Consider the following 72,089-nt stretch of genomic DNA (forward strand, 5'->3'; position numbering starts at 1 on the left):
GGTTTTAAAACTTTTGGTAAAACTTTATCAGCCCTGCGTAAACTTTTTTTACTGCAAAGCTGGAAAAAGTTCATGGATTCAGGAAATAATTCATAATGAGGAATTGGTACAGGAGGGCTTTGTAATATTTAATGCTAACTGAAACAAGTTATAAAAGTTTAAGCAATAATTCAAATAGGTTACAAACTGCGATAACTTGAAACAGTTACATGTACATCCCCGAAGTGTCAGTATCTCTGAAAACAAGCCAGGTATTGTGTTGATCATTTGGACAGATTTATAAAACATTACAATTCTTGATACTAGTAATCAAGTTTTTCAACATTTACATAACTAATTAGAGTCAATTGATCAATTGCAGTCATATAGCAAACTGGTATGCTCCTGTTATCATGATTATACCTGTTTCAAGAAGCTTTTTTCGTGGAAATGTCTGGAGCCCATTCAACATGTCCTTAGTATACGTCTTAAAACACGCCTTTATGATCTAAAATAGGATTTATTCAAAAACGGCAAAATACAAACATTCGAACGTTCAGTATTGAACACCTATAATGAACAAGTTTCAGACAGCAAGTAATTCTATACATGTTGCTTAATTTGTTTAGGAAATAACTGTTTTCAGTTAATATTTTGAAAGGGGAAGCAAATCTTAAATAGATTAACATAATAATATTTTAATAAAGAAAGCAGGTTCTTGCCCTTGTTTAAATTAATATTTGATAACTGAAAAGAGTTACAAAAATGAATTGATCAAATTTTATAATTCAAGGGAAACAAATCTTACATTCAATTTGTTAAAAAATAACTGATTAAGGTTACAATTTTGGTAACTTATTTCAGTTACACCCCTGAATGATGTAATATAGAATTTTAATGTTTTGCAGAATAAGACGAAAGAAGAGATAAGTGAAATTATAGAGGAAAGATCGATAACATACAGTCACAGGAAATTACTGAAACATTATATAAAGAATGGAACGACGACATCCGGAAATCAACTAAGGCTGCAATGATCGCGTTTTATAAAAAGATAGCATAAGAGGTTAGTTCCAAAGCATATGTTAATGTAAAGAAAGATGACAGCTCACCTTATTTTTTTCTGCAAGATGGACACATGAAATCTAGTCTTTTGGCCTTTGTAAGGCCTAAAAAAAATTCTTTGTTTCCGGTAACATGCTCAAAAAAATTAGGGTAGGTAGGTCGGAATTTTTTTTTTTTTTTTGGAAATTTTTTTTATTAAGGGAGACTTTTCGGAATTTTTTTTTTTTTTTTGTCAAAAAAAGATTACAAATAAGGGGGATATGCCTTTAGAGCATCAGTTGATTTCTAACATCACTGGTCATGTTTAACGCATAAAAAGTGCAGGTTTGCATCATTTTGTTAAAAAGTTGAAAAAAATATTCTCCAAGGCCATAAAAACATTTAGGGTTGGGCCAAAAATTTAGGGTAGGTCGGGATACCGGAAACAAACAATTTTTTTTTACGCCTAACAGAAGTGTTGATGAATATACAGTGGGAGTGTAGCCAGAAGTTACTCTCCTCTCCACAACCTAGAAAATATTGCCGGCTTTCTTGTCCTCTGGTTTATCTTGCTGACACCCTCATAACTGTTAAATGTTAACGTTTTCCTGCACGGACGTACTTGTTTGTGTCTAAAATAAACATAAAATATTTATGCGCACTTGTTTTATGTATAACAGTATGAATATTTACCCCGTTTTATTTAATTTATATAGGTTTTAGAACATACAATGCCTTTAATACATTATCATATAATTTAGATTTATCAATAGAGTCTATTTGCCTAAAGATGACATAAATATAAATGTAATGTTTCATATATCTTTATCTAATAAATAATATATAGAATTGTTATGTCGACATAAAACCGATTTTGAGTGTATCAATTTAGGTATTGTACGAATATTTCGATTGTAATGTGCACGCCCTTAATCTAAAACAACAGGTAAAATATGTTACCGGTATTTCTTGGGCGCAACAAATAACATTGATGTCATAGCACGTAAACGTGATGTCATTTTAGCGTATAAGTATTTTTTACAGAAACGAGCATATTAGAATGTAATATAATAATGTAAAAATGTTCCGTCGCTGAAATGTTATTAAATGTTATCGCATGGTGCGGCAATTTTCCCTTGATCTTTACAGCATGTTACACATTGTAACACACATTATTACTACAAAATATGTGCTGATATTTTACGAAACTGTTGCGATATATACCACCACGGAAAACTCTATGGAGTTTCATAAGAAAGAAACTGTTGTGATATATATCAGCACAGTAAAACTGTTCTTGAAATATTCTAGTTTATTTATTCTTTTACTTTATAGATGTGTGTGTTTGTGATCACTTTTTCTCCGTGAACTATAAATTTGAGCTTAAAATCATCTTTTCTTTGAAAGGAAAAAATAATACTCCCTCGATAGGACCTGGCCACAGTAAGAGAAAAAGTGTTTCGATATATATCGTCAAAGACTCGATATTTATCGCTAAATGAACATCAGAAATACATGAAATATATGAAATTCTGAGTTTTCTCAAATGTTTCTTAAAACTGAAACGTGCATCCAGAGAATAATGTATCAACTAAAGTGCTAAAAAAGAATCCGCTACGCGCTATCGCGCTAAAATGTATCTGCTATGGCACTACAATGTATGTGCAACAATTATGTCTATTATATAAGCATTATGAACAGCAAATCCAACACACTGTTACAACAGTTCTCGTTATTAAAACTGAAAAGTGCATCCAGAGAATGAGTGATTTCCAGAAAATAAACCCTTAACTTGGATCACTGCAGATAGGGACATTTAGTTTATTATCCATTGGCTCGTCTTCCTTTGAACGCTTTCTGCATTTTTCTTCTCTTTGACCGTTTCACACTGTGCCTTGATTGTGGTCTGTGGCGGATTTAGTGTGTTTGAAATTTCTTTCAACATGGCGGAGGACGGTTTTTGGTATTTCCTTACCCCTGTAGTGAATCTGCAGCCAGTACGTTTCATAATCTCTTCCTCGGATATTCCTCCTTGGTAGAGTGTTGTGGCACAGATTTTTTTACCATTATGTTTGTGTATCTACCTTCTAAACCTGCAGACGAACAAATGTCTTTCATGAAAGTATTCATCTTAATAATTCCAACAACTTGTTTAAAGGCCACCGATAAAATGGACCTGAAAGCCCCAATGCATTCAGATACTGTTCATAAAAGTCAACAATTCCACTATTTTCATCATAATGTCTTATAATGTTTGGTTTAGTACGCCTGTGTTTTAATCCTCCTCCATTGTACGTTTTATTATTTGTACCTTTAAATTTTCAATGAAACGACCATTTTCGTCATTCCCGATTGCAAATTGGTTGCAGTTTAATATTCGGTGCTCATCAAAAGCCCTAAGTCTGAAAAATTTACAGTTATAGAAATACATGGTATGCTGAAGAGCAACAGATGAGCTGTTCCCAAATACACCTTTAGACCACAAAATCTTTTCATCTTCTTCAGTGACTTGTTTTGCCTCCCTCTGACCAATAACTAACCCATCCTTAGTCAGCTTTTTCATCTGAGCATCTAGTACCTCGCGGAACCTCGCGTATCGTGGGCTCGTCTCATCCAAGAAGTTTTTATCATAGATGCCAGAAGGGGGGCCTCCGTGGCCGAGTGGTTAAGGTCGCCGACTTCAAATCACTTGCCCCTCATCGATGTGGGTTCGAGCCTCACTCGGGGCGTTGAATTCTTCATGTGAGGAAGCCATCCAGCTGGCTTACGGAAGGTCGGTGGTTCTACCCAGGTGCCCGCTCATGATGAAATAATGCACGGAGGGGCACCTGGGGTCTTCCTCCACCATTAAAGCTGGAAAGTCGCCATATGACCTATCATGTGTCGGTGCGACGTTAAATCAAAAAAAAAAAAAAAAAAAAATAGATGCCAGAAGATCGGAGATTTCTCAAAAGTCCACAGACAATATTATATAGCGATCCAGGTTGGTAGGGGAACCATCCTGTTTTCTTGCTTCTACCAAAAAACGACAAGGTTAAAAACATACTAACGTTGTACTTTCCATGAATTCAAAAATCTAAACAAAATAGCACAATATAACAATGTGTTTTACTTCAATAAGGTATTACCAGTTACAAATCTAAATCAATCTGACCGTCGAATTATTTTGACTAACAACGTACATTTCCATGCAGAAAAGTTGTAAAATATCTAAAAGTACCAGTTTTCGAAATTGTAATTTTTCCGTATTTTTACAATCGGAAAACTGCATTTCTTTGCCATAAAAGTGACTTTCTTAAAATATATTTTAATTACCACCATCGGAGACCTTAATTTAGGAATGTCTAGTTTAAAACTACATGTATCTTGTCAAATAAAGCTCTATTACGGATGAGTTGGATGAAACTGTATCTAAAAATATATATCCTAGGAATGCCATTTGCAAGTGACCACAAATATATTTTTCAATAACATTTGGAGTTCATTCAGCAAGAACTAGGTACTGTTGAGCTAGTTCGAAATAGCAACAACCACCACTTTTTTAGTTTTGATTTACAGGCATAAAATTACGTTTTTGGACTCTAATATGTGTATGTATGACAAATCAATTGTGTTTTTGAATGTAAATATTACTGATAAAGTTTTATGCGGTGTTAAAGTCATGTCCTAGATTTTGACAAGTAACGACTTTTTCAGTTTTTTTTGTGTGCAAAAGTGTCCGCAGTTAATTGCATTTTTTCTGCTACATGTATGTGATTTATTTCAGTATGACTTATTCATCCACTATAAAGGAACATATCCCTAGTTTCTTTAGATTACGAAGCCATTCAATAAAAAACATGACTGAAAATTTAGCCCCATTCAAATAATTTATAATGTATAATTTCTAATCTGCACATTTTTAAGTCTTGAAAATCATACAGTATTTTAAATACCCTCTATGTAACATGATAAGATAGGTTTGAAAAGTGAACACGAGCATTTCAATTTTTTTGTGGACACATTTTTTTGGAAACCCTGAAACAAGGCTTTGCAAGAAATATCTTTCCTGTGGTAATTGCTTTTCGAAATATCCAGTCTACAGTGAATAGGCTTCACTCTGTAGAATGCAGTTGCAGCCAAATCTCAAAGCATTTGCAATTGATCTCGTCACTTCAACAAACCTGTATAATTCACAATGCTACATCTTGATTGCATTTTAATTGAAACAGAAAGGTACATGTGCTTTTTGACTTACCATGAAAGGTGAGTGTTGATATCGCATTCCTCGAGTGGTGGAATGTCCTCTCCGTCCCCTTTCCGAACGGATCTCTAAGCCTGAAATGTACAGACATTTCCGCTTGCAATTTCATCATATTTAAGAAACAATTTATAGCAAAAGAGTGTTTTAACACCTTTTTGCACCATTGGCGCTTATACGTCGGGCGCAATAATTTCAGGAGGGAGCCTCTCGATTTAAATTATTTGTACTACTTATAACTCTCCGGGTGTATAAATAGAGTTAAAACAATCTTTCGCTAGGAACTATTTGGATTGTAATATATCTTTTATTGTAAAATATAGATAACATATGATAAAACTGTTTATTAGCAAATGTATGGAGCCAAATAGTAGTTAGTCTCGCTCCTTCATACACGCCAGGATGACGCGGAAATGATGGCGAATTAATCTAAAAAGCTAAGAACTCGTGTCTGTGTAAAAAAATCAACACAGTTATGCTATATGACATTTCTGTTAAAGATTTTTTTAAGTTAAATATTGTATCAATTAAGGCTGCGATGATCGCGTTTTATAAAAAGATAGCATAAAAGGTTAGGTCCAAAGCATATGTTAATATAAAGAAAGATGACAACAAATATATTCATAAACTCATTTCTGGGTGCGTACATGGCGCTAAATATCTCATCGGTGTGACGTCAATATAATCGTTGTAATGATAAAAGCATTGCTAGTCATATTAAAATATATAGATAATATCATTTACCATGTTGCTTTCTTTAACTTTATCATCTTCGTCTTCAGTATTTAATACTGCATTTTTTTCCCGTCCGCCCGCTTCCACCTCGTATACCAGTGGTCCCAGGTAGCCCTGTGCACCTCTCTCGCCTCAAATTTATAGTTAAAACTTTTTTGTTACAGTATTTACTTATGTAAGAAAAATGTAAATTGAAAAATATTCCTAAAGAAGGCATTTGGAACGTATGCTAAATTTACATGTTACTCATATGTTACGTTATACACGTGTACGTATAATAATATTAAAATAAGACGTGTTAAAGTAATTTTCATATTTTCTTTAAATTACTAGGGCTATTCTGAAAATAATGTTTATATTTTTATAAATAAAGCGTTACTTTTACTTTTAACATAATATTGAGTACCTTATTAAATATAAGTGCTTTTACGGCTCCTCCTACTGTCCGCCCGATTTGTAGCATCTTCTATGTACTTTACGTCCTTAGTATCTCTAATTCTCCCCTGAAAAAAAAAACATATAAAATGTAGAAATATCGTAAATTTCTTATGGCACATATTGTACACCATAGATTTGTTATAAAGCTAACATTTAGTAACGGATGCAGGAGAATCCGAATATGCGGCTGCATCTGAAATAAACGGAAGTCGGTATCTTTTCTTCCTCCTTTTTCTCTAGGATTTTACAAATGGCTGACATGAACATTTTCCGACAGCTATATTATTTTATTTCAAGTACTATGTAAAATTTATGGTGACCTAAATATGCAAAATAATGTACCAGTTTACAAAAGGATTCGCAGATTGTTGTAAATTTTTAAATATATTGAAATGTATATGTATATGCAATTCATAGCTAAAAGTTCAGTAAACCAAAACATGTCCTTACCATCGTGCGAATATCCACACAATGATTGTTATTCCTCTTCTTAAATAAAAAACCCGTGCGTTTCGTGATTTATGGTTCATTAGGCCTATGCGCCATCTCTCTGACCTGATAAGTCACGTCTATCGTTTGCCTGGTGAGGATGGGTAATCCGACATGCAACTGAACTTCGGACAAAACTTCACTTGGCAGCAAATTAAAGTTATTCATTAATGTTCAGCAGAACAGAGAGGTCGGGCACAAAGTAAAACAAGGTTAGCCTTTGTTTTTCAGCTCTTATTTTATAATGTTTTGGATTTTAAAGACCTTTTTGTGTAATGGTGGGGCGTATTAATTTCTAAATTTCTATGCCAGGCAGACTCAGATCTAGCTGGTGGTAAATTTTGAATTTTAATAAAAGAATGATTTTAAATCAGAAGGTAGGATAAATAGAGCATTAGGTTACTGTCTTATAAATTTAAATTTATTGAGTCGGAAAAAATATAAAAGTTGAGGTTCGGCCGAGTAACCTAATATTCTCTGTATATCGATTCACGGGCGTGAAAAGTCGATGACCACATATTTATCCCCCCGCCAAAGGCGAAGGGGATATTAGAAATGCTCTCCGTCCGTGCGTCCGTCCGTCCGTGCGTCCGCAACGATCTTGTCCGGAGCATAACTCCAAAAGTACTGGAGGGATTTTCTTCAAACTTCATACACTGATAGAACACATTGGGAGAAAGTGCAGTGTGCAAGAACAATAACTCTACCTTGCCTACTTTTTGAATTATTCCCCTTTATCATATTTTCTTTAAAAAATTTGTCCGGAGCATAACTCCAAAAGTACTGGAGGGATTTTCTTCAAACTTCATACACTGATAGAACACATTGGGAGGAAGTGCATGTGCAAGAACAATAACTCTACCCTGCCTATTTTTTGAGTTATTCCCCATTATCATATTTTCTTGAAAAAAATTTGTCCGGTACATAACTCCAAAAGTACTGGAGGGATTTTCTTCAAACTTCATACACTGATAGAACACATTGGGAGAAAGTGCAGTACGCAAGAACAATAACTCTACCTTGCCTATTTTTTGAGTTATTCCCCTTTATCATTTTTTCTTTAAAAAATTTGTCCGCAGCGTATCTTTTTCATGCATGGAGGGATTTTGATATATCTTGGCACAAATGTTCACCACCACGAGATGGAGTGTCATGCGCAAGAACCAGGTCCCTAGTTCTAAGGTCAAGATCACACTTACAGGTCAAAGGATACAAGAATGAAAACCTTGTCCGGAGCACTTCTTCTTCATGCATAGAGGGATTTTGATATAACTTGGCACAAATGTTCACCACCACAAGACAGAGTGTCATGTGCAAGATCCAGGTCCCTAGGTCTAAGGTCAAGGACACACTTAGAGGCCAAAGGTCAGATACAAGAATGACTTTGTCCGAAGCATTTCTTCTTCATGCATGGAGGGATTTTGATGTAACTTTACACAATCATACACCATCATGAGCCGAAGTGTCATGCGCAGTTCCCTTCTTTAGAATTACTTCCCTTTGTTGTTACTTTAAATAGCTTTTATTGTAACTTTTTCATTACTAGTCGTAGGGAAAAATCGAGACCACTTTTCAGTAGTACAACATGCATGCTACATCCAATTTTGAGGTGTATTTTGACCAATCTCTACCTAGTTAACATTTTTGTGTGGACTTACAATTAACTTCCATTAGTTGTTACTATAAATAACTTATGTTGTAACATTTTTATAATTGACCACAGGGAAAAAACAAGACCACTTTTCTGTGGTACAACCTGGATGTTACTTTCCAATTTTAGGTGTATTTTAAGACATCTCTACCTGGTAAGGAGTTTTTATGTGGACTTAGAAAAACGAAAGACTTACACTGATTACTAAACAACCACAAAATTAAAATTCCATTTGCAAATATAGCTGCTAGAGTAAAGAAATTTGCTGTGACGGGCATATATTGTGACATTCTGGCACTCTTGTTCCCTGTTAGCTTTCCATTCCTTCTTTTTACAGTAGCCATATAGAAAAACATATACAGCTATACTGTTCATGAAAATTAATACAATTTAGCAGTAAACCACCTCACTACTGAATAATTCTTTCTTCCACATCTTTAAAACCCCTGATGTGGACCACAACTAAACGGTTTTTCAAAGCTTCTCTCAAAATGAATACTTTCAGACACTAACTTGCCAGGAACTTTGGCCTTCAATTTTAATATGCCCGGCGGGGGGATTGGCCATGTCTTACATGGCTCTTGTTTTTCTGAAAATGTTGAGTGACTTTATTCTGCAATATGTATTAAACACAAGTAAAATATAAGAATGACTAGAATAGAAGACTCATGTACAACTAAAAGCTTACAATCAGTACTGGGTACAGTCTTTGTTTGTTTTCCTGTTCATTATGACTTCTTTCTTGTTTTTAATGTAACTATTTGCATGGCAAAATATGATCCGATATTCGATATTTGAAAATAGCAATAGATATCAAATCGGCAGTGTTTTGTTGAAACACAAATACTGTTTGAATCACTTACATCCTAGTCTAATTTATAAGACGTAGGGGCAATCCGTTTTATGTTTTTGATTTGTCATATATTGCCCGTCAGATGATGGATATTGTTAGGCCAAAAAAAGATTCAATATACATCTAAAGAGTACAATTATTTTGAATACTTACATCCCTACATTTGGCTATTCAAGAATATATCCCCTCGAAATTTACCCACCTCCTAGAGAATTTTTTCCCACCCCTTCCACACCCCGGTTACCGCGAAATATCCCCCATTCCTTCATCAAAAAGACCCCCTCCCCATCGGGTCCCCTCCAAATAACCCTACCCCGGCCCCGGCTAGAGAACTTACTTTCACACTACACAAACAAAGTACATTCCCCCTCCTCCTCTTTAGACCCCCCTTGTTCCCTTGACCTGTTAATTACCCCCACCCTGTCCAAAAAAAAAAACTGCTACGGGACGGGGGTATTTTCTGGATTAGCCCATTACATTCAGAATGTTGACATAGGGAGAGCTCTACTGAAGTAATTTTCGGACAGTACTTCCTTTCAGAACACTTTTCATCCTATCCTCGTCGACTTCAGTTGGGTTATAGACCCGGGAAGTAACCAGCAAATTCATGAGGTTCAATTTCAACACGACAAAAAAACTCAGTTTTATTTCAAAATGTATTGTGCGCTGACAAAAGATCACAAAGCAGGCCCCCAGTATCGGCCTTCGCTGTTGTCGCACCCATCATTCATACACAATTGGACTTTAATTTCTAATATCCTTTTCGTTTTCTGGACGGACCTATACGTGAATCTCAACAGCAATTATGAATAACGCCACAATGTCTAAAGCATCACGGAATAGACTTACACTGATTTCAGGAAATGCCCCAGGTTACAAATGAAATGCGGTCGGCTACCGAACACCGTTCTGCTTGTAATAAATTCGGTACGCATGCATAAGGGGAAATTATTGACAGAAACATGGAATAATGAACAATGAATTTCATCAGAAATAGTATCAACGACTTGCCCATATGAGTTTTGGTGTTAAGAGGTAAAAATTAACTTATATTACAAAGTCCTACGTTTTCCATAAAAAATGAATAAGAAATTTATACATTTGAAAAGTTTTATTGAATGTACTATCTATGATTACCTCCCTTTACAGCTCTAACTGTATAAGTTCATGTGCAGTATTTCAGGTAGTGCCTTTGTAATTGTGTAATTATGTGTACCATCTATTTGGATAGCTTTATCATTTGTTATATGGGACTTTAACCCCCTCCCAAAATAAAATCAATTTTACCTATTGTTTATGCTCTAATTACATTGTAATCAAAATTATGTTTATACTGTCAGGGGATTTTAAGTGTTGTTATTGTTGGAACTTTTATCAGTAAACTGCTGTAACTGTTAGAAGTATTAGCAATGAACTGCTGTGACTGATAGCAGTTTTAGCAGTAAACTGCTGTGACTGTTAGCTGTTTTAGCAATAAACTTCTGTGACTGCTGGCGGTTAATGCTGTTAAGTTAACTACAGTAACTGTAATACGAACTGCTCACTTTCCTTTGATAAAATCTTTATTTTGGTAATTACTAATATTCACATGTCATGTAATATGACCGCTATTCTGGATTAATGAAAATTCCGAACCTCCTCGCTTACTGAAAATATAAATGATTCATTTTTTGGAAATGATCCCATAAGAATACAATGTATTCGGAAAGGCTAAAACACTAAAATATAAATCAGGCATACGTAAAATCGAATTCAACATGCAAATTCGATCCAGGGCGGTGACCGGGTGTGGGCACACAACTTCGCATGGTGATAATAAATGTTCGTGGAAAAAATCAAAGACGTTTAATGAAATTCTACCAATTGGTTAGTTTGTTATGTACAAATATGTGGATTTTTAAAAGTTATAGGGCAATAACTCTTAAGTTACAAAAGAAATCCTGACGAAATTGTGTACGCACAGTCACATTATGGTGATCTAAATTCAGTTTAAGTTTTATAGTTCTAGGTCAAATATGTCAAAAGTTATGAAGCAGAAATTACCATATTTATAGTACCCTGTACAGTTAACACTAGAAACTACTAAGGAACATAACTCTGGTGCAACTTAAGCAATCGGACTGAAACTTGACGTGCCGAATTTCCCTGTAGTGGTTAATATGTATATGAAGTTTTATTTCAATATTCCAAACCACTTCCTAGATATGGCTCCGGAAGGACGGGCGGACAACGCCAAAACTATATCCCTCCGCCCTCGGCGGGGATAATTAAAGGAATAAGTCCAATACTGAAAGTGTCATAAATGTTAATGAAATGATTGCTGCACGCGGAACAGTATTCCCTTTATAAAAGACGGATGAGGTGTTAAGCTATCAGCCACAAAACCATACACATTAACTATATTATGTACATTTTCCGTGTATCTGTAAACACTTAAGGGCCATAACACTTTCTGGCGCAGATAAACAAGAACAAACAGTGACATGGTGTTCTTCTTTCCGCGTGTTTTTAACAAAATACCCAATTTAAAATACAACATGAATTTTATAAACTGTGTAAATTTTCCCGTACCCCTGCGCGATATGATAATATATTAGAGGGAAAAGAAACTTACCTGTCAACATGATAAGCGTCAATGGGGCTTAAATCATTGTGATGCTTTAGTGCTAACCACATGTGTCTTAGTTATTAGGAGCTTTGGGCCTAAGAATTTTATCATTTTAATTCACATTTAAGATGTACAGTTTAGCAACAACGACATCTTTGAAAGCAAAGACAATCTTTAAAGACTATTGGACATTTTCTCTGTTAACATAAGCCGATATTGCGTATAGAATCTCAAAACAATGTTTGGCATGATCATCCGTTCCGAATCAATGATTTTTGTTAATTGAAATTTCAGAACGTCTTTGCCTTTTGCCCATTGTCATTACCTTCAATATCCTAAGAAAAAAATGTTATTTATGATACAATTATCCAACAATATTTCCGAAATTGTGTCAAATATCGCCATATTTTGCCATATTTTATCTTGGGTTCAAGTGCGGAAATGACAATAGGTCTCGTGGTGATAAAGAACGTAATAAAGTCTCTCATAATATCGCTTTAATTTCCTTTCTGTACAAGGTTCGGAAATTTTGTTATGTATTGCGCCCTAATGTCTTTACATTTTATAGTTTGGAGTGAAAGCGGCAGAAAACATTTATCAGTAAATGAAAACGGAAGCAAAACCGAAGTTTCCAACTGTCATGACGTTCTTACATCGATCACACGGCACTAATCTTTAAATCTATATTTAGATCATTCATTTTAACATGATTCGATTTGATTGCCAGTTAAACAAAGATGGCCAAACTCTGTATATTCTGCGATAAACAACGGTTGACGCGCAGACCGGTTAGAGAGGATTATGACGTCAGATTGCCACATAACGTCGGGGGCAAATGAAGCCAATCATGATTTTATCAAAATATTACAATGATCATGTAAGAATGAAAACAATCAAGGCCTTCTTGTGGCTTATCGCCTTATTTATACGGTTCATCGTCCAGAGGTCCCTTGCGCTTATGCCCTCGTGTTTTAATTCATGCGCATCTGAACCGTTATAAATCAAGTGACAAACCGCTCGAAGGCCTTGATTGCTTAATAACAATTAATGTTCCGACACAGGCTTTTAATAGATATGCTATATGTAAAAGTATTTATTATGCCATGTCTAGAAATATTATCATCATTTAGGCTCGGTCTATCAACACGTTTTATCTGGATCATAACTAGAAGAAAATAACATTTAATGTGTGTGTTTTGTGCGTTACACATTGTGTAATGAAAGTTGGCTTTAATCACATCTGGGTTACCCCGTTCTCTTTTGGCACCGGGAAACAGTTTGCTAGCTCCTTCAATAACATCGCGGAAGTATTTTATCACTTGATTTAAGTAATCATGTGGTCTGTCTGCAAACTGTAGTAGTGCCAATATAGCAAATTTCATTAAAAACTGCCAGTTTGATAGTTACTACGAGATACAATATCAACACAGTAGTATCTTTGAAAATGCTGCTGTCTAAACATATTGTCTTTATTTAGAATATAAATGTCAAACAGTCACTCACTTGTCGATATGATAATACCATGTATTATTAAATTATTCATGCCGTACTTTCCCACAAATGCAAATTTTACTATTTTATAGTTTAATTAAGATTCTTATAGATTTTTGTGCAACGTCCTTTTCATCAAGTGAACCATTCTGTTTGTATGTATTTTAGTGTCAAAATATTCGTACTTATAGTATGTGTATATATAATGCCTGAAGGAGTTTTACTTTTTATTCCGTAATGATCTGGATATATAGCTAAAAGTAAGAATACACACATCGAGTAATACTTTTTAGCTGAATACACAATAATTATCTAGTTGATAAAATTAATCCGCAAAACTGTAAATAACTTTAATAAAATCTAGCAGGGGGCAGTCAGTGATTTTCTTATTTGCTTGCGTGAGCGGTCATTTATTGACATAACACAAGTTGTTAGAATCAAATGTTGCATAATTAACTATTAGGTAACAGAAACATGCAAGATGTCCATGTACATTTCAAATAATTTTGTGATCAATAAAAGAATAAACGATATCTTGATATTAGTATACAAGATGTTAAGGCACTGGTAGTAACAAGTGCTTCCCAACCATATATCTGTCTGATTATATAACTTCAAGACATAATTGGTAATAATTATGAAATTCAATATTATCTGATTAGTATTTTATCATCTTTGGCTTTCATTCATATAGTAAAAGAAACAAACAGTAACAATTCTGATTCGTAATTATTCAGTATAACTCTGTGAATGATCTTCATATAGGGAAATAATTACACAAGAAACGAACCTATATTGACCACGAGTCTCGTGTATCATCCATTGTTATTAAATAAAGACATTACATTAACACATAATCATATAATGATTCAAATAACGTAATAAGACAGTGATCTGTTTTCTTACTTCCAAGTGTCATAAGTATCAATGAAATGGTTATATCCTTTATGTAATAGATTTTATTGTGATATTCTCCCGAAAACAAAGTGTATACAGAGAGAGCTGTAAAAAAAGCTGTCGTCCACAGTACTATTTACATGAAAATAAAATAGCCAATTCTCATACATTTAACACATCCTAGCATCTAGTTAAACAGGGAGAGTATATTAATGCAGTTTAATCACTGTTAGAAATGAATCACATTATATTTTGTTCTTGTATGTATTTGAACAATGTTTTTTGGGGTAAATCTTAGGGAAAAGGAACTTAACTGTAATATAATCATAGGGATAAGTTGATTACTAAGGACTGTTAATTTGCCATTTTGTATATTATGATACTAATTTTGCTCTGTGTAGTAAATTTGCAGTACTTTTGGCGTAGACGATTTGCGTAAGACATAGTTTGATGTAAAACTGTGGTATCTTGTAATTATGTATTAATTATCCTCGAAGTATTGGTTTGAGTGACATCCAATGCAAGAAAAATAACATTTCTACTTACGACACAATTCTGCAATCAGCATTTCTAATGATTTTAATGATTTTCGTTCAATTTCTTGTTAGGTTAGTTCATTCTTATTCTGTCTAACAACACAGCACGGACTGGAATATTTTCAAAAACCTTTATCAGTTTCATCGTCACAATACAAAAAAGTATCATGAATACATTGTTGTGTCATTTCATCCTGTGTTAACCTTCAAACGTTAAGCCTTACAAATTTTGTGTAATCGCAATGCTTCTTTTCAACAGTATTAAAATTGGTTTGTACCCTAATTCAGTTCAAACATGTGACTTTTCATTTGTCTGCCCCAAACAACGTGGTCTGCAAATCAATTGATATTACATTTTTTCATTTAGATTAAATTTCGTAGATAAACGCAGCCATTAAAGCCATAAAAAATCTTACCCTGATAAGATAAATGTATTTGAGACATTTGCAATAAAACAGTATTCGTTTCTAATACAGTTGTCATTTGAGACATTTGCAATAAAACAGTATTCGTTTCTAATACAGTTGTCATTTGAGACATTTGCAATAAAACAGTATTCGTTTCTAATACAGTTGTCAAGGCCAATGTGCTTTAGATGCTACAGCGATAATGTTAATGTTTCTTTGCATTATTCACCCTTCAAATGCATCTGAATATGCATGAAGTACATCTTTTGTATTATCCGTTGAATCTGACATGTATTTAATTTTCAATAAACGTAGCTAGTTTCAGATAGTTCTTGTAATTGACATGTAAAATATTATAGAAACATGCTTATAAAATTTCCGGAAATGACTTTGTAATCGGTATTTCCAGAAGAAAACATTCAAGCAAGTCAGTGCTGGACTTAAAGTTACATATATGAGTGAGTAGACCATTCTGAAAACTGTAAAATATATTGGGTTGTTCTGAGCACAAATTGAAAATTGACCAAAGACATGACTGTATTCTGAGATTGGTTTCCAAACTCAATTCTTTTACATCCGGCCTAGTTAATCAATCTGTACGTTAAACTCATTATCGGACGATGTCATACCAAAGAAGTAAAAGATGGTACTAGTAAGATAGTGCTAGGACTGGTCAGCCAGGTGTCAGTATAATGTGACTGGGTGAGATATCATGCCACGTGTCTACGGCGTGATATTCCAGTGAGGTAGCACTATAAAGTTGGGCAATGTGCTCACTGCTACAAGTACACACAGTCCTTTATATGAAAAAAATAAAATTGTTGAAAAAGACGTTAACCCCGAAGACACACACACCTACACACATATTATCAAACGAAACCACATTTGGACAGCCAGGGTTTTTTTCAAAGGGTCTTCAGTGAGGCAGTGTGATAATGGAATTCCAAGTGATTATTTTCATTAAACGGGCATTCATGACCAGTCAACGATAATAAAATATTTTGAAAAGGTGTACTTTCAAATCGACCTAAGTATGAACATACATATAAACAATTTAAATGTATAGTGTTGAAACTCGACAATTCGAACTAGCTTATCTCAAAATTCCGGCTATCTCGAGAACATTTCCCAAGTCCTGTTCCGAAAACACGTGAATAAATATTTTAAGTAGAATTTCCTCATCTCGAAGTAAAACGCTCGATCCCTCGGAATTGGTGTTTTAACTGTTTATATTTGACATCATTTGGTATTCGATTAGTCATCTATTATTATTTTGAAGATAACTCATAGATTGAGCTTGTCTTTAAAGACATTAATCTGCCACGGTTAGATTATAATTATAGTATCTATTGGATGGGTTCCTTTAATTACGGACAGCCAAAAGAAAATTTGCATACTATAATGTATTAATTTAATGTCTCTTTTTAGCTCACCTGAGCAATGCTCAGGTGAGTTTTCCTGATCACTTAATGTCCGGCGTCTGTCTGTCGTCTGTCTGTCCCTCAACATTTAGCTTGTGTATGCGATAGAGGCTGTATTTTTCAACTGATCTTCATGAAATTTAGTCAGAATGAATACCTTGATGAAATCTAGGCCGAGTTCGAAAATTGGTCATCTGGGGTCAAAAACTAGGTCACTAGATCAAATCAAAGAAAAACATTGTATATGTGATAGAGGCTGTATTTTTCAATTATTCTTCATGAATTTTGGCCAGGATGATAACCTTGATAAAATCTAGGCTGAGTTTGAAAATGGGTCATCTCGGGTCAAAAACTAGGTCACTAGGTCAAATCAAAGAAAAACCTTGTGTATGCGATAGAGGCGGTATTTTTTAATTGATCTTCATGAATTTTGGTCAGAATGATTACCTTGATGAAATCTAGGCCGAGTTCGAAAATGGGTCATCTGGGGTCAAAAACTAGGTCACTAGGTCAAATCAAGGAAAAACCTTGTGTATGCGATAGAGGCTGTATTTTTCAACTGATCTTCATGAAATTTAGCCAGAATGATTACCTTGATAAAATCTAGGAAGACTTCGAAAATGGGTCATCTGGGGTCAAAAACTAGGTCACTAGGTCAAATCGAAGAAAAACATTGTGTATGCAATAGAGGATGTAGTTTTCAATTGATCTTCATGAAATTTGGTCAGAGTGATTGCCTTGATGAAATCTAGGTCGAATTTGAATATGGGTTATCTGAGGTCAAAAACTAGGTCACTAGGTCAAATTAAAGAAAAATCTTGTGTATGCGATAGAGACTGTTCTTTTTCAATTGATTTTCATGAAATTTGGTCAGGATGATTGCCTTAATGAAATCTAGGTCGAATTTGAATATGGGTCATCTGAGGTCAAAAACTAGGTCACTTGGTCAAATCAAAGAAAAAACTTGTGTATGTGATAGAGGCTGTATTTTTCAATTGATCTTCATCAATTTTGGTCAGAATGATTGCCTTGATAAAAGCTAGGTCAAGTTTCAACATGGGTCATCTAGGGTCAAAAACTAAGTCATATCTAAGAAAATGCTTGTTTTATCGCAAGAGACCAATTTTTTGGTCCAATCTTAATGAAAATTGGTCAGAATATTTTTTTCCATGAAATCACTAGGTCAAACATGTTTTACACTGTTATAGTGTGTTTCTTAGGTGAGCGACCTAGGGCCATCTTGGCCCTCTTGTTTAATAAATCTTCATGAATTTTGGTCAAAATGATTACCTTGATGAAATCTAGGCCGAGTTCGAAAATGGGTTGTCTGGGGTCAAAAACTAGGTCACTAGGTCAAATCAAAGAAAAACCTTGTGTATGCGATAGAGGCTGTATTTTTCAATTTATCTTCATGAATTTTGGTCGGAATGATTGCCTTGACGAAATCTAGGTCAAGTTCGAATATGGGTCATCTGGGGTCAAAAAGTAGGTCATTAGGTCAAATCAAAGAAAAACTTTGTGTATGCGATAAAGGCTATATTTTTCAATTGATCTTCATGAAATTAAGTCAGAATGATTGCCTTGATGAAATCTAGGACAAGGTTGAATATGGGTCATCTTGGGTCAAAAATTAGGTCACTAGGTCAAATCAAAGAAAAACCTTGTGTATGCGATAGAGGCTGTATGAATGATTTTGTCAGAATGATTGCTTGATAAAATCAAGGTTGAATTTGATTATTGGTCATCTGGGGTCAAAAAGTAGGTCACTAGGTTAAATCAAAGTAAAACCTTGTGTATGCAATAGAGGCTGCATTTTTCAATTGATCTTCATGAAATTTAGTCAAAATGAAATCTAGGTCAAGTTCGAATATGGGTCATCTGGGGTCAAAAAGTAGGTCACCAGGTCAAATCAAAGGAAAACCTTGTGTATGCGATAGAGGCAGTTTTTTTTCCAGTTGATCTTCCTGAAAGTAAGTCAGAATGATTGCATTGATGAAATCTAGGTAGAATTTGAAGATAGGTCAACTGTAGTCAAAAAGTAGGTCACTAGGTTATATCAAAGAAAAACATTGTGTATGTGAGAGGCTGTATTTTTTAACTGATCTTCATGAAATTTTGGCAGAACGATAGCCTTAATAAAATCTAGGTGAAGTTCCAATATGGGTCATCTGGGTTCAAAAACTAGGTCACTAGGTCAAATCAAAGAAAAACCTTGTGTATGCGATAGAGGCTGTATTTTTCAATTGATCTTCATGAAATTTAGTCAGAATGATAGCCTTGATAAAGTCTAGGTCAAGTTTGAATATGGATCATTTGGGGTCAAAAACTAGGTCACTAGGTCAAATCAAAGAAAATACTTGTTTTTTGCTCCAATTTTAATGGTTATTGGTCAGAATATTTTTTTCCATGAAATCACTAGGTTAAACATGTTTACACTGTTATGGTGTATTGTGGTGTGTTACTCAGGTGAGCGGCCCTCTTGTTTATTGTACCAGCGTCACGATGATACAGAAGTTTAATATGGATAGTGTATGTAAATGTGTATCGGTATCCTGAAAATAAAATTAATTAAATTATATTAACTATTCAACAAATAATCCAAATGTCAGAATTATAAAAAAAATGCGATATGACAGATGACAGATGTCAAATATGTAAACAAACATTGAGCACCTGATAAAATCAGTTATGCTTAGCATTATTGCCTTACAGTTTGCTTAAAAAAATAACGTTCATACAATTATGTACCGATTGTAAAAGAATATAGAAGTCAAATTATTTAGCATGGCAGCAACACTTTCATATGCTCTGTGTTTCATTCCAAGAGGCAACAGATACCCTGTGCCTTTTTGGCATTCCAACAGTCTCTCAAAATCTCGTATACAGGAAGATCATCATTTGGCTGTGAAACAACAATATACGGAGTATCCTCGCATCTGTCTGTTAGCTTGTGTTTACCGCAAGTATAGGGCAAGATCATACGATTTCAGACTTTTATCTTTGCTGTCGTATCGCTTTTTGTTCTTTGTTGCCGCTAGCTTTGACGTTGTATGCAGCTGCCAATTTTGCCTTAAGCTTGTTGATGTACTTCTGCCGGATTTGACTGCGTAAATCTTGAGAAGGAAGACCCAAGAGAGCGTCGATAGCCCGAACATTAGAATGTGTGAGATTTTCAGTCACTTTTTATGTTGTTTTCAAGCGTACCAAGTATCTTCAAAAGTGTTGAGTTAATGCGCTCCACAGGATTTCCCATATGATGGTATGGTATAATTTGCGAGTTGGCGACACCTGATAGCTGACAAAGCTCTTTGATCAAGGTAGATTCAAAGTAAGCTCCCTGATCACTACGAGTCCTTGACGGAAATCGATAATGAACGATGGGCACGGGCTGTTGTTTTTGTCGTCTTTTTCTTCGTAGAACCGCCTCGGTAGCCTAGTGGTAGAGCGTCCGCTTCGAGTGTGGGAGTTCGTGGGTTCGATCCCCGGCGCGTCATCCCAAAGACGTAAAAATGGTACTTGGCGCTCAGCATTTAGAGGGTAGTGCTAGGACTGGTCAGCCCGGTGTCAGTATAATGTGACTGGGTGTGGTATCATATCACGTGTCTACGGCGTGATATTCCAGTGAGGCAGCACTATGAGTTGGGCATTGTGCTCACTGCTACAAGTAGACACCGTCGTTTATATGACTGAAAAATTGTTGAAAAAGACGTTAAACCCGAACACACACACAGATTCGGACAATATAACGCAGTTTCCCCTGCTGCTAAAATGTGGTCATTTTGTGGGAAATGAGTAATTGCTGGTCCAAAGAAAATGTCCATTCTCATTTATTGAGGAAGAAAGTATATGGTATTGTTTCTGATAGCTTTAATGATTGGTTAACACCTCTCTCGGAACGCGTCTATTATCAGGAGAGTACTTTTTCTGCACGAAGCAATTATTTCAATGACATGTGTGTCATTTTTAAGAAAGCTGCTGTTGATACTGGGCACTTTTGCCTTGGACAATTGATCTGATGTTAAATATATACAATTAAACCTCGGTATCTCCAGTTCAAAGGGATCGAGCGTTTTACGTCGTGGTGAAATTCGATTTAAAATTATATTTATTCACGTTTTTTTCGGAACATGACTTGAAAATGTCCTCGAGATAGGCGGACTTTTGAAATAAGCGAGTTCAAGATATCGAGTTTCAAGTGTTTATTTCAAACGAGATGTCCAATATCGAAGTTTAGGTGCCTCTTATGTACCGAAATAAGCGATCTATTTTTGATAAGAACACGGCTAAATTGCTTTTATTTCAGTTAGCTGGGCAATTCAACAGCAGTAGCTCTACGTGCAATTGTAATTCAAGTATCAAAAATCAAACAATATTAGATCGCATTTAATTAATAAAACATTTGCATCAAGTTGTTAGAATGAAATATGGGCAATATATGGATGATGCGGGTTTCTTTTAAAAACTTTCTTAAAGGTGTATGGAAAGCGTCTACCACCGCCATCCCCACACTCAAATTGGTCATCATTTAACCAACAATTTTTGTGGAATCACCCATAACTTTTCATTACGTACTACAAACGGATAGAAGTTGTTTGAAGACTTTTCTAACAAGCTCAAGTTAGCTGAATCCCACACCAACTGCTGAATAATACTCCATATCAACAAACCTTAACTGTTTGTATGAAAACAATATTGTTCCGGGCAAACGGTTTGCCTTTTCTTTTGACAAATCATTGCATCTACCGAAAATGTTACGAGTTTCCCTTGTCTACATAGTATCCGAATGCTAAAATGTTGTAGACAGACACACATCACATTTAATGGGCACTTTTGTCCACTTCAAGGCACTTAATTACTGTAAGGAAAGAATAGGTGTCGCTAAATCGTGAGTTTAAACTTTTATATAGGAAATAGCATCGTTAACGTAGCTACTTATTAACGATAAATCACAGTACAATTAAGTCCCAGACAATTATAAGTTGTGATGCGATTCGATATTGATTTGGTGTTTGATGTGAAGTACTTCAGGATGCAGAAAACATTCGATCGCTGCAAAAGGTATTTAAGAATGTTGATTTAACATCACTCGCTGCAAAAGGTTTATATAAAATGTTGCTTTAACATCAGTCGCTGCAAAAAGGTTTATATAAAATGTTGATTTAATATTGATCGCTGCAAAAAGGTTTATATAAAATGTTGATTTAACATCAGTCGCTGCAGAAATGTTCATGTAAGAATGTTGATTTAACCTTTTATTTCGAGTCCTTATCTATATCGAATAAATAGCAGTACCGCCTCGGTAGCCTAGTGGTAGAGCGTCCGCTTCGAGTGCGGGAGGTCGTGGGTTCGATCCCCGGCCGCGTCATACCAAAGACGTAAACAATGGTACTAGCAGTTCCCTCGCTTGGCGTTCAGCATTAAGAGGATAGTGCTAGGACTGGTCAGCCCGATGGCAGTATAATGTGACTGGGTGGGGTATCATGCCACGTGTATACGGCGTGATATTCCAGTGCGGCAGCACTATAAATTTGTACATTGTGCTCATTGCTACAAGTAGACACCGTCGTTTATATGACTGAAAAATTGTTGAAAAAGACGTTAAACCCGAACAAACACACACATAAATAGCAACATTCCCTGTAAAAGACATTTAAAGATCTGATGACAGTATTAGATTCATTTTATAAAAGTATTAAAATTACTTTATCATTCGGTGAAGCCTAAGGAATACTTTTTATTTGTTAGCCATAGATACATTACATTACATTAATTGTAATCTACACAGTCAGTCTGTATGCGACTTGATAAAGGTCTTCGGTTCACAGTGTGATACTGTGATAAGTGTTCATCTGCAAAGAAATGAAAATTCACATTTTCTTTTGATTGCAAATAATCTGAAATGTAGATAAAAACACATGCTTTTCTGTATTGTATTTGAGGTGGCAGAGCACTATTTCATTTATATCTTTTGTATAATCTGACATCTTTAAGAACAAATCGGTTATTCTTTGACATGCCACAATACCAAAAACAAGGTGGCATGCGCATGTATATTTGCAGAAGGCAGACTGGGATGCCAGGCCTCACACTGATACATGTGTCGTTTATATTCCTGAATCAATACTATTTTTTATATATTAAATTCAAATAATTTTATATAAAATAAGGAGGTTGATGAAAAACAAAAGGGAAATAAAACAAGGGATAAAATTTGATATACAAAAATATATTTTACCATTTATATACAATTTATTAGCCTTTTGATGATAAACACCTTAAAAGATACAAAACATAACCACTCATGGGGTGAAATACATCCTCTACCAGTGAAGACACAGAGCGATATAGAGTGAGCGAAAACCTCTTTAAGACAGGCAGAGAGAGTAAAGGGATTTTCGTTTAACATAGTGTACCTCCTTTTGAATAGACACCGTCAGCAATTATAGCCTGAACTAGGTTAGTAGAAAATACTATGAAAACCATTTTCAGAAATTCCAGTTTCCAGGAAACAAAACCAGGTCATCTAGATTAACTGCCGAAGTTTTGCACTACTTGACTGTCACCGTCAGCTTATAATATTCAGATGCGTGCGACTTCCAATCTATCTAACTTTATTATCTTCCAGAGAGGGGCACAGGTCGCCACACATTATTAAGTGATAATAGCTAGGCTTCTAGAAATGTAATAAGATCAAACGCAATTCTGATGTAACTTCCATAATTTATGTTTTTTCTTAAAGGCAAAGAAAATCTCCTATATAAGTGACCCCCCCCCCCCCCAAATACCAGACTTTTTAATCCCCAATATACAAGATCCTGTCTGGTCCAGTCTGATAAGGGTCCATAAAACCCCTGTAGACTTGACATGTAGCCTAATTATTGTCAGAGAATCATAAATTTTATTGCCTACAGGTAAATTGGTTATTTCCTGTGTTTTGCATTTTATTAATTGAAATGCTGTTGTTTTTTTAGCCTTTTTTCAGCATGTACACAAAATTATTTTAATTGATAAGATACTAATTTTGATTGCTCAGTCATGTTGAGTAATGTCCTGGCCAATTAAATTATAACTCTTATAGCAAAGCATTTCTCACTATAAAATAATTATTCAAAACTTAATAAGAGAAATTACAAGTTTGTTTATTCAATGATTATGATCTTTTTAACAAAAGTAACAAAATAAAAACGAAAAAAAAAGATAATTGCTGGATTTTATTACAAATTAAAGAAGCGTTCAGTTGCATTTTTAATAGATAAAGAAGGTATATAGACAGAAGGATGTTATATATTAAAAATGCTTAATTCCTCTTGTGTTGTCTAAATAATGTTAACTTTCTTTTATGTATAATAAAATCCAGCAATAAAGATATATCATTGTTCAAAATAAACAATAATTTATTACTTCTAAAAGCTATGCCACTGAATGCATTTTTTATATTTTTGATAATAAAAAACAGCAATAATGAGATGTAATTGTTAAAAAACTTACTTTATTAAAAAAATATGATAAAACACTGTTGTATCTTACCACTTTGTTTATCTAGCCCTTATTCAATCAAGCTTTCTAAACTCGTTATAAAGGTGAGAACTGATTTGCTATGAAGGTGAGAAATATCACCTGCAATTTATTTACTGCAGAGTAGCTATACAGTAGCTTATTATGATAAACAGAAGCAAGTCTACCAATGGTCCTGACTTGTGTATTGGCCCTTATCGCCAATACGCAGACCGTATCATCTTCATAGGCCACATACCAGGCATACCAGAATCAGTGTCTTTAATTTGATATATATATTAAACCACAATGCCGAAAGATTCTATAGCTTTATCATCAATGCTTAACTTGGGGGAAAATCAAGCCGCATAATGAATTGCGTGTAGCTGAATTATGAAAAGCGCATACATATTTTGTTAACATAACTCGGTGTTATGATAATTTCTATTTTGATTGATTACCAGTTGTATACTTTAATGAAAGCATGACATTACTTTCTTAGACGAGTATCAGTACTGTAACTTTGTCTCATCAAAATGCATGGCTTACAATTAATGACTCCTCAGGCTTGCAGAATGGATTTATATCAATAGAACAAATAAAGTTCCATTATAATTGCTAAAGGGCTTTGGTAACATTTATGTAATATATCATTACCGTTATCTTTTGCAGAGGACGTGCAATCCCGTGAAATTATGTTTATATAAATATAAATCTCAGACAATCGCTCTCTTGCCGGTAGGAAGATACTACAAAATGATCTGTTATGTGATTTCCCACATACGGTTTATGAAAGTTAATATTTATCTTCGTTATAGATTTCTGTCAAATGGATATTTTGGAAACAATTTATATTTCTGACGGCAGATGAAACTTCAGTAGGCTTTGTTGTTACTGGATATTATACAAGGTAATAGGCTGGAAAACTGTATACTAAAACGCTTTTATTCGAACCAGTCAGTTATCTTCAACTTGGTGCTATCTTTCACAATTAATCTAACGAATCAAATCTTTTTGCCAAGCACCAATTAACTGTATAATGTTGAAGATGATTTTTCAAAATATAAAGCAAGATACACACTAAACTGTGTATTAAGAACTAACCGTCTTTTAAACCTTAAAACTCTTATTACTACCAATGCAAAATATAAATATATGTAAATAAGGAACATATAAGCGTTTGCCACACAGATCCTTTAATACTATTTTGAGTATATTGAACAAATAAAACAAATTTTACTGTATTGTAATTCGGAAAATAATAAAGGAGAATACTTGTGTTTTCTTTATAGATAGAAACGAGTTTTACGCGAAAATGATCACGAACATTTTGTGCAGTTTATAACACTTTTGCTCCTAGACACTAAAATCAGTCGATTCGGACTTAAACGGTTCAAACCTTATGATAATCCTTATGTTATAAATTTATTCGGCACGTTTTACTGATTTTCCATCAGTTAGTAAAACGCCTACTAAGTAAATACAGATTTTGTATATTATTTAGACGGCTTTAAAAAGGCACATTCTTTTCCATGGATTTTTTCTTTGTAACGCATGTTACGCAAACTGAGGGTCTGTGTTGGGAAGGCAACATTGTGTCTTGTGTACGAACAAATATGATCTCCCTCTTCCAAAGGTCAAATAAACATTCAATTAATTTTTTTCGTTATCAACGCTTAATTGACGTCATATTTGCCTACAAAATTGCTACAGGCAAACATGCTTTCGAGTATCATTCAATAAGATTTCATATTTATCTCTTAAATTTACAGATAGCACAACTATGATCCCAAAGGACCAGGAAATATAACATTAGTGAGTCCCAAGTACAGCGATACTTTTACAGCATTATCATGACTCTCAAAGATTGATGTTATTTCAGCTAAAAGTCTATAGGAAGAAAATTGATAAGCTTATAAGCAGATACCAGTTTTTTCCCACAGTCCTTTTGTGCAAAAATGCACGAGTCTCTGTTATTGAGATTGATGTATGTCAATTGTCTAAGTGTCATTACCTTTAATTTCCTAAGGCAGGAAATGTTATTTATGATACAATTCTGGGGAAAGTGCCAGATGATGCCATATATCATCTCGATTTCACATTTTTTTATGGAAATGAAAATTGCCCTTATGCTAATAATGTAGTAGTATCAGTCTTAATGCTGCCGAATTGACTATGTTTTAGTGTTCTGGTTCTTCGTGTATTATGTCATAATTCATTGCTTTGACGTCAGAATATGAAATAAAAAAATGAAATAATGTTATGTTAGTATCAGACATATCTTTGTAAAATGTAATTCATATTAGACTTTTATGCCTGTGTTAAAGAAGCTAAATTATGTCATCGTGGTGCTTACTCGTGATACCTTCATTACAAATAATAATGCATTTGGCTACGTTCGTTGACATTGAACCACTTGACCTTCACCGCTGTGTGTTCATAATCTCGCTTTGGAGGTAGAATGATACGCGAGGAAGCCATCCATCCAGCTTGCTTATGGAACGTTGGGTGTTCTTTACAGGTACCTGTACGTGATGATATTATGCCCGGAGGGACACCTTGGATCTTTTGCACCATCAAGTGTTAGGTAGTTGCCGCTTGGCACACCCATTTTTGTGTCGGTTTGACGTTAAACCCAACACAACGGACAACAGAATAAGATTATTTCAATGCAAAACATTTATTTGGTCCGTTCCATTAGAAAACCTGTATAAATCACATGATACAATTCTTGAATGATTAGTAGTTTTAATATACTGGAAAATCTTTTATTTTTCTTATGTTCGTACAGGAAATAGAATAGTGTATATTGTAATTCAGTTATCTAAGGCAAATAAATTTCCACCATATTTTACAAATAAATATTTTTTGTCTTGTCGTGGCAACCGAAATGCCCCCATACACCTTGAGAATATAGTGTTGTATAGATAAAATCCCCATTATGACACCAAAAATACATTGTTAGGTTATCGTTGTCAAGTCATTTTAAACTGTTTCTAAATATTCAATATTGTATTTAGTCGGTGATACCAATGATTTGTTGAATATCAAATGAAATGAAAAATACACGCCATGCACAATGACGTCATACAGTTTTCATGACGTTCTTCACGTCTGTAATGCCTTTGGTGACTTAAAAGCATTTTAAGTCTTGAAAGAGTAAAGATAACTCCTTCAAATTTTTCAGATTAGAAAGGTAATATTCTTCATGAATAATTTGTTATCTTAATTTTGATATTTTTTTTTTGTCAGATACAGGTTTTGTTCTGGAATGGCCCATATTCATTGTGTAGTCAAAGTTATATGCGATTACATTCATTGTACAGATATACATCGTAATATGTTACTTTCAGTCTATCATTTTTTTCTGGCATTTTGGTTTGTATTGTACATACGAGGAGAAATCACATTCTGCGATGATTATATATACAGTATCTTTTAATGAAAATGTATAAACTTTATCTATTGAATCAGTAATACATACACCCGTTTCTTATTTTCATTTGGGAAGTAAACAAAACCCTAGCCAAATAGTTTGTTTACCTTCGTCTCCTCAATCATTTGGTAATAGTTCAGTGGAACATTACGTGGCCTTGGGCAAATAATATTTTGACATTTGTACAGCAAGTAATTTTATAAGTGTATATAGTAAAGTTTTTAAGTGGTCGTTTTTTATTTTGTTTTTATTTTCAATGATATACATGTATCTGTACAACTGTAGTTCGTCCAATGAACAAATTAAATAATTAAAACGGCCACTCTTTTCCTCCGTAAAGGGTTTGCTTATTATTTATATCACATCAACATTATAATCTGATGGAGAGCGCCTGCAGTCCGGAGATATCATTTTGTTCAAATATGAGTGTCAGGCAATCGGCCGAAGACATTCATTGACATCATCATAATGTTTTTGGATAAAATCAATAATTAATATCATGCACTCACAAAGTATGCTAACACACGACCTCGAGATTTCATATAACGAAATTTTATATAACACGTAATGTGCGCCTTCAGTTAATTGGACTTATGTATTGTTTAAATCGCAATTTCTGCTGAGTTAGCAATGAAGAGAAAAACTGCTTTAATCACGAAAACACTGCTAATTATAACGGGATTTTTCTTAAAGATCTCTTTGAGTGTATAAGCTATGTGATTGCAACCGTTATACATAGCTGCTATTTTTATAGTTGTAACTATTTTCGATGTTGTGCTTGCATCCATTTACTAGAAATCTTAGACAGCAATATCAAAGTAACATACAAAAAGGCATAAATATTCTGAATTCATTATAATAATGATGTAATAAAGTAACATTCCATGATGTAGTCAAATTTTGGAAGTATTTCTTTCATTTGACTTTATTACCGTTACCAGCTTTCATAAGTGAGTTTTATGAATATTTGTACCGAAAACGTAACGAGAATAAGAAGTATAAGGCGAAATATTCCTTTGTTTTTAAATCAAAGGCAATCAGCGGCATATAATCGCCATAGAGCTCGTTTATCATGCTAAAATTAGATAAAAGTTTGGGGCTATTTCTCATCCAGCGATGAGCTTTAATACATTTAATACTCCTTTATCAGAGAAAGCGCAGAATCGCAAGTATTCGCAATAGTGTTTGTTAATTATCTCGAAATGACTGGACTTCCTAAATGGCGACACTGTTTACTCCTAACCAGATACTGGGCGTTTGATTGCCATGCGCTAGGCATTTAGTCGTTAGAAAGCAGCAGCGTGCATGACAATAAATGGTCGCTGTCCTACTGATATGTGATTATGTTCCCCTTGTTAATAGAGCGACTACCGTTAACAATCTGTCATTCTTTAGCATAACTGGTCTTTTAAATTAGCAATAGGGAAATTGTGAAGATTTTCGCATTGTACGCAGTCAAATATTCTGTTAAGGTTCCATCAAATATTTTACAAAATTACGATAAGGTGACGACAAATTGTAAAGTATCTTTTAGGTGATGTCAGAGCGCCGACAAAAAGCAACATATACCTGTATATAACAAGAATAATATGTATGTCATATTAAGAAATGTATTACTTGCTTCCCTGCCTAAAAACATAACACGACTGAAAAACTTGTATGCGTGTTATCATTTTTGCAAAATATACACATTTTGCATTCATCAAACAACTGCGCATCATTTAAATTTTCAAGAACTAAAAGAAAGGTTTACTAGTAAGCGGTTGAAACATGGACGTGGAAGACCGCAACAGTGTTGTTCAAAACTCTTAAAGTTAACAGTCAATACAAACGATGAGACAATATTGTAGACAAAATATAAATATGATAAAGAAGCACATATCAAGATAAAAGCAATATCATTCCATCTTTTTATATCGATCTTATGTACAAGTAGCAAATACAAATGCGACGTGATGTGCTACTATGCTGCCCTAAAACATTGGCAGACAAACACATTTTCTTGCTTTTCTGAGACAATTTCAAGAGACTATAAACATAACAATCCGATATAAAGACATTTTACAATATCAATAACATAATCAATGCATTCTGTGATTTAAAATGTGTTCTCATAAATACCTTACTTGCGAGTTAAAAATACTTTAAGTGTCAAACATGTTGAAAACATTTGATATATATATGTCATTTATGTAACACGGAAATGCGATTTATCTTTAGAAATGTTCTCCAAAGTATTAATCCCGATGGATTACCAAACTATGTCTTCCGTAGGCTGTCTTATCTATATGTTTCCGAAAATGTGGAATCTTCGAAAAATAGAAGCTCAATAAAGTGTAGCATTTGGCTCCTTGTTGCTGTCTACAAAATGCTGTATAATAAAAACCGTCCTCTGTTTAGATTTGGTTATAAAATTATAATAAATAACACGTAATCTGTCAGTACAGTTTATGAACCAACAGAGCATATCCGGAGGCTAGTGATCTCTGTAACTTATCGACTGTCTAGATCTATGGTGTATTCCCATATTTAAGAATAAAATATGTACTATCTATGGTAGTATTTTTATAGATATGTATATGAACCACTTTGAGTAAAGCCATAATAAAAATATGTATCACACGTCTGAATGTTCAAGGCATTATTATTTGAACAGCCAAACTTTGAAATGAGAAGAAATACGTGTTTTACTAAAGGGAACATTAAATCAGTACTCTTTTTATTTCTAGTAAAAAAACTAATAAAAGATCCTTTGGAAACAAAGAATGCAACCAAGAAGAATAATAGCAGAGTCGGTTTGATTGAGTCTGTTCATTAGAGGTAATGAAATGAGCCTGACTTCAAATCACTTGCCCCTCATCGATGTGGGTTCGAGCCTCACTCGGGGCGTTGAATTCTTCATGTGAGGAAGCCATCCAGCTGGCTTACGGAAGGTCGGTGGTTCTACCCAGGTGCCCGCTCGTGATGAAATAATGCACGGAGGGGCGCCTGGGGTCTTCCTCCACCATTAAAAAAGCTGGAAAGTCGCCATATGACCTATCATGTGTCGGTGCGACGTTAAATTAAAAAAAAAATGATCAACAACGCTCACGCACCCTAGCAGTGGCTTAAAGTTACAGTCACACATACGGATATGTCCAAGCGTTGAGGTACGGTGCGGATAGGATTAGTCTGTGGATGTATAACTACGGAACAGTACGTCTTAGTACGGGAAAAATGGTGAGGAACAGGAAAGAAACAAAACAATACAGGACGCGAATAAGTACGGATAGGTACCAGGTACTACGTTGAATTACGTTTTACTGCGCCTTGCAACTTGCCCAGCGCACGGACGGGTCTGCGGTAAACTACGTTGAACTATGCTTAAGTACGAGCAGCCTCGGATAACTACGTTCGGCTACGGCGAGGTACGTAACAGTACGGATAACTACGTTTAAGTACATTTAACTATGGATGAATAAGTTTCAGCCAAGTTGGTCTAAAGTCACGCTCAAATGGCTACGGTTCGCTCAAACTTTCAAAAATTGAAGAAACTTGCAAGTTTGGAATAAGTTTTGAATACGTTTTGACCACGTTTTGGCACGGATTAATACAAATGACTACCCTGAGGTACGGCTCAAGTACGGACCGATACGGTTTACTATATTTCTGTCCGTAGCTAGACGTAGCTATCCGCGCCGTATGTGTGACTGGGGTATAAGCGGAACTCTATTACACGCATGTTGAATCGACTCCATGATCCCAAAGGACCAGAAAATATAACAACACTGAATCCAAGTACGGGGAGACTTTTTCAGCCGCCACACGGCACTTAAAGATTGGAGTTGTGATAGTTGATAAAATCTGTAAAAAGTTCCTTTGGAAGCAAAGAATGCAACCAAGAAGAATAATATCAGACTCGGTTTGATTGAGTCTGTTCATGAGAGGTAATGAAATGTGCAACACCTCTTACGTCCCCTAGCACCGGCTTAAGCGGAACTATATTACACACATGTTGAATGGACTCCATGATCCCAAAGGACCAGAAAATATAACAACACTGAAACCAAGTACGGGGAGACTTTTTACAGCCCCCACACGGCACTTAAAGATTGCTGTTGTGATAGTTAATAAAAAGATCATAGAACTCGTTTAAATCGTTCTTATGATTATTAGATATTTTAAATTCATTATAAGTGCTGAAATAACTGATTAACCAAAACTCATTTTCATATAACGTTTGTCCATAATAAAAGCCGCAGTAAAATGAATCATTCCAATATTTGTTTTACTCTTGCAAGGGCGATCATTGATGCGAAACCTAAATTTTAAGTTACAGAAAAAATGTTTAAAACAGATTGAAGAACTTATATTTACTCATTTTAACTTTTACATGGACGCCAACGATAGAGCAAGCTCTTAAAATTTACCTTAGAGTGAAGAGAGTAGAAAAGGAATCACAAGTCAGCAAACGTGTCTTTGTTTTTATATTGTTGTCTACATAGATATATAATTTGATTTCGTTTCTCATGAGGTTTGAATATATGCTAAAGTGTCATAGACATAGATATATAATGGTAGAAAAGTAGATTTAAAGTTTGCTTTCGATAGCTAGACATGCAATTGCAATATATATTGTATGACTTTTCACAGCAATTCTTACTCCTAAGGGACCGATAGATTGGTACTTACAAATACAGTCTGTCTTCTGTAGACAAATTCCGTCGCCACATTTCTCACCATTTTGAAGGCTGAAAGATATATAGGCCCAAAACTTGTCACTATACTCCTAGTACAGATGCTGTTTCTAACATTTATTTCAAATAGTTTTCCTTGGCAGTGAATTCTAAAATGTGTCGTAAACAGTATGATTGCATACTTTTAAGTGAAATTAATATTTCAATATATTAAATAATACCTTACTTGTAATTACAGAGTATTAACCACTGTTTATTCTCTAAATTAGTGTATTCCCTTCGTATCGTAATTATGGAGGTATTATGGAGAGAGACTGTAATAGTCTGATTTATGTCGTTCCAAACTATATCATAGTAATAAGGTAAACACAATTTGTGTTTAGAATTGTATTTCAAACCAAATATGCTCAAAATCGATTTAATAATTAACAATATGCTGAACGTTCAGCACCACATAACCCGTGTTTTCTGTCGTAAGAGAAAAAACTGTCGACACGTTAATTATTGTCCTTAAACAAATTACAATTTATTATCAACATCCATTCCTGAATACATAAACCAGTAGCTTTCATACCGAAGACGTAAAAATGGTACTAGTAGCTTCCTCGCTTTGCGCTCAGCATTAAGAGGGTAGTGCTAGGACTGGTCAGCCAGGTGTCAGTATAATGTAACTGGGTGTGGTATCATGTCACGTGTCTACGGCGTGATATTCCAGTGAGGCAGCACTATAAAGTTGGGCATTGTGCTCACTGCTACAAGTAGACACCGTCGTTTATATGACTGAAAAATTGTTGAAAAAAGACGTTAAACCCGAACACACACACACACAGTAGCTTTTTCTCTGGCCTCTACATTGCTTACCATTATCTATTAAGCTGCATCACATCTTGCAATAACTCATAGTTGAAGTCATAACCATATAATTTGTCAAGGAAGTGAGAACCACGGATTTAAGCAACATTCCCATATGACAACACTGCATAAAGCATTCAAAAGCTTTAGGGATCATCTTGCTCTTTCTGCGAGTTATTCCCATCGTCATTTTTGTTTTGTATCAGTTTTACTCGTATCAAAAATGTTACCTCCAGATTTATGCAAATGCTTTAAAATTGAATATAACTTCTTTCGAACCCAATTAGAATCAACAAAAATTGAGAGCAGTTTGGCAAAAGCAAACTCATGCAACATCTTATAAAAACATATCCACAAGAAGTCGAACAATGTTCAGAAACACGCTTTACGGCGTAATTTATTGTACAAAGAGGAATTCGAACTGTTCTTTACAACATACAATAAAATATTTATTACTAGGCTTAATAAGCCTTTTAAAATTAAATTTTGATGTGAATATGGAGGCAAGCCGCCTTTTAACTTTTCTTGAATTATGTTTTATTAGAAATATTCGTATCACATGTCAAAGAAGCATTTTTATGGAAGCTAGTTTAATTTAAGTTAAGAGACGTAAATTGAACAGTGAGTATAGATCGTAAGCTTTAAAATATCAGAGGAATGTTTAGTTTTACTTTAGTTTGTCAGAGGTTGTGAGCACAAGTATATGCTAATCATTTACTTGTCGTCATATTGTACTGAAATACGTATTACAATTTCAAATCAATGAAACATACTACGTGATGTTCAAACACTTATTGGCTAATAATAGAACGTGAGATTCAGCAGCGAATAGGTATATGTCTGAAACGTTCAAATGCATTATATGATTTGAAATTCGCGTTTGCATTAAACACAATCAACCAGCATTTAACAATATTGGATTTGTACTTTTTATTTGATTGTAATGTTCATTAAAGCACCTAAATGACACAAAAGTAGCTGCTTACTAGCCACCAGCCAGTACTGGCGACTATACTTGATAAACTCTAGGATTTTGCTCATGGAAGAATAACATCCAAATAGAAGGCTGTAAAACAGTGCAGGAAAACTCTTATATTGCGGAGTATAATTATTTCCACAAGTAAACAATAATTTAACTTGATTTGTTTGTTTGTTTTGGGTTTAACGCCATTTTTCAACAGTATTTCAGTTATGTAACGGCGGGCGGTTAACCTAACCAGTTTTCCTGGATTCTGTACCAGTACAAACCTGTTCTCCGCAAGTAACTGCCAACTTCCCCACATGAATCAGATGTGGAGGACTAATGATGTCAGACACAATGTCGTTTATCAAATAGTCACGGAGAACATACGCCCCGCCCGGGGATCGAACTCACGACCCCGCAATCCGTAGAGCAACGCTAATTTAACTTGAGTATATGAAAAATATTTATAATAAAGTCCTATATTTACAAAACAACAGTAGCACAAAGCTTTGGTATCAAGACTTGAAACTATGTTTAATCCAACTTTTCCTTGATTTCTCTTTGATGATCAGACACAGCCATTTATATTAAACGTTAGAACGATAACTTTTTATTTTACATAAAAAACACACAAAAAAAAACAACTTGCAAATATGGAAACAAAGGTGTTCTCAAAAATGCAAAATGTTATAAAACTTTATCATTATAAAATTGATAAAACGTTTTGTTTTCTTGAAATTGTCTTTGAAGAAATACTTTATTACAAACAAGCTTAAGATGGTAAAAATACATTACAGAATAGTGTCAAACGTCTTACATTTTCTTTGCTAAAACGCACCCTTAAATTTTTTGCACTTTTTGCAATTTTACGAGAGGTAAATAAAAACATTAAAAAAATACATGCATGGACACTGAAAAATGTATGTTTGTTCAGATACAGTTTCTAGCCAATTCAATGAAGTGCTTTAGAGGGTTCACTGGTAGATAAATTGAAAACAAATAGATATTAGATATATTAGAACGATTCTCTTTTGACGATCATAAGTTATTGTGTTGTGTTTGTTTTCTCTAACGTCAGTGGTTACCTCAAACTGGCTTCTTGTATCGTATTCTTTACATCGACTATTCACTATTTGCTCATGTGGTGTATCCCCAGGGGGCTTCAGATAAATAAAACCAGAAATTTGGATGCCACGGCAATTTTATTTTATTTACATTATTTATATAAATAAGAAAATTAATTACAAGACATATGATTCTAAATAAAGTTCGTTTGTACTGGGATGTACCTCGTGCAACATCTTATGGGATATATACTTTGTCATTAAATCGGATTGTCAGAGCGTGTACTCTCTCTGACGGCAATATTTTAGGATATTCATGCGTTTTTTGGCTGTTCTTATTTTTGATCATGCTTTTATTGATAATGATTAATAACTTTAAAGTGATCTTTAAAATAATGCGAAAAAGTTAAAGCACAATTGTCAGGATAGGAGTTATATGACCCAGGGAAGTGCCTACGCCTTTAGTATCTTGAACAATGAATTGGGTCCAATCGCTAAGGTGACTATGTCTTAGACTAGCTGACAAACGATATAGATTATCCTTTGTTAAAACGTAAAGCTGGTGAGACCAAATATCTCATATATAGATTTTTCCTCTGGCTACCTTGCCTAAATGATTCGTGTGCCAATGATTAGGAGCTAAATAATTTCAGGGATCAGGCAAATCACTACATGTTTCAAACTAACAATCTTCAGTTAATATTAATAAGCTCAAACTCCTATAGGTTGGAGACTCTATACTTGACTGGTCTTTTAGTTGAAGTTCCCGTCAGACAATGTCTTTGAATCAACAACATACGAGTCCTACCGCATAGATGCTCGGCCTCTGTCCTACCGCATAGATGCTCGGCCTTTATCCTCTTAATTTAAGTTGCAACTTTATATAATTGCCCTGACTCCTGGATGCTCAGCGCCTATATGCTATCATATGTAGCATTCAACTACCATATAGGTATATCCCCGATGCCTTGGCGGTACGTCGCTAATAATGCTGAACCGTCTATAAGCTGATACTCTTCTCCTATCTCAGTGGATTACGAAACTCTGGGTCTCTGTCTCAGCTTTCCGATGCTCAGCCTATATTTGCTATCATCTATAGCATTCAACTACCCTTAAGGTAAAACTCCTACGATCTGGCCCTATAGTTCGAAACCTTGTTGAAATTCTGCAACTCTTTTTTAGTCCATGAACTTTAATAATTTATCCGCCCTGACAGGGTAGTTGCAATAACCTCCTTATCAAGGTACTGGGATAAATTATTAGTTGAATCCTCGAAGTGTCTTCTTCGATCGCTGGATACCGAATGAACTCTCTGTCATCCATCTACCTATTTATACCCTAGCAGACGTGAGCTTTGATTGGTGCTATTTATAGAACGTGTTCTAATTGGTCCAAAGTTATACATAGTATTTTACAACGAGTACTTGCTCTAACAAATATCTGGTTCCCTTTAACTGTTGTATAAGACATAGTGTGTGTTGCTGGGATCCAGCTATCAACATAATGCACCCAAATTAGCCACAAATGACCCAAATCCTATCATAAACAGCAATTCAACAATAATTATAGCAATAGTACCATGAAAAGGGAGTCAAGCACTTTTTGTGCTTATGTGTTACGTTATCAATATATTAGATATAGAAATTATTCTGACAACAATCACTAAAGCATATATTCTTTTGCAGTAAACAAATAACACTATGAAGATTGAGAGCATAAAACATTTTCTACTTATTATTAACCCTTACCCTGCTAAATTTCTATAATGAACTTGTCCATCTTTCATTTTGGACAGAACCATTAACTGTTAAAAGTGGTGATAACCAAAATATACTAACTGAATGGCGAACAGTGCAGATCATGATCAGATTGCATGGATGTGCAGGCTGATCATGATCTACACTGGTCGCAAAGGCAGACTCTCATGCCGCCAGCAGGCTAAGGGTTAAAGTGTCATAATACTGCTTTATTGTTCCGTGCAGAAACAATATTCACTTGCTATAAGAAGGGTTCCAAAAGAGGTATTTACCATCCGTTGAAGCTTTCATTCGCAATAACGTTCACTTACTTCCTCCATAAAACGATAATGGATAATTTCGTTTTTTGGCAGCTAAGCAGTGATGCAAACAAAAAACAAACTTGTACAAAAACAAACGAACAAACGTGCGTGCGTGTATGCATGTGTGCGTGTCATGCACATGCGTGTGTGCGTGCGTATGCGCGTATGAGCTTATTTATAGTCACCACTGTTATCCCATTTGGGCGATTCCTCAAGAAAACTGATAGTTGTTTTAGTGGGAGGACAGTACAAGATACAGAAGTTGTTCCAATTCAAGAAACGTTCTTTGTTCGTTAGTGTTCAAGCAGTAAAGCACCAATACATTGGACTCTTACATAAATACTAGTTGCTTTATTTGGAGGAACGGGGAATCGAATTCACGACCCCTAGTGTCGTAGTAAGACCTGCCAGAATAATTAATAGATTTTTTTTATTTGTGCCAGTGCAAACTCTCCTTCCCCGTCAGATATCATCAATAAAACCGTCAGTATATAGGCCTAGTGAGATTACTAATTATTGTGTTGTATAGCAAGAAACAAGAAGTGTTTCTGCTCATATGCGTAATAAAACGAATTTAGTTGTTACTATTGTTAAGCGTACAACTCTATTACTGGAGGTGAAGAAGTAGCTACATTGATATGGCGGTGCCAATACACTCTTTTATATTTATTTTTTGAAGTTTATATAGGTCACACATCACATACAATCCTCAACGGTTCGTGTGTTCTAGTTGTCTTTTAATACCAATTAAGAATGATATATTCAAATTAAACACTAAACATGCTGTAATTTGTTATTCAACAGCCCCGTTAATATTTTCTAACCTTTCCCCACCATTTTGAAACTAGAGGAATCATGCTGACCCGCTAGTTGAAATAAAGTCTGGAAACATTACTGTATATCCGTCAACTAGATGCAGTTCGATGAAACAATAGATAAGCTATAGTTACAACAGTAGGTGATCAAATTAAACCATAATTATAAAGAACAAAACATACCAAACGAAACATGATAAGCATCGATTAAACTTAAATACAGTTTGATGCTTTACTGATATTAACGTGCATGTTTTAAGCCCAGCACGTTAAAAATATATATTTTGCAGTTTCAGTCAACATGGCTTTTTCTTATTGTACAAAATAAGAAGATTAAATTCATATACAGGATTCTTGAAAAAATAACTGATGAAGTTAGGCGCCTAATTAACTTATCTAAACCTTCAAGTCTGACAATTCCTCAAAGTGTTTATATCGTATCTTTATGCAAACAATTAATTTATTAAGTCTTATACAAGTGGCATTTTGTCGTGTTTATTTATTTTGCTGTTTTAGCAATTATTTTTACTTCAGATACAAAACCAGTGAGAATGCTTCCAATCACAATATAGATGCAGTTGAAACAAGCAAGAGCTTACGAGCATAATAACTTGAGATACCGCGCCAAATTGATTACAGTCTGTTACTGCGCGCTGCGCAGTGACGACGAGACTTTAGCCTATGCGTGTAGTAATGATTGCTCATTTTAAGACATTTATTTCTTTACTGAAACAATAAGGAATTGTTTTTGTCTGGATGGTATTTGACTGACTTGTATTTGTAGTGCATATCGGTCTGCTGGTGTTAATTTAAAAAGGCATTCCACTTAATGCATCCTTTCCACTCCACGGCATTTTTGTAACATTTAGCAACTATTTCTCCTGACTTGTACATTACGAGAACTGCTAAGAACAGTTAAGATCCAGATAATGATTCACAACACAGAGTGCAGAACGGGGAAATGTGTAATTCCGTTACTAACAGTTTATCAATATAACAAAGCTGACCATTTCTTTTGCGGTAATGTTTCTATACATGAAAATGATACAAAATATAGCTTTAAATGCTTATAAGTGTCCGCATAAAAATATTTTTACATATTTTAGAATTTAAGATATCTTGTTGAGAAGTCTGTCTGGGTTGGCTCTGCATTGCCCGAAGTCGTTACCGTCAATGAATTGAGACAGTAGAGCGTTATTTATCACACAATTCTACTATAATGTATCCAGGAAAAAGCCAGAAGGCGACATATTTCATTTGCGTTCAAATATGGAATTGGCATAGCTCTGTGATGCGACACTGCGTATTTTGTGTTTGTTTGGTAATGTTACTTGTTTTTGTGGCAAAGTGTGTTCCGTGATTACGGGGTCGTGTGTTTGGTTCCCGGGCGAGACGTATGTTCCCCATGACGGTTTGGTCCTTTATTTCTGATTCGTATGGGGAAATTGGCAAACCTTTGCGAAGATGTGATTTGCGCAGTGCAGTTTTGCCAAAGCAATTCGTACAAGACCTATGTTGGTGAGTGGCACAAAATACGAAAGTTATATATTTATTTTAGTCTGAATATGTTTTAAGCCTTATACTGATAAGAAATATCAAAATGTCGATGTTTAGTATATATTGAAATGAATGACATTTAAAGTGCACCAAGTCTATTGTCTGCTAGATTAATTCCAAATAGATATTTCCAGCTGGAGCATTTCGTTACTGTCACGGTTTAAATGAATTATGACTGTATAAAGTTCACAAATAGATTTTAGAGATCTCCAGTCATATCAGATTTTTTTATGTAACCCATTCGTTTTATTACCTTAACAGAACTCGGCAAAACATCTCAGATCTGCACATTCTATTTGAATGTATTGAATAAATATCATGTGTGAATATCTGATCCAAGTTTCATCTTTAATCAACCTTCAAAGAATTGTAACAAACACTCAATCTGTTTTTAAATGTTCTTTCAAAACGTTCAATTCATGTATGCTTTCATTTTATGATGTGGACTTATAAGTATACTTATAAGATAGATATCCCACATATTTTTAAGACACAAAAACAATATTAGTACTAATAAACATTTTTAATCGCTAATACAGCTGTTATGTGCCATAGGACCCTCGATGTGTTTACATTATTCACCCTTCAAATGCAATTGAATGCATTTACATTGTACTAAGAGAAACATACATTTGCTCAATATCAAAAAAGTGTAAAAACAAGTAATATTTTTGCATCTAAAAATTTTGGATAAACTGCTCCACTTGATAGTCTGGTTGATCAATGTCCAGCACTCTGCATACTTCCATCAATTTTAGTTTTGCTTCTTGTGACGTGGAACCAGAAACAGTAATATTGCCGAAAGGTTTGTCGTAAGGAGGCAAATTCTCACTAAGATTGAGAAACTCTAGAAAGAAAATCTCCTCTTTCTCTATCATGCTATACAGCAGGTTTCTAAGAGACTCTTCTTTTAATATTTTTGCATGCAATGAAGGTATGACCATAACACCTATTAGTATTTTATCTACAGGATGTGTACGTAGTACTATGTAAGGATAAATACCACTTGTAATCATCAAAGAGTATAGCATGATGTCTATACCGTACAATTTCCTCAACCAATCCCGTATGCAGTAGCCGCCCATCCTCGAATTGATTTCCAGTAGCTTCGGTCCATTCTCGGTCAGCTTAAAGTCGACATTAAATGTACCATCGGATAGTCCTGAAGGCGTAAGTAAAGCAAATATATGGTAAAATAAGTAATGCTTAAATATGTTCTACATTGAAGTTAACTGAAACTCACATAGACTATAAAATGCAAGCATTAAGTACGAGTTTAACGTTTCCTGTTACTGATATATGCCTGCTCCGGACAAGAGCTTTTGTCCAGTATTTACAAACATTCGGTTTAATCCCCAAAGTCCAGATTTCAAACACAATATACGTTTTCTTTCGTACACGAGGTACTGATACAACCTAGAGACATAAAATCGAATCCACTACTTACATTTACAATACAGACATCGCCAACATTTTTATATTAAATGTTGAAAAATAGATAAAATAAAATGTATTGATATGTATAAATGCGGCCATATTCCACTTATATGAATTCCAACGGATCAAATACAACAAGAATGAATAAGATATAGGCAAAGAAGACAAAATTACACAAACATAGGGATTGTGTTTATGCGGTAGTCGGTTATATATTTTTCAACAAAATGATATGTTCAATTGTATGACATCTCAGTTTATTGTTTTAGCTTTGATAGTGTTCTGCTTTTAGTGAACACAACTACAGTCATTAAAACATAATTGTTTGAAGAAACACAAAAGTATAAGAATACAAATTCAAGACAATTACGACGCGTTAGTTACTTGGTGAAACGTTTAAACAAGGTTGAGGACACGTCGGGCAATCACAAGTTACCGTTCGATTATTTTTCCTCCGTATGCGATTTTGTCATCGACCTGTATGAACGAGTTTTCGTGGTAGCTACTTTATTTTCCAAAGAATGTCAAAAAGCTATACACAAACACGTACTTACTGTACAAAATTACCGACTGCCATTTCGAGTCCTCTGTCTTAAAATGTGACCACGAAAAGCAGGTGGAGGTGCCTGCTATTGTATAAGCGATAAACAGTTTCGATTTTCACAACTTTTCATTATTGTGAATGGCAACTAATACATTATACGAAGAAGTTTCCACAAAAATACACCAGAGAGACAACGACAGAGCAATCAAAAGTGATATTACCTATCTGTAAACAACATCTATAGGCCGCTTCAATAAGCCGTGCTTGTTTGTCCTCAGAAAGGAATGACGGCATACGCCTAGCTGTTGCTGCAATATATACACATTTTTAATATGCATAAAAAATAAGATTTCTTATACTTGTAACTATTATATAATTAGTCATTTGATGAAGATTGTTTACATTAAAAGTTAGTTATCTAAAATACGCTATTTTGACGAAAGATACGCATTTGATATATCTTAATCACTATGTTTACATGTATTCAGTACAATGTACTATTTCCACAGACCCACAACCTTAATTTAATAATATAACTTATGCAAACAGTTTTAAGCGTTTAGGCAAAAAACATTTGCTTGGTCAATATTGATACTATTTATGATACTGAACCACCAATACACATTCAGGAAAAAAATATTAATTACCTATTTGATATAATTTCATTAAAGAGAAACATTTTTATTCGGCGAAGAATGAAATCGTTCAACTAAATGATTTGCCCGGGAATTGAAGTAGATATGTTTTTGGCATATAGATTTTTGGTAATATTTTGTAAGGTTAACAAATGACAGATCAGACCGTTCTTTAATGAATACATGTAAAGTTGTTCTGGATCAGATTTTGTCCTGGAATGCCTGTTGGTCATTTTATGTTTCATATAGCGTCATTACCGACCAAACAAGTTTAACAAATGATTGTGCGTTAAATCAACAAGACGTATTCACCAATGAAAAAGGGTCGTCTTGTCATACCACTGTCTGTGATAAAAGCAGCAATAAGTTTGCTGTCGTATATGATAACGTCAACAGTATGCTCAGTTCCGCCGTAAAACTCCATTGTCATCATTGAGTTGCCTTGAGTTAGCCCAATTCCGAGAAGGTCCGAATCATTCCGAAGTGAACCAGTTATCTGACAGAATTTCCTCTTTAATTCAACCCTGTTTTCAACAACACAGGCACCAGCTGAACCCGTGCCGTTATCTAGTTTCAATATTGCAGGAAACCTAAAGCTTAGAGGAACAAACAAACAGTTCAAGTAAAATACAAAATTAAAAATTGCAAATACCAAGGAATTACATAATCCGAACAAAATGAGAAAGTATATTTTACAGATACAGCTAAACCTGTATTTAGCTTGCATTAAGCAGCCAATTTCTCGAGCTGACATTTTGTTAGTTTATACTAATTTATTTTAGGTCGACTGTGAAACAAGTTCTACAACTTATATTAATCACTCTCGATACCTCATTCCTGACGTAATCCATCGCCAAGAGGGTATAAAAGAAGAGGCCAGTTTCCCTTTTAATGCTGAGCGCCATACTGGTACCATTTTTCACGTCTTTGGTATGACGCGGCCGGGGATAAAACCCACGACCTCCCGCACTCGAAGCGGATGTTTTACCACTAGGCTATCGAGGCGGTTGTTCTAATTGTCTTCAGCAGTCACCTGCCTTAAACTTATACTTATTTAATAAAACCCTCTATACACGTCATTAAACTGTAGTCAAAGCTTTTTCTACAACTATCATGGTGTAAGACAAAGATCAATTCACAGTATGAGTTTTGGATATGTTACGACTGTAAAAGTAACAACTTTGAAAGGTTAGAGGAATATGAGTATGTACATGTGAAGAAAAGCGGGAAAATTCATTTTACCTATCAGGCAATTTGTCGCAGTCCATTTCTGTCGTCAAATATACGGCCTTTGTTGAATACATGTCCGTCCGAGGCCAATGAGAAATATCTGCTCCGCGCATCCTCAAAACATTTTGAGTTCTTGTTTTCGAATTAGCTATCATCATTGCCTTGAAGCTTGGACCTGGTAATACATATTAGTAAATTTTGAGTTTATTTATTACGTGAGAATATATTAACATCAACATTTACGTCAGGTAATTGTACGTAGAAGGACAAAAGAACGTTGTTTTATTTGTTTCATTAATCGAAAGTGAATATAACAATTGAAAAGTAATAAAAATTTATCGAATAGGTATTCGTTAAATCCGTTTCATAAGTTTGCTACACAGAAGATACTTGTTTTTACACTAAATTCATTAGAACGGTAGGTAAAAAATAGTTATATGATAACAATAGGCCATGGTTGCAGAATGAAAAACAGACGACCGTTTTCCTTTTCTCGAATCAAAACCCAGTTTTAACTTTGTAGATAGATTCGAGACGAAGCTGCTGCAGCGATATAAAACGGACAAAGTGATCAGTACGCATGTATTAGTCTAAGTAACATATGCGCACGTGCGCACGTAATAGCTAATAATTGAACGCGATAGTTAGTCATTCACCGACACTTTCCAACATGCCGAGTGATACGTGCGTAGAATGGTCTTTTATACTAATACGTGCGCAGGTGTTTTTATACTATTACATGCGCGTGCAATAGTTATTTAGTGCACACGTATTAGATATTACGTGCGCACTCAGTCATTACTACGTGCGTGCCTTTTAGTATAAAAACATAAATGTCTCCTCTGTGACACTGTAACTATATACATTCCCCGATTTTTTAAAAAAGTCATAACTGTTATTCTGGAAAAGAGACAGAAAAAAGCAAAACACTTACGACTTTTTTATCATCGATGTACCTGTGTTTTTATTTTTACATTGATGACTATTTTTTAAAAAAGCGTATTCATTAACAGAGCAGACAGCTTAGTCCGCTTCGAGTGCGGGAGGTATTGCGGTCAGCCTCTGGCCCCGTCATACCAAATACGTGAAAAATGTTTCCAGTAGCTCCCTTGCTTGGCGCTCAGCATTAAAACTGAAACTGGTTTCTCTTCCCCTACCCTCCTGATGATGGATTCATCAGGAATAAGATGTCGATATTGATTTATTTAAGTTGTAGAACTTGCTTCTGAATCACAAGCTCAATAAGGAGGACGCAGATTTACGGATCGTGGGGTCCTGAGTTCGATCCCCGGGCTCACAACGAAAATCGAGCATGTAGTGTGTACATCGCGTGTGAAAACGGCAAAAGTCACGGACAACGAGTATTGTAAAGGTCTGAGTCGTACAAATAAATTTTAAAAGTCGTTGTTTTAACGATTATGATCTTCTCTTTTGTTTTAGACAGTTAAAAGTTTAATTATGTTTTCATATTCTAATTATTCATGGGGACTCATATCTTATCATATCTCGTCCTTTGATTGCAACTCTTAAAGAACTTTTAAACAAATTGATCGGATATCTCTCATTCATGACCACAAGGTAATACATTTTAATGCGGCTACATTACTCTTGAAAATTTGGAATCTGGTGTACATGACTTTTCTATCTTACACTGAAACAAAACTATCCTTTGTATCTAAGATGGACATTAACAGTCTTTAAAATATTATTTAAATATTTGGGATAAGCAACATCATAATTATGATGGAAGATGGCATTAAGGATACATTTATTACTCCTCGAAGTTGATAATATTTTAATATTATAAGTATTCAAAATCCCGTTATTTTAGCAAAACTATATATGGGGTAGCTATCAAGTTGGCTTGTTGTAATTTAAGCTGCACTTCTTTGCTGGTACACCGTCTATCCTGAAATAATGCATAAGTTATATTGTGATTCCATTTAAAGGAAACTTTGGTTGATATTAATGTCGGCCTGGCTTTAAAACAAAGGGTAAAAATGATTACAAGAGCCACTTCAGCATAAATAGATTTTTGTACGCGCATTGTCATTTCAAGAGAGCTGTGACTGGATTTACTTTTTGAGCATACCTTTTGTTCCCAACTTTTCATTAATTAGTGCTGCCAAAGCTACGCATTCGTCCGAGAAAGAAAGACATCCATCCGCCTTGATTCCGTGGTCATGTATTAAACTGACGATTTCAACCGCATGCATATCGTCGATTTTATGATCAGAGAAGTCGTAGTGGATAAAACGAGGTACATGATCTTTTGCAATGTGCTGACTATCTGCTTCCACAAGAATTACCTAATTAAATTTCCAGAATATTTTGTAATTTGAAAATATTGATAATAGGATACACAGTAACAGGCATTGATTGCCATCAGTTATGTTTCCTCACATGCTTCTAGTTATTGAATTAAGGTAATTTTCTGGAATTGTGTGTTTCCTTGTTTTACTTACATATTCTAGAAATAAATCTAAATAAAACATTCATGATATTTTGATTTTGATATATCTTTCCGGAACTTTACAGAGTACAATTCACAGGATACAAACGAATACATATCTTAAATTATAGAAAAAAAAACAAACAAACAAAAAAGACAGGCGAAATAAGATATAAGACAATTAAAGAAAAAGTGAATTGGTCAAATTGAGAAACATGGTAAAACATAATGCGGTTTAGACATCCAAGCAGTCAGTGTATCGGCATTTTTCAAAATCACCTTCTCTATGTAACCGCGCAGAATTTAATCAGGAGTAGACTGTCTCACAACTATTTCGTATCTATCCTCTCTACAATATAGTTCAGTGCGGAATAATTTACCACCTCTGACGTCGTTATCGTTACAGACCGGAAAACTTGGCCTACTCTGTCACCACCTTTGAGGCAGCCATGGACTTGATTACAAACTTACACATACTCTAGTCCAGTAAAAAATAGTTCCAACTTTGAGTATACCAATCTCGCAAAAATTTACTATGAATAACTATCGGCTTCATGCCTTTACTTCACATCTTTTTACTTTACAGGCGTTTTGAATGCATAACTATATATATCACCAAAGCGCAGTATCATATTGATGATATGGTTAGCCGAATCAAATCCTATGTGTATTGCGCTTGTGCCAATTTTGGAATAGATTCTTTTCATACACGAGCTAACATAAATCACCTTCCGTCAGTACTGTACTATCAGTATTTTGATTAATCTTGTTTTTGGACAAATGTCCATAGTTTCGTAGCAGTGTTTGCAAATTTCTCCGGTTGTAACACATCACAATATGAGACTTCAGAATAACTAATGAAACTAAAGCCGTCTGATCTTGTCGTTTGTGAAACATGGTGTCAGGAATATAAATTAACATCGTATTACTCATAACAAAGCAAGAGGTAACCAGGCAGTTCACACGGAATTTGGTACCTTATCTTTTATAAAGTCTCAGCAAACCGTGCCTGCCATTATATTGCTTTGTTTCATTCATTCTGTGCGACTAAAGGATCTTCTTTCTTCTTATAATTTCTTTTCATAAATTAACAAATGAGGTGGAGATGTTACATTTATTTTTGACTATCAGTGCTATACTTATAAGGACTCTACTTCACCAATCATGTGACTGAGAATACAAATTGATTAACTGGTAAATCTATCCATTTATTCATTTTATCATGCTTAGCCTACCTTACCTCTATTCCATATTTTGCTGCATCCTGCCATATGTTTCTCAGTCTATAACTGCCACCTCCAACCACTATAATGCGTTTTCCATTCATCAGGTTACGCTGAGACGCCTCGTCCATATTTTCAGACGTAGTCACAACTCCTTGTTCCATAATGCTGCCGACTTTATAGCGAAACTCCGGGTTAGTGTCATTGTTTTCTTGGAAATTTTCCATGTCTGATTTCGAATCCAGTATAGAGTCCGACGTCTTGTCTATAATACCTACTCGTGTGACATTCTCTTCCGACAAATTTTCTTGAGATTTGAGTTAAGTTGACCCTTGTTTACGTTACAAATACAGTCCCGCTGGCACGACCTATTCGTGAATTGAGAAAGCATATGTGAGTATAGTTATATTTATTATAAAACCTTTTAAGCAGAGTTATCACTTTGTCACTAAACCAATCTGACTAAAGTATTTGATCTACTAAACGAAGATCTGAGAACGACCCATTCACATTCGTCTTCTGTATATTTTGGATTTCCAATATTGCTATTTTTGTTTTCGCAAATCTATTTTTGTTTGAACCAATCAGACAACTTGTTCGAATGTCAAAGAGTAAGAAAAATTTGCAGTTAATCCAGGGCTCGAACCCGGGACCTCCCGCTTACAGAGCAAGTGCCCTACCGACTGAGCTAACCGGCTATCTGACAGCTTTCGATATAAAAATTGTTGATATCAAAAACCAAGGCTTTTTAAAGCTTGCAGAATGTTGTAAGTTAGCTTTTGATTGGCTAGCGGAAGGGTTGTCAGAACGAGGCCATCAATAGCTCGTTGTCAGATCCTATGCGTAGCGTAATAGGAGATGTACTTTAGTCAGATTGTCATCAAACCAAAGGATTATTTTATGATTTAGTATGTTTTATTCAACTGTGTCACGTACTTCATAGATTAAATTGGTACATGTTTATGTATTTATATTACTTAAGTGTGGAATGCGCCTAAGTCGAAGTTAAAGGTTTCCGTTTCGACATTTTGTTTAAAACAAAATTCATCATATTCCTCATTTAATGCGTATTGTACAGTTTTGATATTTCTGTAACATTTTTCGCTTTCGACGTCCATTTTTGACGAACCGTGAATTCATGTCCGTCAGACTGTTTCTGTAAATCGTTCTTTTCAGTTAACAAATATCAATTTGCTTATTACTCATCATGTTTTATAGAAAAGGTATTATAGGTATTTTAGCTTTTATTTTGTGTTTGTAATGAATATTAAGGTTTTAAAAAGAAAATGGTCTTTTAATGGTATACTTTATGTCTGTCCATCTACAATTAGATATGTAGTAAAATACGGATAATTTGCTGAAATTACGTCAATCTGTTTGACAAAGAATAAATAGATTATGATTTGCCCTTTAAGACCACTGCAAACGGCTTGGTGATCTAAGTTTATAATTACTTAGCTTTTGTTTCATATTAACTTTACTTTTCTATGTGAAGATGAAAATGGTCTTTTTAAGCGTTTTGTAGACGAGTAAAGTACGGATTTAGCAATTAGTGGATGCTCTATGATATGATTTTGTTTACGATCAGTAGCAAATTTTAAACAGCTTGAGGATCGAATTCAAATTTGCAAAAGGAAGAATTTGAGTTCGCTTCGACTCTGGGATCCAAACTGAAATTTTCAGTGAAATATTTTAGCCAGAATTTGACTCCAGAATCTGTCAAAATTCGATATTTTGAAAATTTGAATTTTGATCTTTAATTTATTTATTTTTATTAATTTGTGATCGAAATCTGGCTAAGCTATGAAGTTGAATTTCGATATTCGAGATGGCATAAGATCCTAAGCTAGTTAGAAGACAGTGTCACGGCTAACTACTTGATTATAAATGTGCAACCATAGTTATTTGATTTCACACAGAGGTGTTAAAACCTGTGTTTCATTATAATGATTATCAAATAAAGAATTATAATAGCGAGCTTCAATCTGATCGTAAGATAGCAGAAATTATTTTTGCAAGTTGATTATTCCGTTGTCATGTTGACAATACCGTTATAAAGTTATTCTTATTAAAAATGCAGTTTTAAAAAAGCTTATGATGTTAAAGCGGATATTATATACGTCAGTCTTTTAAATATAACATTATTGACGAATATGATTATAAAGTTTTAATAATGTTAAAAGTATTGTACTCACTTCTTCTGCATCACCCTTCTTCTGTACAAGATATGTAACTGTCAAATTAATTGAATATATTGTGTAAACCAATACCAGGATACAAGCGTGACTATTATATAACATAGGTAGAGAGACAGATCCTTTGTTACTATGGTTACAAACATGTGTTTTAAATGTTTTCTGAATATATTAAAATGTATGAATATTACTAATTAAAAGTAATCACGCAATCGTGAAAAAAGCTAGACAACAGCCCAATTTTAATAACAATTAGGAACATTTTCGGAAGTGCAAAAAGTATCATTTACAAGTTTTAGTCCATTTTAATGAATTTTGGAACGCTAGTAAATACATTGTATTCTGAAAATACAATAAAAGTGCTATACCCGTTAGTTCTATTATGAAGTATTAGGAAATTATTGAACATTCGATCCAATAAATATTTATCTAATATCATAGGTTTTTCTAACAGTTTATGTTGTAAAAGTTATTGCAGCTTAGAAGAACGAAAACTTGCATTTTTAATAGACAAAAACGTTTTTACGACGTCTTTTAAAAGGCATCTTTATTTTGTAGGTAAAACGACACAAAAAGACGTCTATGTCTGGTCACAGACGTCGTGACCATAAAGCAACCAATAAAGACGTCTTTAAGACGTCTTTTGTTTGCTGGGATATACATGATTTGCATGAAAAAAAGAGAAATACAAGTACCTAGTTACAAATTGACAGGGACATATATAAGGTCAAGACAATGTGTTAAATGCCTAACTATATTGTAAAATAAATGTAGCAGTATGTACTGTACTTTGTGTGTTAAGGTGAGTTTATACCATTCTTTGCTTGTTGTGTAGATACATATATTAATTCAGGGAGGGCCTAAATTGTCCACCTGTCATCTTGTCGAATATCTGTATTATACCACCACTATCAGAATGATTTTCACGAAGTTCATGTGGGCGGGAAAAGTAGGTCACTAGGTTGTGGTGGGTCTTTAATAAAATCTATCGTTGCAAACACTATAAATGAGCCTTCATAATTTCAGTTAAATCCGTATGATCATCAATGTTAATATAACGATACATTGGCGAAGAACGGAATAGTCCGAGAACTGCCCGAACAGTCGAATTACCCGGTCAAATTTATTTTCGGCTTTTGCGGCGACTTTTACGATGGGTCTAATTGTATATACATGAAGTTTCGTACTTTTTTTTAAATACAAAACACTTCCTTATTATAATATATCATAGATCAACGTGTGGCCTTATCCTTATAAACTTCCGAGAAGTGCACTGCTAAATTGTTTGAAACTTGTTACATTCTGAATTTCGACACCTCAAGTGCTTATCAAAATCTAAAAATTGAAATCTTACATATATACACGTACTCATACAAATCCTAATATCTCGTATACACAAAACCAGGGGTTGCAAGTTTGAGAAGCCGGTCCCCTTTACAAAGTCACGACTCTTAGGTCGTCCATATAGATGATAGCAACACAGAATTAAACATGTTAACATTCAACCGCTTGAGATTTACTAGAGGATTTACTCATATTTGTGATATTTGTTACGTTTCTTATGTTAGGAAAAATGAATGTATATGGAATATGTTTCTATTATGTGTCTATGCATACAAATACAACCTTTCTTAACACATATCACTGGATAGCTAAACCTCTTTGCAAAGGATGTCTTTCTATCTAGCCAAGTTGCTAAATAAATTGACCTTTTCAGAGCAACAGCGTCCATACAACAAACATACTCAGTTCACCCGCGGTGCTTCTCAGAGGATGCGCTTTGTTTGAATTGTTATTGCATCATCGCAATTGCGATGTTCAATGCATACGGAATTTCAGCAAAAATTCTTTGTAAAATTATGTTAAATTTAGGAATTTTCAATGTGATAAATTTTGAACAGGGAAACTGAACCTTTGTAATGCATTCAGTTGAGTTTAGTGGAGGTATATGTGTACCTTTAAAATAAAAAAATATCATTCTACAGACTCGAAGACCATAGTTTTATATATGATTTATATTTCGTTCGAAATTGTTGTCAAAAAACCTCTAATACAGACATGATGAATCAAAAGGCAAAATCCCAGCAAAAACCTGAGAACGATAAAACCAATTTAGATACTATTACAGCAACATCCGATGCAAACTGCAGACAACAGCCGAATGCAAAAGTGACATCAACAAACTTATACTAGCAACACAAATGCTTTAAAACTCATAATGAATTAAAAGCAAAAAGAGGACTTACTTTTAAAACATCTCTTGTCTTTTCCTTATGTTCTCCTTTGCCATAACAAAATATACCATTAAATCGAAACATATGAAATTCTAAAAAGCCCTAAGTTAAACTCTAACATTTCTACATGTATATACAATTTCCAGTCCAAGCTTACAGCGTTTGTCATGTATTTCTTGAAAATGGCATACAGTAAAAATATCAAAGAACGTTGCTAGTATCCATTAGTTCTTGCAAATGACATGTGAAATAATTCAGGTACATTTTTGTGAATGTATGACTTGTGTTCTGGAAATGAACGTGCACTTTGTTTATTTATCAAAACAACAATATCAGTATTAGAAGAAAATTACCATGACCTTAACTCAAAACTAAGTTTGGAGGTCGGTCAGAAAACTCAAGCATTTGATTGGTTGTTTCAATGTACAAACTTGAAACTGAACAATTGCAATGTTGCATTCTGAGACTGATATCCAAACGACATATTCCATCGACTGTTTTGTTGATCTCCGTGTTGGACAAAACCATGTATTGTTTCACTTGGTCGTAAATAATGAAATTAGGCCAGATGTTCATTTCCAATACATGTTCTGATAATCGCCTTTACTGACAAGACCACACATGAACGTATAAATTTTGGTGAAATCTAACACTCTCAAATGCGATAGAAAAAGTAAAAATATGAAAATCAATAAAAAAAGGCGAATAATAATTTTAGAGGGTATCCTTTACTGTAGGTACATGGTAACATTTCGCTTTAGACAGCTTAATTTGTCATCTGAATATCCCACAATAACAACCGTCATGGCTTTTTGACGAAAATGAGTGAAACTTGCAAAAAATTTATTTTAGTAAAATTTTATCTTCTAAACCTCTTTTTAAAATAATTTTCAAGAAATAATTCGCCATTGAGTGTTGAAAAAGGTCCAGCGTTGGTGGATATCTATATGTTTGTGTTCTAATAATGTTGTCTGTTTTCAGATAAGAAAAACAGTCTAAAGCGCTGTTTTCGGTCTTGATAGACCTCCTTCTCTGCAAAACGCCTACTAGGAAGTTTAGCACTCCTGCGGTATTCTTATCCTTAATACTGCAGTTATTTATTGAGTTAGGATATAGACTATAAATACAGATCGCTAACCTAGTTCTGCTTCAGGATTGCGTTTTTAGTCCGATCAAATGGTACACTATTTTCAGCACCTGCCAGTTCATTCACACTGTCATTGGTCGCAAAATCACTTTGTTTTCCCTTCCGTAGTACGCATAAAGAGACCCCTAATGTCTGAGTTGTTTATATTTCCGTACATCACTGTGGGTTCACTACTCGTTTTGCCATTGGCTACTTGTTTGTCTCTTGCAACGACATATAAGTTTTCACAATGCAAAACATATCCTTGTTTTGTGACTTATGGTAGTTCTGCACGTTCGGGTCGAAATGTTTTCTACAATGTAGAATTCGATTAAACCCTGATTTTTTCAAACCTTTAGAATATACTTGGAAAATTCAGCAAATAAAAAAGATAGGGTCGTGTGCTTGATTTCTGGCCAGATAGATTTGAAAAATTTGGACCGCACGCAATTTTTCATAATGGTAGTCTGTAAGAAAATCACAATTTTCATAACATTTTCGTGAATGAAATTTTTCTACAATGTCGGTTTTAATGAAACTTCTCACAGTCGTAAATAATCATATGGTCTACAATATGGTGAAAAAAATGTATAGGTCCGTGTGCTTAATTTTGAGATATTTGACCATGATTAAAGCAAACCGACATTTCAAGCTAATTTTAAGACATTATTTTGAATTATTAAACGTGTCAGATGTTTTTATCTCATATATTAACTTTAGAAAGATAGTAACACTGTCATTGTAATAGATATACTCACGGGTAGCCATAAATTCATAAAACGATTTTTATTTCCGTACGCCGAATCCAGGCTTTATTCTACGTTTTCCTGATAAATGACGTTACGAAATCACTTTCTGTTTTATCAAATGTGCAGAACTACCTTAATTAACCTTGAAATCAGCCCGCCCGCTTAGCTCAGTAGGTAGAGCGTCGGTCTACGGATCGTGGGGTCGTGAGTTCGATCATCGGGCGGGGCGTGTGTTCTCCGTGACTATTTGATAAACGACATTGTGTCTGAAATCATTAGTCCTCCACCTCTGATTCATGTGGGGAAGTTGGCAGTTACTTGCGGAGAATAGGTTGGTACAGACTCTAGGTAACTGCCCGCCGTTACATGACTGAAATACTGTTGAAAAACGGCGTTAAACACCCCACCCCCAACCCCCCCCAAAAAAACCCAACAAAATACAAAACCTTGAAATAATGAAATCTTTGGCAGAAGGGGTCGAAAGTTATGTTTATGGACATTATGTTTCCAATTTTCAACAGGAAATGACATACCAGGGGTATTGTTTGTTTTTAATTACTCCACATATATTAACATCGACCCTTAAATGAACATGCTTACAAACTAAGTAAACGTATTTATTTCAGTTGTAACGAATTATATTTTGTTGACATAAAATCAATTTTTCAAAGAAATGTTTGCTCAATAGCGGTAGCTTTCTTAAACGTGCCACAAATTTCACTGAAATAATTGCTGTGTGCAGAGAAAGTATTCCCTTGATATTAGAAGCGTTCCAAGAGTGGTGTTAATAAATCATTAAAGCTGTCATTAACAATACCAGACACTTTCTTCATCGGTAAATGACAATGCGCACTTTTCTTGGATCAGCAAGCGCTTGAGTCCCATTAAAAGAACACGTTTTGGCAGCCTAGGAATAGTGGGTTATGACCGGAATTGAAAGTGCAGACAGTACGTAAATATTTTCGTTTATATTGTGTAATGCTCTGTTTACCAATGATGGCCCTAGATCATTATAAAACTGTGTTTCACAGCTCAAATATGTAAGATAAATATGTATCTCATTTGATCACTGAACGAGTTTGTTCCAGGAAGAATGTCTTAATGTGTATACATTTATTGTTCTTCTATAAATTGCATAATAAACACGAATGCCGATTGCCATTTTTGCGCTCGTGAAACTCGTATCTGGATTAATTTATTCGGATATACAGAATTCAACCAGCGGTTAGAAGTTGCTTGAGGACATCTATTGTTAGCTCTCTAAGCCCATATGTGACAAGAGAAACCATTTAAGCTACTTTGGATGGGAACCTTCCAAGAAATATTTTACTTAGCTACATTCATGTTCATCAAATACATTCAGAGTAGATATCGGATAAAAAACCAACAGACGAACAGACGCGTTGCGATGGGCAGTGCGGAATCATGGTAGGTCATCCCGATGACTTTGAGCTCGCGAGAGCTACATAGTGCTCAAAAACAAGAATCCCAAACCAGTTTACATAATTATACTTTTGATTTAACCTACTCTGTGAAATGTAAGAAATCGTTCTTGTCTAGATTTTATCCGAAAGGATGACATTTGCGATGCACACTGGTCTGCTGCAACAGTGATAAAGACAAGCATCACATCTAATGAGCACTTTCTTCCACTTCACAGCATTTAATTACTCCCTGGAAAGAATAGTTCTGGCATTTAAGTCAGTAAAAAGGTGACATATAAATTTTCTGTAGGAATTTGTCCCATTAACGTGGCTGCGTATTAACGTATAACATATCACCTCATTGCAGTTTAGACCCAGACAAATGATTAACGGACAGGGAAATGCTGAGCTGCGTATTTCAGTAATGCATTGTACTTTGATTCTATTTGTTCGGTAAATATGCGATCTGGAATACCTCTCCAGAGGCATTCGGCCGCTGCAAAAAGGTTAATATAAGAATGATACGAATCCTTTTGAGTCGATATCTGTCTTACTATAGAACAAATTACTCTTTTTTATTTTATAAAAATATCTGAATACATTATAAATGCTCAATCTCAATATTCCGCTTTGAAACAACATTCTTGTCTAAGGCTTTAACTTAAATTATTAGCTTAAACTGCATGCGACTTGATATATGTTCGCAACTTATGATCAATTTATAAGGTTCTTACCAGCAAAAATTAAATTTTGCATCTAACTTTATATCGTCTTTTAAATTTTAAATTACAACTAACTTGTAACGTCGATGGAAACACAAACCACTACCTGCGGGTTGGAATTCCCACTCACATACTCCCAACCGCTATTGCTCACAACTTCCAAAGATTCATCCAAGCCACCCGTAAAAATGGCCGTCATACATTTTCATAGCGTAAATGTCAGACATCAAATCATTTTAGAAGAAATGTTCTACTCGCTTCGCTCACAAATAAGGTATCAGTAGTATTTAAGATAAGCTGAAGTCCTGGTGAGCCCACTGTCTTCCGATATACATATCTTAGTTATTCATTTCTTACATTAACTGCTAGCTGATTAAAATTAGTATATTAAACTATGATTTCTACTACAATTTCTACTCACTTTCCCTATCCATCCGCTCTTTGAGCAATGCTTCATAAAGTAGGCCCATAAGACCGGGTCTGCACATGATTTTCACAAATATGAATCATCATGCTGGTAATTATATTTCCTCGTATACGTCAAAATGCACCAGAGCTGTTTTACATTTTTACTTCCAACTAAAGGGTGCATCCCCCAATCTTCCAATAATCTCAATTTGTTGTCGGGTACGCCCCTGGTAGATTATTTATTGTTTATTGTAAATCATATCATGTATATAAACGAATAGAACAGTTGAGTCATTTTGCTTTAGAAGCTCTAATTAGAGTCAAACTGCTTCTGATTTCAAGTCATTTAATCATTTTTTAATGCTTTTTTTTTGAAAAAAAATTATAATAACAAAAGCGGCCAAAAACAAAAAACTTTGAAAATAAAAACAGTCATGGCTTTCATACACATTTCTACCTCGAATAGGACAAACTTACATTTCGTAAAAATTATGCACCTTTTTAACACAGAAAAAAAATGAATCCTTGCATGTAAGCAGGATCCTCAACAGCTATTCAAACTCATCAAAAGTCCAGGGCATACTCTGGTCAAACCATGCCTCTTTATTACGTAGAAAATTCGTCAAAGTTTTGCAGGTTTCGCAGACACTATTACACCAAACGTTTGTAAATTCCACACAAATATTTGGCATCATAAGGTAACAATTAAAGGGAGGTTCCATAGCACTGGCTTACATTTTGTCAAAATTATTAACCTTTTAAGTCAGAAATATTGCTGAAAATTTTGCATAAAGGCGGGTTTTTAAGGAACTTAACAAATATTTGGACTAAATATTTTTATACTCTGTAGTAATATTCACTTACTCTAGGACTGTGGTAAATTTGTTTAAACATTAAGGTAAAGTGCATGGACTCTTCTTGTCAAGCGTCATTCTCTGAATTAAAATGCAAGAAATGTAACAAAAAGGATGCTTAAACCTCGACAAAGTTGCCAAACAATTAAGCCAAACTAACGAATCATTATAAAAAAGGCATGGAAATTCTCTTCTTAGAAATCTTAGAAATGCTCTTGTATATTTCAATAAAGCGTCCTTATGAAAAAGTTTCCCATCAAGAATTTTCTTTTAATTAGACTTGGATACATACATTTAGAGAAAAATAGATGTTAACGATCAGATAGAATAAATTACTCATCAAGGTACACGAATGTCCGCCAGCATAGTGAGAAATATCAGGAACATCTTTTTCATTCTAATGTTACATTCTAGTTGTAATTGTCGATACAACTTTCATTAACAGCTTATTGTACCAATTGAAAGCTCGTTAATTTGATCAATCACTGATCCGTTATTTGAAAATAACCTGATAAACATGTAATTTCGTTCAAAGTTCCCATCTTAAAGTTGTTAACATATTCATATAATAACAGACGTAATCGTCTGGCGAAGTGCTTGGATGAAATGTATTGCACATTTGTATACATCATCTGCCCTATTTAACTGGTAGAGACTGAAATAAAGTTTCTTAAAACAGTAACATAATGGGTATTTAACCTTTCAGTGAATTTAAATGTATCAAGTAAATACATATTAAGGTTAGTTTTCTTATCAAAATATAAATAATATCATAAACCATATTAAAAAATAAAACAAAATATTTCAAGGCAAAATATGCTTTTCTATCTTATTTACGCCATCTTAGATAAGTTGTCTATGCACAATGCAGTTTTATTGGCATATCAGATACTGGTGCATGTATACAATTCGAGATTCCTTTTATTGCTTGTTTACTGTCTATTGCTTTATTTTTCTTCTACTTTTGCGGTAGGATTTATATTGTTTTGCTGTTCATATATTCACAGTTTAACTTAACATCGACCCATATATACAGCAAAGCATTACAGTTAAGAAATACATTTAAAAAGATAACAATGTCAGTAACATGCAAACACCTTACATGACAGCGTATCAAAAAACAAAACGGCAGCCTAATGAATGATAATCTGTAAAAGTACTTACTATATAGATAATAAAATTAGTATTAAAATAGGTTTTATAAACAATTCAGAATTTGACCGCCTAAGCATTACGTAAGTTTCCCTTATGGAATGAATTGCTTTGTTGTAGAATTTTGTGTCAACAATCAAACATTGAGCTCAGCATTGTAACATACGAACTTGACAGATTGGAACACATCGGGTCCGTATTCGTCACTATCACTGTTTACAAATTCTAACAATAATTGTTATATTTTCTGATGCATTTCATTTTACTGAATTAAAGAATTCGTAAGTGGACTGGAAGAACGTTGCATATTTCATTACCTTTATGAAAAGAATCAATCCAACAGAGTACGTTATTTTGCTTGTTTGCGTTCTACGTAAAGTACCCCAAAAGGTTAATCTTGGTTATATGTTTTTGTGTTATTGCCAGTTCTGATATATATGAATAAGTATTAAAACGCAAATTTTGTCAGTGTACTTGTGAAAGTTTTCCCCTCACAATTACTTAAAGAGAAAACAAATGAGTCTCTTTTGTTGCGATCTGGTGTCTGTCTTTGATTATTTCCTAAGGCAAGTAATGTCTTTTATGATACAATTCTGCAATAATATGTCTGGGAAAGTACCAGATGATGCCATATATTATTCAAGTTCAGATATGAAAATGACAATTGCCCTCTTGCTGATAAGAAACGTAACATTATCATCCATAATACCTCTGTAATTGACTGCATTTTTACATGTTATAACTCTTTACGATAACATTATAACTTAGTGGCATTCAGTGTCGTACATAGTGACTTGTGTTTGATGAAATTTGATGGAGAATGTTATCGATTCAGCAACTGAAGCACAGGCAGTAGATAAGAAAAGTCTTTTCAGGACTGGCATTAAATGACGTGGTTTTCCGTAACATTACAAGATATAGTATCACACATGTGTCATGAGAAGTGAACAGTTTTTTTACTGTGCAGCCTGTGTTGCTGAAACAGTTATTTCACCGTGCCTTATATATATACAGAACATACCCCGTTCATACACTTAAATATGTTTAAGTGCATCTCTAGATTATGTTGAAATATGCATGTACAGCATTTTGCGTTGGGATATCAAAAGCTGATAGGAACACCAATTTTGCAATGAGCGTAATTCTGTCAATCAATGTGTTCTACAAAGGCATAGAGTGCGTACTAATGGTTCGTTAGGCTTGCCTTTTATCTGAATTAACATGAGCATTTTCATGTGTTTTACATACATTGCCCTCTGTAACCATTACGCTTGTAAGAGATTTTAACTTTTATATACATCATCCTGTAACTCTGGAACCTTATCCAGAGGTCGACGATTTAAACTCAATATCTACTCAATAGCAGACATTCAGAATGAATTGTCACGAGGTGCAACGTCTACACCGGGGATGGGTCTAAATCTCAATATTGGTAGTCATTTTGTACACTTTTAAGCCAACCAGGCAACTTCTTTTATTTAGATGTAAATTATTGTAGGCAATTTGTTTAATCTTTCAACATTCATAAAAAAACCCCTTTCTTAGTGCTAACATCATCAAGGTCTACCAGTGTAAACTCCAGTAACGCCACATTTCAAGGCTTATGATAAACGTTTTGTGACATTGTCTGATTTGTCATTACATTGAAATTTATATTGATGTGTAAAAAAGACAAAGGTTTGTCTTTTTTGAATGTTATAAGAATTCTAGCTGAAAGGAGAAGGTATCTGAAACACTATATTGAACAAATCAAACTAAAACTGACCGGCATTTTTTCTGTTGCGTATTTCTATATATATCATTCAAATGCAAAGTTGCTCTTCGCACGTGAATGTGCAAACTTAGGCAGGAGTTTTTGGAGACAATAAACATAAAGTCTTTCAAAATAAAAAAACATTACAGTTACGCAGTGATTTGAAACTCACTAAACAATTTTCCAAACAGGTCAAAATTCTTCAGTCGAGTAATTGTTAAATTAAGTGGTCCTAGATTGCTTTGGAATCACTCACAGAGTATTCAAACGAACATTACAAACGCTCCCGAAAAACGGAAACTTTTTTTTATTTCCTTACTGCGCTTTTAATCTATTTCTAAGATTCGGACCACGGATACCACAAGAATATTTCAAACCTACGAACAAAGAACGTGTATGTATTTTTTTATTAACAGTAGACTTTAATAGCAGCATCGGTGGCGGCATATTTCCATTTTAAGAGCTTTTTTACGGCTATGATTCGGATTCATTCCACTGCTTCGTTGTTTCTTGTTTCAACTAAATTGAGATTAAGATTGATTTACGGTTTCCAAAATTGCTAGTTGATACTGAGCTCTTCGAATATGGATTAGAATAAGAACTTTTAGAACGCATGTCAGTGAAAGGAATCTGATGTTTTATCCTTTCGAAATCATGCTAGAATAATTTGCATTTAAAGCATTAGTACTTTTTAACATAATATAATCTGCCCGAAACAAGTGTCAACAACACTGCTCATCATGTAATATTGTTTACTTCGCTTGGATGTGAATTAATTACATATAAAATGGAAAGTGGGGTGCATGGGGGGGGGGGTGGGGTGTGCTGCGGAAAGTGGGTGGGGGTCAGCTAGATGTAATAAATAAGATATTATACAGTTCAATGACACGGTTAGCTTTGTGCCAAATCTTGTTATAATGCTAATGTTCAACATAACTGAGACTGTAATATCTGCAATACCTTCGATAAAATTATGCAAAAACAACTTTCATTTAGAAATAGTCTCTTTGTGTTTATATATTGCAATAGCTGGTTCTCAGCTTGCCAGTGCATTTGCAATTGCTCGTAGAGAAAGCAAGGTAAAAACGCCTCCCTGGGATTCGAATGCTTCGGACGTTTTCGTTTTTTAACAGAAAAGTCCTATTTTAATACAGATCCGTCCAGACAGACCTGAATAAAATTAACAATTATGAAGGGATTTAATAGCGGCATATTTATTGTGTCTCAGACAGTCGTTATGACCATTATTTAACCAAAAGGCTAAATTCTTAAACATTATAATATCACAGAGAATTAACTTTTAGGACAAACACTACGCATTGCATTCGCGTTAACAATCTATCACACAGAAGTCATTATGAATCGTACAGATTGATCACTAATGAATTAAGTTTTGTAAGCAATTAATAAACTTAAATCACCCATATGACATTTTCAATTCCATCTGAGCACATGTACAGACCGCGCTCAGAATATTCCGATATCTGCACAATTGTTGAAATTGATTCATGTTTTCATCTTATAAAAATTAATAAAAGTAATAATGATGGTAATGATAATAACTTTTCTTTCACTTTAAAATTTTTTTTCCTTGATTTTAATAGTCTATAACTCAGAAGTGATGTGAATCATACAAATTCATCAATAATGAATTACGTTTCGCTAATAAACAATCGCCCATATGACATTTTCAATTCCATCTTAGCACGTGTACAGGCCGCGCTCCGAAGATTCTGATATTTGCACAATTGTTAAAATTGATTCCTTCTTTCATGGTACAAAATTACACAAGTAATAAAAATAGTAGTGACACAAACGTTTTTGTTTTCCTAGATTTCAACATTTGCCTGTAACTCGATGACAGTTATTATAAAATATGATAATATTTTCGATAAATATTTCTTTTGCACTAGTTTATAACAACAAAAAACTTAGATAATATATCATCCTTTTTTAAGAAATAATAAATACTGTACGAAATAAAAAGAAAATGAAATTTTGTACATGAAAACCGCGCGTTGCTTCGGAAAGTGCATTTTAAATAATTAGCTGTGACAACCGTCAAGAGTATTTGATTCGTTAGAATGACTGTTTAGATCTCAAAATTCTAAACATGTCCAATGGTAATATTCAAATGCAGTTAAACATTCGTCCCATGATAATTTGTCTGTATTCAGTCCATCGTCCTTATTGATACTACATGTTTCCGGATACAAAAACAAATGTTTCAGTCATTCTCTTATATTTGGAGGCAGCGATAAGGCCAATACTGTTAGGAGGAGTTAATTACCACTAATATTGAGGCCCTGATCATGGAGGTCTTTAACAACAAACAACATCAGTCTTTAGTCATTCATGGAATATTGTATTTGATTTAACACCTTCATTTTGTAGGGTTTTGTCATGACAACAGGAGAAGGCAGAGGCACGTTAAAATACTGTTCAAAGACATGAATAACTCCTTCAAGCTCTAATTATTAGTACAATCAATTAGGTTTTCGTGCAACTGAAGTTTTAAATATTTATATAGTGTTATGATTTAAATGGTAGTTGATACGTAGCAACGCACACTGTAAATATTTCCCTTAGAAAGTATTACCATGAGTTGGTGTTTGCGTGTTGTCATATTAAAAACCATGAGAAAAGACAAACCGCTAATTACTGACTAATGTGTAGCCATTTAAAATTTGCTTAATGGACAATATTGCCTGAAGAAGACGTTATTCGCATGACGTATTTGCAAAAGCTTTGAAATTGCATGATTTCTCAAATTAAGCTATTGTTTTGGGAATGTGCTTCAATCCATTTGTGTGCGTTTATAACTCTTTATTTTTCATTTTTCTGTTACTGCTTCTGTATCAAAGCATTATTTGTTGATGATCATATGCTATAATTCACATGCTATGCAAGTCACATGCTATGCACGTGGCATGATACTACAAAACATAACCTTGTAATTCAAACGGAATTTCAGAAACCGTGCAAAAACATCGTTAATGCTTTTAAACAAAAGATTATAAAAGAGCTTAATCCCTTGCATTTTAACTGTTCAACCAGTACGAAAGAAAATAACGTCAATTTTTCACACGACAGTGACGTCATAATGCGAAATTCAATGCTTAAGGAGTGGGCGAATGTAGACATATTTTATATGCTCTCTCAGAAGTATATCACAAGATACTATATCACTTCTTAAATAAATGATATCTTAAAACCAATTATTTGCTGTTATCTTTTACTGACTTCTGTTGCTGAATAATAACATTAGATATTATCTTCTTCACGTCAAATACTAACAAAACATATTATGACTGGGTGAATGTGCTGAACGCATACATGTGGAAGCTGATATTATATTTCATTATTATTTTTTTTTTCACAGAATATTCTTGGTTTAGTGAATAAATTTAATGATTCATAATAACCATAAAATAGATAATAGTATTCTATCCTGCATACATAATTATTTTTTTCATACCGAATAAACAGAACAATATTTTCAGTAGTACATGCAATAAAAAGTCGATTTGTTAAGGAATTTGTATTTTAAGATAACTTCTTGCCTACATATTGCAAAACATTTTATCACTGACCTAGCAACGGCATTTCACACATTTTTATACAACATATTAGTATCTTGAAATGCAATAGTTTGGCTTATTCTGTCTTCTGAGTGTCCATGTCTGTAAATGGGTGTGATAAAATGCAAAACCCTTTAAAGTGTATTTTAGACTGTAAACATATTTGTTGACATATACTAAAAATGCGAAGTGCGTTATGAACAGAGTGTCGGTCTTATGCTCTGACAGTTTAACAATTATACTATTAATATTATTTGAAACGAAGTTGGTATACAACCGTCAAGCCATTCAAATAAATGTATACTATGGAAGGGATTCAATAAACGTAAGTTTCTCTTTGACAAATATTGTTAAATCTGTAAAATACATTACACTCTTATTTCTATTGTTATATATATAATGTTATTATATTTACGTGAACATCTCTTTCCAGTTAATAAGTATTTGTCCATCGGGGATGTTAGAAGACGACATTGATCCAGCTTGAGTAGGCCGAGGACAACTTAGGACTTTCGCCATCATTAAAAATGAAGAACATCACAAATGTTTCGATCAAAGTAAACGCCATAAAAAAGAAGAGTATTAACATTTTGTAAGATGGTGTCAAAATAAGGAAAATTCGAAAAAAGTAAATGTTATCTAATTAGTTCAAGACTTAGTGACAATTGTGAATAAATCATTAAACTAAATGTAGTTTTAAACAGACTTGGTCCTAAAATAAACTGAAAATTGTTTCCTCAAAACAGAAAGGCTTTCATTTTTTCCTAAGTTCACACAAAAGGTAAAAGAAATGATATTCTTGAATCATCATTATCGATTGAGTTTCTTTTTCAAAACAGATCGCATTCTTCCAGTAATCATTTCAATTTGCATGCATGATAAACATCATTACTGGCACTTGTTTAACGTGAAATTTGATATAATTTATAAAAAAATTAATATCTTTAAGGGCTGATTAAACTGAGTATCATTAGGAAAGGTCAAATAAGCGATCCATTTTCGGGCACGCACTTAAGGGTTCTATTAGCTCTGCCTAAACGAGCAATGTCAGAACCGTTAATCGGCCTTATCCCGATTTTGTTAATTAAAAGGCAACTGAAAATCAATAAAATAGGAAAGTAGGAAACTGTCCTCCGACCATGTTAGCTGAAAACGCTTTTAAAAACAGCAACATCTTGCGGTAAGTCTTCTAATTTATGCAAGTGTTTAAAATGAACAAGCTTGCACAAGTTTTATTCGTGCCTATTAAATCTTTCTAATTCATCCGTCCAGATTAGGTATGATTTTTGATAAAAGGTAATGACGAAACTTTTAATTATTCCGTCCTTTGAGTGCTGGCATCATATGCCAGTGTGTATGATTGTATGTTAATCCATGACCAAATACTTATAGATGAAAAGTATTAAAAAGAAGCATATGTTTGTCGGTCGAACTTTGCTTTATAAGTAACAAATAAAGGATAAATTTGTACGATACATTTTTTATGAAGTTCAGTAAACTTTTAAAGGATACATGTAACTACATATAAGCATGAGCTATTGATTTAATGAAAATCGTTTAACTTATAAAATCTTCAATTTTATCGGAAAACTGCAACAGTAAATAAAAAAAAACACGCTATCTAGAGTTCATTTTACAAAGAGGATTTGAGAATTGATGGAATCACATGCATACTATCAAACATTTTGAGAGATTAGTTTTCTCACTGTCAATGAGTAATTACAGAAACTGTAAAGAGACCTCAGTCTGTTTTGAAGTGACTGAAGAAAAATAGATTCGTAAAAGTATTGTAAAATATACAGTAGATCTACAGCTGAATCCGCTTCGTCAATGATCGCTTATTTTTGTCGTTTCGTTCTCGATGTCTATATGTTTAACTTTTTCTATGTAGTTTTGTATATGGGAATCATGTCCATCTATAATGATGTTGCAGTTCAAGGAGGCATCGTTCTTCGATAATGGATTTTCGTGTTGGATATTAAAACTTTTTTATTTTTCACTTTGCGGACAGTCTATTTATTAACGTCAAATGTAATTCATAAACATACAATCTTTATATTTTATGTGTCCAAATTTAATCATTTATGTCAGTTGAAAGCAACGAAGAAACATAATGTATTTCCGTTCCTTGAGAGTTTTGTAATCACAGCTTTAGTGATCCGTGATTGATTCAACACTATCAAGGGATTAATAATTCATAATGGGAAAACAGAACACGAGCTTGATCAACGGCAAACAAATTCAAAATTCTTGAAAGAGAATATGAAAGTCATAAGGCATTTGCTATACGTGTAGTTCTTGGCCAACTATTTACCAAAAGCATTGGAACCACTTTCTTACCCTGATCGTTAGAGGCGACTTATATGGTATGAATACTAGAACTTGCTGATTATTGTGATTTCACTTTGATTCCATACTTCATAATTTTATTTCTATGTAAATGAGATGTGAATCCAAAGTTTTAGTCACAGTTGGTGCTATATAACCTTGTCGGTGCTCCCAAAATCCAAATCAGGAATTTGGTAGAGCTATACAGAGATTTCTCACGACTCATCATTTTCTCACTTATGCTCTTAGTGAAAACATTTATTTATCATTTCTTTCAACTGTTTTGTATGGACTTGGAGAAGTACTGGCAAAATCTAATTATGTTTTTAAAAAAAAAAATTTTTCTTCACCCCGAGTTTTCCCGGGGTCATACGGAAAAATACGATCGATTTCAAGGAATATTACTTGACAGATTTGTGCCGACAACATACGGCAAGCTATGCAGTGTCTCCAAAAGTATAATCGTAAATTTGTGTCCCTTAATAAGTGCTCTTATTTTATGAGTTACAATATTAACATAAATGGTAATAAAGGAATGATTTTTTAAGGTTTATGTAAAAGTATTACATTTAATGTAAAGATGTTTTAAAACGCACAGGTATGACCGGAAAGAAAAAGGCCTGCTTGACCTTAAGACAAATACAGGTAATTACGCATTTATATGTACTTCTCGTGTAAGACGGTCCAAAACGAAAGCTCAAGACATAACAATATAAACGCAATCGACTACTTCTTTCACTCTAGCGCAATTGACTACTTCTTTCACTATATGATTCTCGAGGTGTTTATTTTAGATACTTGCACCCTTTTTTCTGGGCAGTATACTGTGGCCGAGGAGGTGGCGTGTGGGCATAAATGTTCTACAAACAGCTTATATTTAATGATTTGTCTATCCATTAAGACCGATCGTAAAAATGATTGGGGCTTGTATGTATATTACTTACTTAAGCCTGCACAATTCGTAATGTTTTATAAGGACATCCGTACAAAAAATAAAATGACTGTTGCCAAATATTTTTTCTGTTTTTCTGTTTCACAAGCTTATGACAAAATGTGCTCCTCCTTTTCGGCAAAATGTACATTGCATTATTGGTGCATGGACATTCGTGGTACAAAGTACTATCACAGTTTTAAATGAACTCCTGTGAAATGTATAGATGTGATTATAATGTAAGATAGAGGTACTAGATCTATTTTATAGTAAGCTTAGGCATCTCCCTTGAACTTCAACAAATGTCCATAATGCTTACTAGAGCTTGGAATTTATGTAGCATAGATTCAAATGGATTTGATATCAAACCTCATGCACGTGATAGACATGAAATGTAAGTGTGTGAAATAATTATTATAAATCAATTGAGGCATTGCACAGCTATATATGCCCTAAGATTTTGTCTTAGACACATGTCTCAATTTCACAGACAAAGTGGTCTTGTCAGGGTTTTTCTTTGAACAAATACAATGTTAGCTCTAGTTCTGCTTCACAATGTTGTAATTCTGATTATTTTTGCAAAACATTAATCACTTTTTGTCTGTTATATTTTCCAAACATTTAAACAATTCTTCAGTCAAGTAATTTTCAGATCTTGCAATTAATTGGTCCTGGAATGGCGTTTAGTCATTCACAGACCATTGTATCAATGATATGATAACCGCACACTCGAGGAACGGAAACTTCTTTATGTTTCGTTATTTCCATCTAATGATTTCGGATTTTTTTTATATCGAACCACGAATAAATCAAGGATGCTATTATGTTCTGAAAAAGAACGTGCATTTAAGTAAAAGTATGTGATGTTTGTATAAAGACCGATCGTTTTAAGAGGTCTTTTTACTGCAAACGTGGTAGTATGCTTGTCGTCGGATTAGTTTTCGTCTTCGAGATCAGTTATTTAAAGAATGAAAGTGAGATTAAGATTTATTTACGATTTCTGAGATTACTAGTTAATAAAAAGCAACAACGAAAGCTTCGAACATATGTCAATGAACGAACTACTCTATTTTATTTTTTTAATTAGTTTGAAACACATTTATTCTTACTATAATTGGATCTATCTGAATCAAGTATCAATAAAAATATTGATCGTGTAGACATGTTTCCTTCGATTTGGAATGATTCCGTTGATAAAATGACCTTTTAAGTTTGATTCTCTATAAAGACAAACGGCTCCAAATTTAGGTTGCCATGTACATTTTGAACATGTATGGCTAAATTGTGTAAAAATTGTAATATTCTGAATTATGATGCGTTAGACGCATATTGAAAACGGAGAAATCCTTCACAAACTAGTACAAGTACGGAATATGAAATCGCAATTAATCACCTAAATTATTGATACAAAAGAAGTTCTATATGTATGTTGCAAACCAAACACTACTAGATCTAGTTACATAACAACATTAGAAATGATCAGCACAGAAATGGATGAATGAGTTCTTCAACGTAAGAAAGTTGTGTATCATCCTAGTTAACGGTACGTAAGAACGGTACATTAATTCAAATTAGATGATTACAATTATAGTTTTTACTAATGTTTTGCACAAAATGATATAAACACATATTTAAGATCGTTTAAAATAACTAATTATGTAATTGAACTATGATGCAAACTGTTGTGTAAATATTTAGTATCATAATGAATTTGCATACTGATCTATTATGTTATATGTATACAATTATTCCTAGTTATATATAGTATTACAAAGTCAGTTTTCATTTTCTAAGTTACCAGATAAATTTATCATTACGTTATTTACTGTAATGTATTTACGATATAAAGTAAACTCACACGTAACGTTGCGTGTATCCCGAATACGAGTGATGTACTCACAGCATCTACAGATTACATTCGCTTTTCTCCACCTCAGTTAAAATTACATATAATTTTCATCTTAATATCATGGCAGTATTCTTCAATTATTTCATGCTCCAAAACAGAATCGAACAGAATCTTAATTATTTTGTTGATAAGTATGTTATACGTGCTTGTTTGTTTGTTTGCGTTTGGTTTAGCGCCACTTTTCAACTGTATTTCAGTTATGTAACAGCGGGTAGTTAACCTTACTATTCACCTGCATTCTGTACCAGTACTATTCTGTTCTTTGGAAGTAACTGCCAACTTCCCCACATGAACCAGAGGTGGAGGACGAATGATTTGAGACACAATGTCTTTTATCAGTCATCTTAGAGAATATACGCCGTCACGCCCGTGACTCGAACTCGCGCCCCTGCGATCCGTAGATCTTCGTTCACCCTATTTAGCTAAGCGGGCTGACAGTATAATTAACCTATATGAATAGTTAACAGATGCATTGGTTTTGAATTGGTGACGTTCTGGGCGTTCAATGAAATTGAAAAGGATACCACCAATGCCTGTAACACAAGACTTTTCACAGTCGCCGGTTGCGAACAATGACGACAAAATGATTAATAATGAAATTTATCGTGCATGCTTTGTACACAAGAAAATGCATATTCTTATGTCTAAATAATACATGTTTTATACGTAACCAATTTAAAACCCGACTTAAGGATGTGCTTAAGTTAATATCCGTTTAAATATAAAAATGTTTAAATTTGCCCACTGGAAATACTCATGCACAGCTTACAAAATTGATGCCATACGAACATCGTCCCATGATATTTTGCCTGTCACTTTCTTTCATGACATTACGCATTTCTGCATAAATTTCCCTTGATGATTCTTCAGCTGTTGACGCTTATTGTTTCCCGGATTACTAAAGTCAATAACAAGAGCTGTCACTAATGGTGACAAATGCCCCAACAGCGCCTTGACCTTTGACCTGGTGACCTTGACCTTTGACCCCAAAGTCAATAAGGATCGTGTACTCAATAAGTACTATTAGCCTGTGAAGTTTGGAGGTCCTGGGTGCAGTGGTTCGCGAGTAACGTGCCTTCATGCAAAAAATTAACATTGGCCACTATGACCTTGACCTTTGACCTGGTGACCCCAAAGTCAGTAGGGGCCGTGTACTCAATAAGTACTATCAGCATGTGAAGTCAGCATGTGAAGTTTGAAGGTCCTGGGTGCAGTGGTTCACGAGTAAAGTGCCTTCATGCAAAAAGTTAACGTTGGCCCCTGTGACCTTGACCTTTGATCTGGTGACACCAATGTCAGTAGGGGTCGTGTACTCAATAAATACTATCAGCATGTGAAGTTTGAAGGTCCTGGGTGCAGTGGTTCGCGAGTAAAGTGCCTTCATGCAAAAAGTTAATATTGGCCTCTGTGACCTTGACCTTTGACATGGTGACCCCAAAGTCAGTAAGGGTCGTGTACTCAATAAGTACTATCATCACGTGAAGTTTGAAGATCCTGGGTGCAGTGGTTCGCGTGTAAAGTGCCTTCATGCAGAAAGATAACGTTGGCCCCTGTGACCTTGACCTTTAACCTGTTGACCCCAAAGTCAGTAAAGGTCATGTACTCAATAAGTACTATCAGCATGTGAAGTTTGAAGGTCCTGCGTGCAGTGGTTCGCGAGTAAAGAGCCTTCATGCAAAAAAGTTAACATTGGTCCCTGTGACCTTGACCCTTGACCTGGTGACCCCAATATCAGTAGGAGTCGTGAACTTAATAAGTACTATCAGCATGTGAAGTTTGAAGGTCCTGGGTGCAGTGGTTCGCGAGTTAAAGTGCCTTCATGCAAAAAGTTAATATTGGCCTCTGTGACCTTGACCTTTGACATGGTGACCCCAAAGTCAGTAAGGGTCGTGTACTCAATAAGTACTATCATCACGTGAAGTTTGAAGATCCTGGGTGCAGTGGTTCGCGTGTAAAGTGCCTTCATGCAGAAAGATAACGTTGGCCCCTGTGACCTTGACCTTTAACCTGGTGACCCCAAAGTCAGTAAGGGTCGTGTACTCAATAAGTACTATCAGCATGTGAAGTTTGAAGGTCCTGCGTGCAGTGGTTCGCGAGTAAAGAGCCTTCATGCAAAAAAGTTAACATTGGCCCTTGTGACCTTGACCTTTGACCTGGTGACCCCAATGTCAGTAGGAGTCGTGAACTTAATAAGTACTATCAGCATGTGAAGTTTGAAGGTCCTGGGTGCAGTGGTTCGCGTGTAAAGTGCCTTCATGCAAAAAGTTAACGTTGTGACTAACGAACGAACGGACGGACAGTTGAAAACTCATATGCCTCCCTTCGGGGGCATAAAAGGCAAATGTTTCAGTGTTTAACTATGTGGAGCTTTTTTGTAAACAAGTATGTGTTTGTAAGAAAACAGTTTTGTTAGCAAACAGTACACTTTTCTCTGAACTGTGATACTGTACTGTTCCCTGTAAGGGACACATGCGGTTATTGTGTTTTTGTAAGCACCAATAGCTTGATAGTTTGAATGTAACAAGCTATAGCTTGTATAAAATAAATACTTGTGTACGTACAACACAAAAACGATCATTGCATAAGATTTCACTTCAATTATTGTGGCTAATTCGGCCATTTTCCTATTTAAAATTACTGGAAAAAAAAAAGCACCCAGAAAAGCATCGTTCTTCAGTCACTTAACAAATTTAATACAAGTTCCTCCATTGTTGACCGTTACCGACAGTATTTACGATTGCAGCTGGTAAAAATATACCTCGCATGAAACGGTTGTGCATGATGAAGTCCGTAACGCCCGTGTGCCAGTGATATGAGCTCATTATCATTTGGATATAGTTATCGAGTAATAGAGGTGGTAGCTAAATGTGTGTCCATAGGACACTGGTGTCCGGACTTCCTGTCACTGTACATGGTTTCATGACCCTAGATGAAAGATTTTTAAAGATATGTGCAACACAAACTTTTAAACACTTTATATGTATTTTTTACTAAGTCAAGGATCATAACTCTGGTCTGGCTGAATAAAATCCCAAACAGAACACAAGGTGCATAACTTCACATGGTATATAACAATCCTCTAATGTTTAAGGACTCTTAATCAAATACTCTTTGGGATACATGGGACACAAACTTTTATGCCCTAATGCATATTTTGACAAAGTCAAGGGCCATAATTCTAGTCTTGCATTGTGAAATCCAAACCAAACTCAGGTGCACAACTTCACATGCTGAATGATACTCCTACATGGTTTCATGACTACATCAAATATTTTAAGTTACGTGCGGTACCAACGTGTATATATATATATTATGCATATTTCAGACTAAATCAAGAACCATAACTCTTGTCTGACCATCAGAAACTCCAAACTAATCCCAACGTACAAAACTTCACATGCTGAATATTTCTATTATGTTTCAAGATCCTATGTCAAAAACGTTTTAAGATGCATGCGACACACTCTTTTATGCCCTTTTATGCATGTTTTGGACT

At 34.4% G+C, this 72,089-nt stretch overlaps 2 protein-coding genes across 2 annotated transcripts; both read right to left on the reverse strand.

Annotated features, from left to right (window-relative positions):
- Positions 1-40,266: 40,266 nt before the first annotated feature.
- Positions 40,267-41,990, reverse strand: LOC128556044 (carnosine synthase 1-like). The gene is made up of 2 exons (XM_053539947.1): positions 41,909-41,990; positions 40,267-40,868 (listed from the first exon to the last, which is right to left on the reverse strand). The coding sequence occupies exons 1-2, from the start codon at positions 41,979-41,981 to the stop codon at positions 40,384-40,386; spliced, it is 558 nt and encodes a 185-aa protein (XP_053395922.1). The 5' UTR covers positions 41,982-41,990; the 3' UTR covers positions 40,267-40,383.
- Positions 41,991-42,611: 621 nt separating this feature from the next.
- On the reverse strand, positions 42,612-47,595 carry LOC123525736 (carnosine synthase 1-like). The gene is made up of 4 exons (XM_045304881.2): positions 47,245-47,595; positions 45,645-45,861; positions 43,565-43,727; positions 42,612-42,912 (listed from the first exon to the last, which is right to left on the reverse strand). Exons 1-4 carry the CDS (start codon positions 47,452-47,454, stop codon positions 42,612-42,614), a joined length of 891 nt encoding a protein of 296 aa, XP_045160816.2. The 5' UTR covers positions 47,455-47,595.
- Between the last annotated feature and the right edge of the window lie 24,494 nt (positions 47,596-72,089).

Source organism: Mercenaria mercenaria, chromosome 3, assembly GCF_021730395.1.
Source record: "Mercenaria mercenaria strain notata chromosome 3, MADL_Memer_1, whole genome shotgun sequence".
Classification (NCBI taxonomy): domain Eukaryota; kingdom Metazoa; phylum Mollusca; class Bivalvia; order Venerida; family Veneridae; genus Mercenaria; species Mercenaria mercenaria.

What these genes read in the sequence shown, in the direction of transcription:
- LOC123525736 (XM_045304881.2), bottom strand. Translation starts at nt 47,454, where the DNA reads ATGGAAAATTTCCAAGAAAACAATGACACTAACCCGGAGTTTCGCTAT. An exon ending in CAGCAAAATATGGAATAGAG is followed by an intron (nt 45,862 to 47,244) that starts GTAAGGTAGGCT and finishes AAATTTAATTAG; the next exon opens with GTAATTCTTGTGGAAGCAGA. An exon ending in TGAAAAGTTGGGAACAAAAG is followed by an intron (nt 43,728 to 45,644) that starts GTATGCTCAAAA and finishes ATGTATTACCAG; the next exon opens with GTCCAAGCTTCAAGGCAATG.
- LOC128556044 (XM_053539947.1), bottom strand. Translation starts at nt 41,981, where the DNA reads ATGCCGTCATTCCTTTCTGAGGACAAACAAGCACGGCTTATTGAAGCG. An exon ending in TAGATGTTGTTTACAGATAG is followed by an intron (nt 40,869 to 41,908) that starts GTAATATCACTT and finishes TTACGCCTTCAG; the next exon opens with GACTATCCGATGGTACATTT.